Genomic DNA, 72,089 nt, shown 5'->3' on the forward strand with positions numbered 1-72,089 from the left:
TATTATTTTTTAATGTTTATTTATTTTGACAGAGAGAGAGTATGGGGAAGGGCAGAGACAAATGGAGACACAGAATCTGAACAGGCTCCAGGCTCTGAGCTGTCAGTGCAGAACTGGATGCGAGGCTTGAACTCACAATCCATGAGATCAAGACCTGAGCCAAAGTCAGATGCTTAACAGACTAAGCCACCCAGGCAACCCAGCTTTTGAAGAAAAGTCTTCCTAAGGAACAAGGACCATGTGGTCGTGTGGTCCTCCATAATCCAGAGGATTCTGGTTGATGAAGAGCAACCTGTCACTCACTCAGCTTTGTAATTCTGCCAAAAATGGATTTCCAGACGAAAGATTTAAAAAAAAAATCTCTGGGGGGCCTGGGCCCTCAGTCGGTTAAGCATCTGCCTCTTGATTTTGGCTCAGGTCATGGTCTCTGAGTTTGTGGGAAATAAATAAACTTAAAAAATCTTATGTTGCTACCCCTGAAGCCTTCACAGATATCAGCATTTCAGTGCATGTTTTCCACATTAAATTTCTGTCACTTGAAAAAATATTTTCATCTTATATATTTAAAAAAATACTCGCAACCAGTAACCATTTTTATTTTTCCAGAATTCACTCACAGTAAAGTAGATTTCTTACTTTTGATCTAGATGAAAAAACATTGAGTTCCTATTTTGTATTATTCCATTTCCTCAACCTCAAATAGAACAAAAATCCTTTCAATCATTCATCAATTGAATTAATCAGTTCATTGAATTAAGCACCTGCTGAACGCTGGGGATACTAAATGACTGTGACAGAGTAACTGGTTGGGAGGAGCTCGTTTTCTTTTCTTCCTTAGAAGTATTTATTTATTTATTTATTTATTTATTTATTATGAGAAAGAGAGAGAACAAGAAGGGAAGGGACAGAGAGAGAGAGAGAGGGAGAGAGAGAATCCCAAGTGGGCTAGAACTCACAAACTGAGATCATGGCCTGAGCTAAAATCAAGTCAGATGTTTAACCGACTGAGCCACCCAGGTGTCCCAAGGGAGGAGCTCATTTTCTATTTAGGGATGATGATGGAGAGAGAAGAACCTAGATTTGGAAATAGACAGTGATGCTAAGATGATAATAAGAGTATGTACAAAGGTTAAGACAGCATAAAAGCTAGTTTTTCCAGAAAGACTTCCACAGATGAGGTAGAATTTTGGCTTGGTCTTGAAGGCCTTGTGAGAATTTGCCAGTCAGGCAAAGGGAAACAATACATTTGTGGGAGGGAGGAGGAAGCAAAGGAATGGTGTGTAGTCAAGGGATAGAGTTTAGAACCAAAGAGTGTGTCTGGGAGATGGCATGAGACTCCATGTAACTAGGGGAAGGAATAAGTATGGGAAGGTGGGAAGAAACAGAAAGGAGGTAACAAGAGTGACAGCCTAAGATGCACTGTCAAGAGAAGGCTGGTGACTGGGAGGTTGAGCTGGAATGGGTGGGAGACTAGTTAGGAGTCTTTCTGGTGAGAGAGATGGAGTTCCTGAGCTATAGCAATAAGCATGTCAAGCAAGGAATGATAAGTCATCAGAAGTCATTGAAAAATGTAAAGTACTATGTAAAATCATAAAAAGATATTAATTATTGGTATTATTATCTGTCCTAGTTTGGAGTGTGTTGTGACAACCCATCTCCAGTTTGACTATTTCCTGTGACCAGTCTAATGTGCAGTGCCATCTCTCATAGATATGTGCTACCATCACAGTCTCCTCGTGACTTCCCAGAATTTATTACGAAGGCTATTTGTGGAACAAGCTCATTTTAGTCTTTTTAAACATCATAAAATAAACTTAGATTGCCCATTTCATTTTCTGTAAGTACCCTGGAGAAGACAATTAACTTTGCTTCTAGCACAAGGGATAATGTCAATATAACTTTTGTAAAATGGGTAGAAGAGTGAAATTTAAGAATGTGGTCAAAGATGCCTGTGATTTTATAGGCTTTTTGACTTAGATGAATGAAATGATGGCTTTGCCACAGCATTTTAGCATTCCAGGCTTGTGATAAAATGGAATCCAGTTCAAATTACTCTTGACCTTCATTTTAAGAAACCGAGTGGCACTTGTGATTAGATATGTTAACATTTGTCAATATACATGTTTTGATTTGATAATGATTTAATATTCTGACCAAGTATCTATGCTAAATCCATCAATAAGACAGCTGAGGAAATAATTTCTGGGAGAATTTTTACTGTTCTTCAGTGTCCCTCAGGCAGGAAGCCACAGGAAATAATGTATTGTGGTGCATATTTCCCAGCAGGATTTGGTGTGTCATTCATTGTGCAGAATTTTGCTTTCCAGCTGCCTGTAGTTCACATTTTTGTACTTGCTTTTCCCTCCAGGATAATTTGATGAAGTCAGTTCCTCAGAGATAGAAAAATGCTTTTTTATTTTTTTCAGGTCCGGCAGTTTTTTTTCCCCCCTAATTGAGAAATAAATCTGATTAAACAAAAGATTTAAGTGGCCAGAATTAATTATTTTGACATATGAAATAACCACGATTGTAATATGAAATAGTCATTAGATAATTTGAATAATCTAATAGGATCAGTGTTTTTGATTAAATGAAAATAAGGTCTGTCAAAATCGGAGCAGTTTAAGATGTCATAAATTAGAGCCTGGAATATGGAAATAAAACCACCCTTTTCTGAGAGAACCTCACTATTATTTTATTAGGTACTTTATTTTTAGGTTTATTTATTTATTTTGGGAGAGAAAGAGAGAGCATGTGCATATGCATGCAAGTGGGGGTGGGGAAGAGAGTGAGGGAGAGAGAATCCCAAGCAGGCTGAATGCTCCCCACAGATCCTAACCTGAGCCCAAATCAAGAGTCAGTTGCTTAACCAACTGAGCCACCCGGGCGCCCCTATTAGATATGGTTTTTAAAACTTTAAAGTTTCTTTGTGCTGTGCGTCTCACTTCCCTTCCCCCTTTCTTTATTGGAGAGTGAGACATATTCCCTCTCTTAGATGGGAAGTAGTAGAATTGAATGCTTTCAAGTCAGAACAAATATTCTCAAGTTAAACAATTGGTGTGTTTTTCTTTTTTTTTGAACACCAGTACCACTGTGTTTTTTAACCCTATCTACATACTAGAACCACTTGGGAAATTTAAAAAAAAATGTTCACAGACTCCACCCCCAGAATTACTGATCCGATTGGTATGGGCTGGCGCCTGGGTGTTCAGCTGTTTTAAAACCTCCCAGGCTGACTCTACTGTACAGCAGAGCCGAGACCACTGACCTCTACTGCTCTTTGAATCCCCAGACTCATTTTCAACCTGCCAAGCATGACTCCCTGTCCCCGCTTAAGGAGCGCTCTGGGGATAACTGTGACAATTAAGAGCAGGAGTCTCCAAGGGAGGGGACCATGATGGTTTGTTAGGGGGTGGGGGAAAAAAAATGAAATCTTCTATCTCTATTTTTAAATCTTATCCTCTAATGAGGATTTTAAAAATATTTTATGGTGCACATATTATCTTAACACAATAGATTTTTTTTTTCCAGATGAAAAGTCACTGTCAAAACGGTTCACAACCTTTGAGGTAGGCAGAACAGTAAACGTCTTTTCCCCCATTACTTTGGTCTCATAATTCTGTGGTGTCATCAAGATGTTTTTTTGTCTACTGATGGATGAAGAGTCATTTATTTATTTTTTTAAAGCCTTTTCTTTTATATACTCTCTATACCCACCTCGAGGCTTGAATCTACAACCCTGAGATCCAAGAGCTGCATGCTTCACCAATGGAGCCAGGCAGGCACTCCGACGCAGAGTCTTTTAGAGTTGTGTATGGAATCTTACAGCGTGCTTTCTCCTACTGCACACCTGACCCCTTCCTTCTCTGAGTGAAGTTTTCCCTAGGCCTTCTAAGCTCTTCTAAAATGCACAAGCACTTTAGGGTATAGCAACTGAAGGAGAGGTTTTATCATAGACATGACTTCAAACTAGCTCCTGATATTAAGAAATTGTTTTTTGTTTTGTTGGTTGGTTTTTGTTTTTGTTTGTTTGTTTGTTTGTTTGAGAGAGCGAGAGAGTGGGAGCCCGACACGGGGCTCAGACCCACAAACAGTGAGATCATGACCTGAGCTGCAATCAAGAGTCAGGCACTGAATGGACTGGGCCACCAAGGTGCCCCTTTCCTTACTTTTTTGTATGTTTAATTTTCTATCATAAAAAGTTTAAAAAACCTGTTTGGATCATTATGTTCATTTATTTAAAAAGAAAATCCTTAGCCCAAGAGTAAGAGCATCCCAAACCATAACTCTTGGGCCTGCAGTTTCAGATTGGGCCCACCGATTGTTTTCTGCAGCGAATTCCACTCCTTCTGGGGCTGTTTTCCTCCTCCATCTCTAACCTTACCCTCTTTCCTTCTCCACTCCGCGCCCCCCATACCCATCTCTCAACCTGCTGACCATCACTTTCCTACAGTGAGTAACCCCTCTTCTATCTTGTCTCTTTCATTTGACTTCATGCTTTTCCTATCAAATCATTTTAGTTTCTGCCTCACTCACCAACCCCCTCAGACTTCAGTCAATCCTAGTCAGGTGGCTCAGGTCACTTTCTCACCCCGCCACCTAGTTTTGCCAAGCAGGCTGGCGGAGGCACAATCCTGCTCTTCTGCGCTTCTGTTCTTGGGGACCTGGCGCACCAGCAGTGTGAGACAAGCGGCTTCCCCCACTTCTTTCGTGGCCTGATTCTTGATCTCCCGTCTCTGGCCTGAAGTCTCATCCTGTTGTGCTCTGCATCCTGTGTCCTGTCCTCCGGCCTAATATCACAATCCTGCCTGAGGGGATTTCAGACATTTGCTGATTGGGAGGACGTGACCTTTCTGCTCCCTTCTGCTGGGCCCAGTGGAAACCACCCCCCTTCCCTTGTTCCTATGAAATGAAAGTCTTGGTGCGGATTTCAGAGTTTCTGTTGGGGGAATTTCTAGGATGCCTATTAATCTTCCCGAGTCCTTGTGCTCTTTTTAAATATGAGTTGCTCTGAAAGTCCCTAAAGCATTTATCTTCATAATTGCAATCCATCCCTGATATTTGGAGAATTTCAGGGTTTTCAAATAACTTGGATGTATGTCATCTCATTTGAGCAATCATCTCTTTTTCTTTGGTCAGGCACACAGCACCTGCTGTGCACACTCTATGATGAGAGGGGACAGGAGCTACCCTCAGCTACTGGGATGTGCGCTCCATTCCACTGTCCGGATCTTGCTTTTTCCTAACAGTTCTCTGGTCCCCTCTCCCCTAGCATGGCTATTAGATCTTGCATCACCACTTCCCTTTCCCCTACTGCTCTGTGACCTGGCACGTGAAGAGTGGTGCTCCGTGGGAACAAGCTGGCAGCACAGTGTTGGCAGCAGCATTCATCTTGACCTATAGCTGGGCCTGGGTTGGGGAACTGAGGGAGGGACCGGCGCTGGGAGAAGGGAGAAGAAACTGAAAATTGTTCACTTTCTTTTCTCTCTTTGCACTTCCAATTTTACAGTGGAGCCTCCACGTCAGTTTGTGTTTCAAGGACACTAGGAGAACTAAGCTTCGGATCTTCTAGCCCCACTTGCAGCCCTAGGACTGAGACCAAATAGGAGAAGGGAAGACAAAGAGAAGACACCAGGGTAGGCAAGGCAGTCCTAGGCAGAGTGAGGGAAATAGGGAGAAAGGTGGGAGAAGACATAGCCCAGAAGGAGAGGAGGAGAAAACATTTACTCATTGGTTTCTTAGGTTAGGAGAAAGCTGGGTTATCCTGTGCCTTATTTAACTAACATACATTTCAGTAGGGGCACCTGGGTGGCTCAGTCGGTTGGGCGTCCGACTTCAGTTCAGGTCATGATCTCACGGTTTGTGATTTTGGGCCCCGTGTCAGGCTTTATGCTGACAGCTCAGAGCCTAGAACCTGCTTTGGATTCTGTGTCTCCCTCTCTCTGCCTCTCCCTCGCTCATGCTCTGTCTCTTTTTGTTGCTCAAAAATAAACAAACATTTAAAAATTAAAAAAAAATACCTTTCACTAGACTTCTGATGAGGTACTTAAAATATCTAGATAGAAGGTAAATTATTGATATGCTAGGATTTTAGAAGCAAAATGAAGCAATATTTCAGATATTTCCCAAAGCAAGAACTTCCTGACATTGAAGAGAGAATCATTTGTTGACCGTGTTTTCCTTGTTTACCTGACAACTCCTCAATAATATTCCATATAATAGATATTTCATGTCAGGTTGATGTTTTGACTCAAATTTCCAGGCCTTTGGAGGCAATTGCTTAAAACTCTTCCTTCTGCCTGTATAGACAAAGCCTAACTCCTGATGAGATCGGTTTATTCTTTTTGTTTAAATCGTGGCAGGAGCACATAGGTAACATTTATCCATTTCATATGATCTGATCAGATAAGGAAATCCAGAAAAAAAGTACGAAAAAGAAAAAAAAAAGTGTCCAAAGCTCAGAGAGAACGGCCTTTAGCATTCGGTGTGTATCCAGTCCACCTGCTATGCATACATCAATTTGTCCCTTTCTCTTTCTCCCCTAATAGGGCCAATGGTGTTCACTCTAGTCTGCATCTTCCATTTTATTTAACCCTGTACTAGACACATGCCTATGTATGCAACAGAATTTTTAAAGTATAGATTTTATTGCAGTATAACATGAAACTGAAAATGCACAAACCGCCAGTAGCTTGATGAATGTTGACAAAATGAACACACCCATTTAACCAACGGAGCACCATCGGCATCCCCGAAACAGAACACACCAGCTTCCTTCAAAGCCTCCCCCACACCCCCTTCCAGGCACAATGCTCCATCCCAGCTTCTAAAGCATAGATTCTTCCCCAACCTTCATTTTGAACTTTATATAAACTGTGTATTTACAGAATAGATGGTCTATAAATATTATAAAATAGTTATAAAAACTACAGTGTGTCTTTTTCTTTTTTGTTCTTGTTTAGCTTCTCTCATCACTATGTTCAGAGCAGCACCATTCATAATAGCTCAGTAGGGGCAGACAACATAAATGCCCCTTAAAACCATAACAGTCAAATATGTCGTGCTGTTTTCGTACAATGGAATACTGTACAACAATGACAATAAACATCCTCGGACATATTTTTTGGAATGCATTCACACTCCTTTCTCTCCTAGAAAATGGATCGTTGGGTTATATGCTAGAGAAATGTCTAGCATTCCTAGATGATGCCAAACAATTCCAAAGTGGCTGTACCAATTTTAGACTCTCACTGGTAACTTATGTTTAGAGGTTCCACTTGTTTTCTCATTTTTGCTAACACTTGGTACTTTCGGTTTAAAAAGGCCAGGCCATTGAAGGTAATTGATTGAAACTCTTCTTTTACCTGTATGGATAAGGCCTATCTACATGTTATCCTTTTCATGTAAACTCTATGGGAACATATAGATACCCTTGTCTTTTTTTTTTTATTACTGTGATGATATGTTCACTTAAAGAAATCCAGGACAGGGGCACCTTGGTGGCTCAGTCAGTTAAGTGTCTGACTTCAGCTCAGGTCATGATCTCACAGTTTATGAGTTCGGGCCCTACTTTGGGCTCTGTGCTGACAGCTCAGAGCCTGGTGCCTGCTTCCAATTCTGTCTCCCTCTCTCTCTACCCTTCTCTTGCTTGTGCTCTATCTCTCTGCTCAAAAATAAACATAAAAAAATTTAAAAAACAAAAAGAAAGAAATCTAGGACAATTTTGGTCATTTGGATGGGTGGATAGTGATCATTGTGGGTTTGATTTTCATTTCACGTATTTATTAGTCATTTGGACGTCCTGTCCTGTGAAATATTGTTGAAGATTTATTCAAGTCTATTGCTTATTTCTCTTAAGTTGTCTGCTTTTTCAAATTGATCTGTAGGAGTTCTTTACATCTTTGAATGAGTCCTTTGTCAGATTTGTAGTACAAATATCATCTCCCACTCTATGGCTTGCCTCTTTTTTTTATTTTATGTTTACTGATTTATTTTGAGAGACAAAGAGAGAGAGTGAGAGCATGCATGAGCAAAGGAGGGGGCAAAGGAGGGAAAGAGAGAATCCCAACAAGCTCTATGCTCAGTTCAGAGCTTGATGGGGGTTGTGGGGGGTGTGGAACCTCGATCCAATGACCACAAGATCAAAACCTAACCCCATATTCAAGAGTCAGATGCTTAACTGACTGAGCCACCCAGGCACCCCTATGTCTTGCCACTTAATGGTGACTTTTGATGGAATGGAAGTTTCCAGTTTTAATGTAGTCCAACTTACTAATATTTTTTTATGGTTAGTGCTTTCTGTATCCTGTATGAGAAATCCTGGCCTATTTTAAAGTCATGAAGATACTCTTTGTTTTTTCTAAAAGTCATATGTATATATCTTTTTCTTTAAGTTTATTTATTTATTTTGAGACAGAGAGAACATGTGCACACAGGTGGGGAGGAAGGGTAGAGAGAGAGGGAGAGAGAATCCCAAGCAGAGTTCAGGGCACATACTGTGAAAACAGACCCCAACGAGGGGCTCAAACCCATGAACTGTGAGATCATGACCTCAACTGAAATCAAGAGTCAGATGCTCAACTGACTGAGCCACCCAGACACCCCTTAAAGTCATATATTTTACCTTGCACATTTAGATATACAGTATATTAAAAGTTGATTTTTATGTATAGTTTGTTGTAGATGATCAAGATTTTTTCATATATGTATCTAATTGACCCACTATCATTTATTAAAAAGACTTTTCCCCATACAATGTGACTTCTACATGAGTCTGTGATATTCCATCATATGGATGTAGATGTATCATTTAACTGGTGGAGAAAGAATTTTAACTGAGTATTTTCTTGTATACATTCTCCTTAATATTAGGCTTGACTTCCAAAAAATAGAAAAATGGCTGCAATGAGTGCTAAAGCACTTTCTTCTATAAAGAATGAATACTGAGAGGCTAAAAATAGCCACAGATTTGTTAAAATGTGATAAAAATTTTTAGTTATAATTTTGAATTGATTGTTACAAGGCAAATAAAAAGTAGACTTTAAAAAGTGAATTTTGGGTGTGCCTGGTGGCTTGGTCAGTTAAGTGTGAATTTTGATTAAAGGCTTGTATAAAGCAATAATTTGGGGGACTTAGATAACTTCTAGTTAACAATGATTTTTATTAGCTGTAAAAAAATCAGCTGAATAATTAAGGTACTATTTTATATTTTGATGACCAGTTTGGAAGTGTAACAAATTGTTTGATATTTCCCAGAGGAAACTTGGTTTGAGAATACATTGTACCACTAACATTTTTTGTTATTACACCATTAGCATTCATTCCTTCAGTAACTTATTTTGAGGTCTCCACTTTATTTGATATGACTCATAGTTGTAACTGTATTCGAAAAATGGAAACTTGTGAAGAGTTATTTGATAAAGATGGCTATAATTAAAACTTAGGGGGCTGCCTAAGTGGCTCAGTCAGTTGAGCCTTGGACTCTTGATTTTGCCTCAGGCCTCTGGCTCCTGATTTCAGCTCAAGTCATGATCTCATGGCAATGAGATCAAGCCCTGCACCAGACTCCACAATGGACATGGAGCTTGCTTAAGATTCTCTCTCCTTCTCTCTCTCTCTCTCTCTCTCTCTCCCTCCACCATCTCTCCCTCTCCCCCTTTCCCACTCATGTGCTTACTCACTCTCTCTGTCTTTCTCTCTCTCAATCTTTCTCTCTAAAAAATAAAAAAAATTTTTTTTAATTGGCTAGAAAGTGGGTTCTTTATATTCTGATGATATATATGTGAACTCTGTGATTGAAATTTAACATTCTCATATGGTTAGAACCATTTTGCATAGTTTATTAGAATAAACTTATTTAGGAAACATGTCAATTTTCCAGTGGACCTTAAATATATTATAATATAAAATGGTATTGGAAGAAGTTGCTATTCGTCTTATTTTTAGTCACTGAGAGAGTGTTAGTGGTATTAATTAGCCTTTGACATGTTTTTTTCTCTCTATTAAGTATCTATATTATGAAATCTAATGTATTTGATTTTTAAAAATTAACCTTAAAGTGTGCTTAATAGCTCTGCCATTTAAAATGGTTGTAATAAAAATAAGCCAGTTGCATTTGTGATATTCACTTAATTTTTTTGCACTTGGTTGAGCAAAACTTATTAATTTTAATTTTAAAAATCTGACTAATCTATAGTGCATAAAAATGCAGTTGAATTGAATTTTAACCTTTAGTAATAGACTTCTTGTTTTTCATAGAACTTAGTTTATGTTCACATATAGTTATCATTATTTGTATTAACCATTTTTAATTCTGTTGCAATTATTTTAAGGTGAATAAATTGGTGAAATTAGATTTATTGAGACTCTTGCACTCTTTACTTTTATACTTGCAAACCAAACTATTGTATCTTTTCTAAAAAGCCTATTTCCTTTTTTATTAAATGCTTTCCACTGAACAAAATGGAATTGGAAGCTATAAATTATCATAGCAAGCCTTGTGGGCTGTGGAGAGTGATTTTAGACCAGAGCTTCCTGAAGTACTGGTTTCAGGACTTAGGCATTGCTGTGTTCAAACAAAACAAAACAAAACAAAATGCATACAATGGTCAAATTAATTTGGGAAATGCTAATGTACATTATGTGCCCAGGTCGTTGCAGGGTAGGAGGTGGGGGAACAGTGTGAGAGGAGCAGTATTTCCCAAACTCAGACTTGAGGGTGACTCTGGGATCTAGTCTACCATTTCTGGAACATTCTTCAGGAAATGTTTGTTTTAGAAACTTGCTTCACTCACCAGTTCATCCTACTCCAGACCACTCCCCAACCCCCAAAGGCCCCAATCTAAAGTGAACCTGATCATCTTGGTGCTTTCTCTCCCTTATATTCCTGGCCTGAAAAGTTAGTATAATCCTGGTTCATATACAGGAGGAGCCTGAATCTCCTTTACATCCTGGAACTAGAGCCCAATCCAGCTCTTCCTTCAACAAGTATTTCGAGCTCTTACTCTTCTCTCAGCCTGAAACAATCTTGCCCTTGGCATGACTGGCCCCTCACAAGTTTTCAATGCCATGCTTAGGCCCCTTTATCTTACGTTGTCTTTCCCCTCTCTTGCCACTTTTAGCATATTATGCGATTTTATTATCTGCATAGCTCTTGTCCCTATCTAGAAATATTTATTTACGTATTTTATGTTAATTGTCTGATTTATCCCACTGGACCATGAGCTCTGAAACATCAGGGACTTTATCTCTCTTGCTCTTTTTTTATGTTTGAAATTCAAATAATTTTTATTTAAGTTGAAAAAAATTTAAACTGCATTTATAGTCAAATTCTTTTGTTATGAGAATCATGAGTATTTCTAGATTAAGGCAGAGATATTTCTAGGTTAACAAGACCAGATTTGACTTTGTACTTTATTCTTTAAACAAATTGTAAAGAATGGAGGAAAAAATAGGTTATTTATAGAAAATATGTACTGAGAGGTACAAATTTGGTGACAGAAGAGACTTAAGTACATGTTGGCATCTCAGAAGCAATTCTCAAAGAGCTTAATTTTTACTTTCTTGGATTTTAAGCATGTCTAAGATCCTTCTTCATCCTTGATCTTAGGAGCCAAATAGCACTTTCAATGTCCCATATCATGGGGCACGTGGGTGGCTCGGTTGGTTAAGCATCCGACTCTGGCTCAGGTCATGATCTCATAATTTGTGAGTTCGAGCCCCACGTCAGCGTCTGTGCTGACAGCTTAGAGCCTGGAGCCTGGAGACTGCTTCCGATTTTGTGTCTCCCTCTCTCTCTGCCCCTCTCCTACTCATGCTCTGTTTATGTCTCAATAATAAATAAACATAAAAAATTTTAAAAAATAATAAATGTCCCATATCAGCAATTTTATACTCTACAACAAGGGGTAGATCTGCAGACCTACTGAGTGTTACTGTAGCAGAGAGTGGAGTGGCTTTTGTAAAGAAGTTCAGGTATGTCAGTGCACAAGTTAGCTCAACTGGCTCATTCATCTCTATGCTAATATCTTCCTTCTCTTTATCCACATTACTTGTTTCTGACAACTTAATATTTCCATTTCCTTGTTCTCCACTTGCAGAAAACTTCACTCCATCTTTTGCACAGGAAATTGCAACAGCATCTCCAATATGAGTGAGATCTTGGCATATATGTGCAAATTCACCAGAAGACATCTTTACTGCATAGCTATACTCTTGTTCTGGAATCCAAGTTGTGCAACATCTAAATTCATTAATATCATTTCATAGTCTGAACCTGTTTCTTTGTTTGGAGCTTTGGATAGAAGTGCCAGGGTGTCTGCATTATCTTCAGCCATTAATGCAACAATGTCTTCATTGCCAGCACATTTTAGTGTTTTGGACGTGCTGGTGAGATTCACACCCATGGCCAAGTTGTGGTCACAGCAGTAGGTGGTGAGGCCCTCTGGATGCAGGGTTAGCTGCACCGAGGAGACATGAGAGGAATCCATGCTCTGCAGATTTATGCCGCTGGAGCTTATGTCCCAGCAGGCCTCACTGATGAGATCCTTAAGTGCTTCCAGCACCTTCTTCAGGATGGAGCCCTGGACCAGGCATGCCTCGAACGTGGTGACAGAGTCACAACGATGTGGCTACAGGCAAAGCTAAGGGGGAAGTTATAGCCTTCTTGGGCTCTTGGGATAAGAGTGAGCCAGCAAAAGTGGAAATGAAAGCCTGAGACCCCAGGAAGATAACAACCTCTCTCTCGCTCTTTGAATTTCCAGTTCCCACAACTGTGCCTGACACTCTTGAAAGGGTCTGGGCTCTGTGGTCAAGGAATGTACATTGTAAAGGGAGAGGTATACAAACATGGAATCCCAGGTGTTACTGGCTGTGCTTAAGGTTGACATAGGTTGCTATGGGACCTCCAAGGAGAACCACTGCTCGTGTGCACAAGTGGTGGGATGGGTAAAGTGTTTCACAGAAGACTTCCCGCAGGCAACCGCTGAACTGAGTTTTGAAGACCAAGTAGGACATAACAGCGTTTTTGGCCAGGGATACAGCCAATGTGCAAAGGGCTGAAGGTGAGTTAGATGATTCAGATACATGTGAGTGGTTGAGCGAAGACAGTTGGCAGAGTGGTGGAATTGAGGTTGGCAAGGCTGGTGGAAAGAGGGTGACAGGCCTGAAAGGCTCTGCTAAAAAGCTAGGGCTTTATTCTGAATCTGATAGGAGCAGTAAAATTGGAAGGATTGTAATCATGTTCAAATTAATATTTTACTTCTGGCAGCAACAGGGATGATGGATAGGAGGTCCTGAGACTATAGGTGGGAAAGCCAGTTTGAAACCTTTGAAATCAAACAAGTAATTTATGTTTGAAAGACCCGCAGCATACTTTGCCCTTTCCCTCCTTTGTACACAGTAGTTGCTTTGATGATAAACATGTTTTCTTCCATCTCCACATGCTTTAGCATTACCCATTGTTTGAGGTCCAGCTTGAATGAATGAATATGTGTAGTGTGGGCCACAGAGAACCAAGTACACAACCCTGGATCTGTTGCTGAGAGTATGTGGCAGGCGATTTTCCTGATCATTCATGAATTCATTCTGGGCATTTGGGGGCAGAACACTTGAATGTCTTGTTGTTTTCTACATGCCAGACACTGTAAAATGCTATGTTTATAAGGATTATCTATTTAATCCTGACAACCGCCTGTATAGTAGGTGTTATTATTAGCGTTCTGTTATGGATTATTCAACTGAAGCACTGTTTTGTAAGTAAATTGCTCAAAGTCACACTGTCATCAGTAAAGATTAAAAATAGAATCTTGGAAGATTGGCACTAGAGCCATAATAACATATTTCCTAAAGAACATTAGACTAAAAGTCAACAGAGATGGATTCTAGTCAATAAATGATAATTATCATATATCCAGCTTCATAATCCAGTAGATAGGTGTTATTATCCCCATTTTAATATGAAGGATACAATGGATTAGAGGGTTTAAATTAATTGTACAAGGCCACATAGCTTTGGATTTGAACCCAGGTATATATGATTCCAAAGTTAATGATTTTAATCACTTGGAAATGCCCTTTCTGGTATTTCTGGTACTGATTCATTTGAATGGTCTATGATACCAGACTTTGAGGTCCCAGGACTGTCATCTGTAAAATGGCAGAATTGGACTAGATGGCATCAAGATCCCTCTGCTTTATCATCTGTGATCTAAGAGCATCCCAGAGCCCCCATTGATTTCTTCCCCTGTTATTCATCTTCACTGCTTTGGGTTGGGCTTACTATTTTGAACAATGAGAGGAATGTGAAGAAAAAGATGACCTGGATAGGTAGCTTGCCAGGTGAGGAAGGGGTAGAGGGTGGAGGGCTGGCTCCCAGCCAATTGAAAATTAAAAAAGTAATTGAGGTGGTAGCAAACCTGAAGTCGAGCTCCATACAGCTGAAGCATTGGAGAACACTGGGGAAATGATTGTAGAGTTTCAAGTCACCCAGAGGCCCTGTGAGAATCTTAGGGGAATAAAGGGTATGCTAGCAACGAGAGCGTGTGGCAAGTATGGCATACAGGTAGGGCTGAGAATGGAATTCAGTGAAGAAAAACCAGGACTTAGTGGATAGTCTGTTGAGACAACATTGTGTTGAGAATAAAGGTGGAGAAAAGCAGGTCAGTTGGGTGACACCTGATCAAGGCAGCTTGTCTACAATGGAAAGATCACATGCCATTTGGGGACATTTCCTAGGAAATGTGTTTGTGAAAAACCCAAGTTTAAGTAGATAAATTGCTGGGAAAGCTTTCAGGGGAAGAGATACAGGTCATGTGTACGAGGCTAATCATATCAGATACAGTTGGGGCTGTGAGGTATACAATCAGCAATATGCCTTCTTAGAGTTTTTATGTCTCAGAAACAAAAGCATAAAAGATGAGAAAGGGTGAGGTTTTAAGAGAGTGAAGGAAAAAAGACATAATTGGCACATGGTAAAGAAAAAAAGTAGGAAAATAGGAACCTCTTTGTGCAATCGATGTGCAATACAACTGCAATAGATCATTAGGAAGACAGGCCCTATTCCTGAGTCTCTCAGGCCTCCGAGCAATTGCTTAACTCCCTCTGAAATATGGAGGCAAAGTTATAATGAGAACAAGTTGTCATAGACCCAGAAACATTCTTGCAGTGGGATGCTTTTTTTTTTTTTTTTGCAATATAAATTTGATGGGATTCCTTTCTTTTTAGAAGGGTAGGGGCGCCTGGGTGGCTCACTTGGTTAAGCGTCCGACTTTGGCTCAGGTCATAATCTCATGGTTGGTAAGTATGAGCCCTGTGTCAGGCTCTATGTGGACAGCTCAGAGCCTGGAGCCTGCTTTGGATTCTGTGTCTCCCTCTTTCTCTCTGCCCCTCTCCTGCTTGTGCTGTCTCTCTGTCTCTTGAAAATAAATAAACATTAAAACAAAACAAAACAAAACAAAAAGGATAAACCTAATCACATTTTCCCAATGGGAGCCTGATAATTAGAGATATCCAGTTTATTATCCTTATTTCATTTTCTCCATATCGAGTAAGGGTCATTTAAGTAAAGCATGCTTAACATATGTTGGAGAGACTGATTACACACCCACTGTTACAAAAAATAAAGACTGGAGACATTTCAACATGTAGATGAGGTGATAGAAAAATGTAATTTTAATTTCTAGGGTCCCAAATGCTATATCATGGAGTTCTGAAAATGTGACCTGTGATAATGACATAACCAACTGCACTCCAATGTCACAACTAGGAGTCTGTGAAGATGAAAACAGGAAGAAAGAAATTGTTTTAGGTGCTGTTATAATGTAAGACAGTTTTCCAGAGGCAAATGCATTAATAATAGGGTAGAAACTTGAGACCTCACATATGTTTAAGTGTTTGGGAAAATATGGAGCCTTCCTTAAGCCAAACAACAAACATGGCAGATCTTACTTTTGCTTACTTTTGCTACTCGTAAGTAGTGAAGATGGGAAGAGAGACACTGTGGCTTATTTTTCCAAAAGTTTAGGGAAGACACTGCAGAGAAGAGAAATGGCGTCTGTAACAACAGGACAAATCCTTTTAGGGATGGGGCAAGTAAATTAGCATATACTATTTATTGAGCATCTGTTTTGTTACAGGAGCTTTACTAAGTATCCGTGATTTCATTTTGTGCTCAACAAATCCAGTCTTGCTCTTGAAAATGAGGAACTGGAGAATCAGAAGAGTCAAAATATGCTCAAAGTCACATAGCTACTAAAGAGACAAAGTTGAGGACTGTCTCTAACCCCAACTGTAGACTTTCTCAAACTATCCAAGCTTTGGGATTATCATGTAAGTCATTAAAGGGCAAGTATGATGCAAGAGGTAGATGGTAGTGCAGGAAACCTGGCTGTTGTGCTTTAGGGATGACATAGAGACATCTGTTGCTCCCACCCCTACATGCGGTTAAACAAAACAATAATGATATTATCTTTATAAATGGTAATATTATCTATAAAAATGATCATAATGTACATACTTGATTTGCAACCTGATTTTTGCTCAAACAGATGGCATGTGAAAATAATTTTTCTACCTTAAAATTATTAAGACTGGGTATTTGAACAATATTTTGACAGGGGTGCCTGGGTGGCTTGGTCAGTTGAGCATCTGACTTCAGCTCAGGTCATGATCTCAGTTTGTGAGATCAACCCCTGCATTAAGCTCACTGCTGTCAGCGAGAAGCCTGCTCCAGATGTTCTGTCTCTCTCTCAGCCCTTCTGCTTATGCTCTGTCTCAAAAATAAGTTAAAAACACTTTTAAAAAGAATAATATTCTGACAAACAAACCATTTGCTTTAGTGGGAGTGTTACAATATTTATTAAATTTATTGAGAGTGCCAGAGGAGAAGTAAGACCAGTAAGTGTTAATGTTGTTTATATCTACTAAAATAACATTTATTAGGTGAAGCAGAATAGCTTAATCTCATACAAATTTGATGTCCATTTAATTAATAATTAATTAATATTAATATCAGAGTACTAAAAGTGCTAGGTATACAAAGCCTAACTGTATGTCTTTTGAAACTGGAATTTTTATAATTCCCTTAATCAACAACAGAATCCACAGAGGAACTTCTTTTCTGATATCATGAGACATCAGATTATGTTATCACATTAGTTTGGCTGAAAGCAAAACTATTCAGAGACACTATGACATAGTATTTGTCCTCTCCTTTAAGGTACTCAATTCTATCCTTGGATCAAATAAAGTGTTTAGGCTGTAATGTATTTTTATATCTTGAACCCCTTCACTGACATTAATGAGGATCCCTATAAGAAACACATGTATGCAATATGCTCCTACATTTGCTATAGAAATGCTATTGAGGACAGTGTCTATCATACGACTTGATGGCCCCACTGTCAAACTCCTTCAGAGAATTTGTTTTAGATTTCAATGCTAGGAAATAATGTCTTGTGGAGAGTCTGATATATAATTCCCCCTTCTTCATAATGACAGCAATTTGAATGATTGTGAGTCCTAACCTTTCCATCCCCAACCAGGAAGCTTAGAGCCAAATTTGATGCCAGATCAAATACATTATGTTAATAATTTTAACATGTTGGCATTTTCCTTTTTCATAATATTGTTTTCTATTTCCAATTTATTACCCTTATTTTATATTTGTATGTAAAGGACCATTCTTCCTTGTTTTCTTGCTTAACTTAGACTGCTAAAGCAAATATCTTTTCATTAAAGGAATGTAGTATTATAAATGCTGTGTTTTACCACCTTACTCATTTATTTTGTTCATTTCATTTTGCCATGTGTGTGTAATCTCATAGGATTTTTCTCTTGATCCTTGGAATTTAGAAAGCACGTCAGGATATAGCTGGTTTCGACTCTCTTTTCAATAAACTTACCTTGCCATTAGTGAACTCTTGGCTTAAAGACTAAAACCTCTCTTCGTCTCAGAGAAATTTTCTTCCTTTAGTTCTTTGATGATTATTTCCTCTTCATTTGATCTATTCTCTCATGAACTAACTTTTTCTTGAAATTAAACTCTCGTAAGGTGGCCAGTTCATCCTGGTTTGCCTGGGACTTTGCCAGTTTTAGTGAAAACCAGGACGGTTGGTTACCCTATACTTAGCTAAGCTATTGTGTCCCTGAGGACAGTCGTTTTCAAACTATTTATAGTGACAGAAGAGCTTTTAATTTTTAATTTCAAGTCTACGGTGGACTGATTTTTTGGAAAATACAATAAATTCAAAAGTAAAAAAGACATAAATACAAGTCCAATTAAAAAAGTTAGTTTTATTTTCTTTAAAATTTTTTAATCTTTATTTACTTTTAAGAGAGAGAGAGAGAGAGAGAGAGCAAACGGGAGAGGCAGAGAGAAAGGGAGACCCAGAATCCGAAGCAGGCTCCAGGAGCTAAACTGTCAGCACAGAGCCCAACAAGGGGCTCGAACTCATGAAATGCAAGTTCACAACCTGAGCTGAAGTCAGAAGTTTAACCAACTAAGCCAACAAGGCGCCCCTAAAAAGTTAGTTTTAGATTTGAAAGACATATAATCACTCTGCCAAAATGTTCCAAAAGTTTTAAACGCTTTCTGTCTGTGTCTGTAGGTAGCTTGTAAGAGCTGGTGTCACTCTGTGGACTGCACATTGAGTAGCCCTGCTCCAGGACTTCTCTAATCTGCTCTGATAATCCCTTCCATCTCCTCCACTCCGCATTCTGTTCTCTCCAGCCAGCACTAAATGCCTCTTTTGTGTCCAAATACCCCATTACATTAAGCTGTGCACTTCTTAAGGGAGAGAGTTGGAATCTTATTTATCTTTCTATGCCCAGCAATCCATCACTCTGCCAGACGAGAAGTTTGTTAGGCTGCTGTATTCATTCTTTATTGAGATCTGAAGAAAGTACAAAGTTTTGGTTATGTACAAAGTTTTCGTTATGATTGTTTTGGGGAAGGATGAGATTGTGGGGGCTTTCCTTCTTTTTTGTACTTTTCAGTATTTTCCTAGTTTTTTTTCTAACACACATATTACTTTTTAAATAGGAAAATTTAGGCATTATTTTAACAACTGATACTACAGAGTAAGTGAGATCCACCTCGTGGCTTGTTGTCAGTAAAAAGCCCCCTTTCACAGTGTAGTTGAATTGTAGGACAGAGGCCAACTTGTGGAAGAAAGAAAAAACAATGCTAAATAATCCCTGTCTTCACTGAGGAACAGGATCCTATTCTCATGCTCTTTGGACTTGGAAAATCATCAAGACATTGGAATGACTAATTTGAGGATACAGTCAAGAAAATATTGTACAAATTGCCCCTTAAAAACAGAAGATAGAAAGTGTTTCCTTTTCACACTGTGTCCCTTTGCAAGTGGCTGGTGATGTTATGAAGTTCAATAACCACTGGCATTATTGAGACACTGGAATAACTGGATGTGATCATTTAAACTGTGAGTGATAGGGCTCTGACTTCCTCACTAGACAGTGGTGCTGCTTGAACTGGCAGTTAATCAGTTTAAAAGTGACTTATCGGTAATGTACAATATGACTAATTTAGCAGCTAAGCAGTTTCATTGTGATCTTGGTGTCAGTGGAATTCCTGTCACCTATCCAACAGTTAAGTCATATTGCATAATTGTTGGGTGACATCACCGTGCTGCAAGATTATTGGCTGAAGAAATAAAAAAAAGTTTCCTGGACTGTCAGCCTTTCCGGTATCTGAACGCACGACTTGTACTGTTACTGCAGTACAGCTGGAGAGGAAAGTAAAAATGCTAGTTGAAGTGGCTGGCTTTTGGTTTGTCATTGAAAACCACAGTCTGTAGCACACGGTAAGATTCTCCAACATGCCTAATTACGAGGCCTCTTCCCTTTATGTGGGACTTCACAGTGCCAGTCATTAAGGTATGGGGAGGGGAAGCTGAGACAATGGCACTCTCTTGTAATGAGGGCATTTAATTTTTCTGAGAACTTTACAGTCTTCTCTGTGGAGAGAATAGTTTTAAGAATGCAGCTCACAATCTCCTATGCACACAGACACTGAAAAGATGGTCAGCTGGGACCCTGTTGAAAACCTTTTATGGTTAATAGCCTGGCTTATTTCCAAGGGAACTGGAAGTTCAGGTTAATCAGCACAGAATATATACACTTTAAGTTTATTTAATTAAATATCAAGCTTTAAAATGACCCACATAAAACTAGAGCTATGGCTGCTTGAAATTTATAATACTATGGCTAGCATTTATTGTATACTATGCATCAGCACTAAATACATATATGAATTTATTTCACTTGATGAAGTAGATAATTGTATAATCCTTAATTTATAGATGAGGGAATGCGGACTCTGGGATCATACAATTGTTAAAGAGTCGAACAAGGACCTGAACCTGGGTAGCTCAGCACTAGAGCACACAGTCTTCACTGTTGCCCTCCGCTGCATCTTTTTAATAACAACAATAATTACTGCTACTTCCACCTACTGGATGCCTTTTAGGTGACAGGCACTGTACTCTAACTCTGAGATACAGGCTAAACTATTATTATCCTCATAAGCGCCTGGGTGGCTTAGTCAGTTAAGCCTCCGACTTCAGTTCAGGTCAGATCTCACGTTTGTGGATTCGAGCCCCACGTCAGGCTCTGTGCTGACAGCTAGCTCAGAGCCTGGAACCTGCTTCAGATTCTGTGTCTCCCTTTCTCTCTCTGCCCCTCCCCCTCTCATGCTCTGTCTCTCTCTGTATCAAAAATAAATAAAACATTAAAAAAATTTTTTTAATAAAAAAAAAAGGAAAGTGAATCACAGAGAAACTAAATTATACGGAGAGTAGCTAATGAAAATAACAATTCAAACCCAGACAGTCCAGATCCAGCGTCCATGCTGTTAGCTACCATGCAAGACTGCTTTTCATAGAGACTATTTATTGAATACCTACTAATGTGTAATCCTTAGAACAACCCTGTGTTTCCTATGATCCACAGTAATACCTGCACTGTAGGTATTATTAACCCCAATTTATGGATGAGGAAACTGAGGCTATAAGACATCAGGTAACCTGCCAGCTTCTAAGTCACAGAGTCAGAATTCTTCCAAGTCCATTGGACCTCACCATCCCACACCACTATCTGCAATTCTGATGCAGGGTGACAAACATGTCAGGTAAAGGGCTCGAATCTCAGGACTCACTGAGCGTGAGGAGTAGTATCTTGGTGTGGGCATCCCCAGAGAATGGGGCCTGCTAAAGAGAAGTGGGAAAGGTCCTGAGAATCAGCAGTGTTCTGATGAAGAGGCGTCCCTCCCTAAGTGCCCTCTCTCCATTTGTGGATTCTGGGTAACCTCCTGAATGTGGTCAGACTCTCCTCTCTCCTTTTCTCTTTTTGTTCTCCTCCATACTTCCAAAACTGCACTTCTCTGCCCTCCTTTGGTTAGTTCAGAACCTTGCACATGCTCAGTTCTCTTGCCTTGTAAGGGTTTCCTCCCCACCCCCAAGCCTCCTTTCCTTTTGTAGCACATATTCACTTCTGTGGAATGTGGCCACCCATAAGCATGACACACATTTTCAAAAGGCTTTAGAAATGAATGTGATTAGAGAATTTAATTTTGTTAAAGGGGACGTGAATCAACAGGGCACGTATGTAACTGATTATCTTTACAGTATCGGTGTCCCACCTTCAAGAGTGTAATAATTTTAAAAATCTGAAATCACAACAAAAGGCAAAAAACAAACTAAAAAACAAAAGATTGAAAAATGATTTGAATATTACAACAGTATTTACTTTCAGGTTTTCAAAAGTAAAGAGTTCATTTTAAATGTTATTCTATGAAAGGAAACCAAATGTATCTATTCATTTAAAGAATATTTATTTTGTAAAAAAGAATATTTATTTTAGGGAAGTAGAGATTAAAATATGTATGATATATCCTGCATGTACCTAAATACTTAGAGAACAAACTTATGCTAGAAGAGTGAGACAATTGTGAGAGAGGGTTGGTCTAATAAGGAAGTGAACTCTCTGGAAGGAATGATGTAGGGAAACTTCTTGAAGGAGCAGATACTTAGCTGAAACTAGAAGAACTGGTAGAATTAGAATAGGTTGATTTTAGAAGTTAAGGAAAGGACGGTCCATATAGGGAACTCATGTGTGACAGAAAAACAAGATGAAGGTATAAGAATGTAAATCCTTCTCTAAGGTACATGGCTATTAAGTAATATGAGACTTTTCAATAAAAATCTGCAGGGATGGCCAGATATTTGTTCTGCTTTTATACCAGAGATCAAGATGTAATGGAAAAGCATGTTTCATCCTAAAATTAGAAAAGGGAAAAGCTTAATATTTTGATGTGCTATAAGCTGGCCATCCCTTGAGCACATGAATCTCCCTTTAAATGAAGATAGGAGAAGATTCAGCATTCTGAACAGTTCGACAGCACTCTAAAGGTGTGCTCATCTAAAACTCCCTCTGAGAACTATCAGTGGACAGGGAGACTACTGCTGGACCATCTGACCTTATTAGTGACCTCAGGTCAATTATCCCATCTTCCTTGATCTAAGTTCATTTTTTAAAAAATGATCAGGTCCTTCAATTAGACAGTGGGCGAATACTGCATTGGGAACTTCTCTCATGTTCCTAATCAGTGTCTGGAGGTGACTTTATTATAGCAAAGACGGCCTTAAGATAAATAAGTTCATTTTGGTTCTTTAATCACTAAATGCTATGGGATATGGTCCAGAGGAAGTAATTTCATTCATTCATTCATTCATTCATTCATTCATTCATTCACTCATTCATTTGTTCGTTTATCCATTTAGACATTAACTAAGTACTTACTGTGTCTATCAGCCTCTAAGATGGCTCCCAATGGTCTCTGCCTCCTGGTATGCATGGTCTGTGTGATTCTCTTCCACATTTATCAGGGTAGCTCTCTGTGTGACCAACAGACCATAGCAAAAGTGTTGGTATGTCACTTGTGATACCGTTTATTTAAAAAAATTGTGGCTCTGCCATGCTTTCTTTCTTGGACCACTTGCACTGGAGAAAGCCAGCTGCCATAACACAAGGAGAGTCAGTGGCCTATAAAGAGGTCCATGTGGGGAAGCACTGAGTCTCTCTGGCAACAGCTGGACAAGAACTGAGGCCTTCTGTCTATAGTTATGTGAGCAGGCCATCCTAGAAACAGATACAACAGCCCCAGTCAAGCCTTTGGATGACTGCAGCCCTGTCTGACACCTTGATTTGAGCCTTAGGAGACTCTGAGACAGAACACATCCTTCAAAACAGCTCTTGGACTTCGGATCTTCAGAAAGTATACTAGATACTACATGTTGCTTTGTTGCTTTAATTTTGCATTTCTTTAATTTTGTTTTTTTTTTCACTTTGCAATAAATAATGAATATGTCTACCATTTGCTACTGTGATAAGCACCAGGAATGGATAGAGCTTGATCTGACCCTCTGGAAGCTAACGGTACTCAAAAAAGCAACAACAACAGATATCTCAGCACCTGTGCACCGCATAGTACAACAGATGCTACCATGGAGATCCCGTACAAAATGCTATAGGAGGCAGGAGACAACAATGAACTCTTTTTGGAGAGAAAAGTGTCCCCCCAAAGACAGTAAAATAGACATCTGGAGATTAATCTCCAAGAAAACATTGGGACTTTTCCAGAAAAGAAGAATACCAAATGCAAAGATCCAGAAGTGAGAAACCATTGCAAGTCTTAGGAAATGTGTTCTATATAGTTATGGCCAAGGATTTGTGTGAGGATTCCTTGCTAGGAAAAATAGATCTCTCCTTAGATGTGAGAAGCCCTTGACAGGGTTTAAGCAGGAGAATGACATGATCAGATATATGTTTTAGACAGACAGCTAGTGTGGGTTTCACCAGAAAGGCCAGGTCAGACTAGGAGAGCGGAGAAATAGAGGCCTTATAGAAACCGTTACAATTCTTCTCAGGAGCTACTTCTGTTAGAGGCTAGTGAGCTTCTGATGTGACTATATCACTCATACATTTTTTGATTGATCCTTTATTTAAGATAATTGTATTTTTACAATATTTTTTAAATTTTTTGTTTTTATTTTGAAATTTCAGATTTACCAAAAGGTTACAAAACTAGTACAAGAAATTCCTATATATTGTTCACCCAGCTTCCTCAAATGTTAACATTTTACATAAATAACCACAGTACAATTATTAAAGCCAGGGAATTACTATAACACTTTAAACCAGTCTACTAGACTTATTCAAATTTTACCAGTTGTCTGATTAATGTCAGATTCTTTCTGGTTCAAAATCACATTTTATTTTTATGTCTCCTTAGTCTCTTTAGTCTCCTTTAATCTAGAACAATTTCTCAACCTGTCTTTGTCTTGTATGACCTTGATATTACTGAAGAATACCACCCGGCTATTTTGTAGAATGTTCGTCAACTTGGGTTTAGCTTATCTGATATTTCCCCATGATTAAATTTAAATTATGCATTTTTGGCAAGAATACCACAGAAATGATGTTATGTGTCCTCAGTGCATCATATTGGAAGTCACATGCTATGTCTCATTATTGTGATATTAATTTCGATAACTTGGTCAAGGTCGTGTTTGCTAAGTTTTTCCACTGTAAAGTTATGATTTCCATTGTAATTAGTAAGTATCTTGTGAGAAAGCACTTTGAGGTTATGCACATTTCCTGTTTTGTTTTTTCAAATCAAACTTTTGCCCAGGAATTTTGACATCCATTAATGCCTGAAGTAACAACTCTTTGGTGCTTGCCAGACGGTGACAATCAAGAGATTTTGAATTGTGTTGTGCGATCATCTTAAAACATATACACAAGTTCTTTGATACTCCATTTTTCAAGAAATGAAGCCTAATTCCCCTCTCCTTTTTTTGTCAGTCTATATTTAGTGCCTCTCTCCTAATGAATAGAATATGTCAGAAGTGACTTCAAAGACCAGGTCAGAAAGGGCATTGTGATTTCCTCTTTGCCCCTCTCTGAGCTCCCTCACTTTGGGAGGAGTCGGCTGCCATGCATGAAGACACTTAAGCAGCCCTGTGGAGGCTAGCATGAACTTGCAAGGCGGAAGAGTGAACGTGAAGTGAATCCTCTGCCCCCAGGGAAGCTTTTAGACTGCGGTCCTGGTGAACACCTTGACTGCAACTTCATGAGAAACCCTGAGCCACAACCATTCAGCTAAGGCACTCCTGGATTCCTGACCTACACTAATGAGAGTGCAAGATAATAAATATTTATTGTTTTCAGCCACTAAATTTTGGTGTAATTTGTTCCACTGCCATAAATAATGAATTCATACTGGCAAGTTGAAAGGAACTCATGAGAAAAATGTTAAGGAAGAAAAAATGCTAGGAAAGAAAGTGTACCCAAAAGAAAGGGGTGTGTAAGAAGGCATATTAAAATGGTGAGGAGGGGTGCCTGCTCAGTTGGTAGAGCAGGCTGAGCATGTGACTCTTGATCTGCAGGTCACAAGTTCAAGCTCCATGTTGGCATGGAGGCTACTTAAAATAAAAACTTTAAAAATTAAAAAAACTTAAAATGATATAAGATCCTACTTCACTTGATAAGCTAAATTTAAAAAAATCTGATAATACAAGGCATAGAGAATTCTCAAACCCTGCTGGTCAGGTTGCAAATTGGTGTTATTTCAGAAAATAGTTTGACATTATCTAATGAAGCTGAAGATACACAGACCACCAGATAAGTTATCAGAATCCTATTCCTAGATATGCATGCAGCAGAAATAGGCTCACATGTACATCAAGAGACACGTACATGAATGCTCATAGCAGTTTTACTCATAATATCCTGAAACTGGAAACAACCCAAGTATCCATCAACGGTAGAATGTGTAAAGAAATTGTGGGACATTCATTCACCAGAATACTGTGTATAAATAAAAATTAACCAACTGCAGCTACAAGCAATAATGTGGATGAATCTTAAGAACAATGTTGAGTCGAAGAGATCCAGCGCAAAGGAATAGATATTGCATGATTCCATTTATGGAAAGTTCAAAAGCAGACAAAATTAAATAATTATTTTATTAGAGATGCATACTTAGGTGATAAGCCCATTAAGAAAAACAAGAAAAGTGAATGTCATGAAAGTCAGAATAATGGTTCCTTTGTGGGGAAATATACAGGTAGTGGCTAGAAAGGGGCCATGGGTAGGGTCTTTTGGAAATGTTCACAATATATCATTTCCTTTTGTTTTTCCTTTAAAAATTATGCCTACTGTGATTTAACTTACATGCAATAAAATTATCATAATATTTTATATATGTATAATGTAAACTGTGTATTAGTCACATAGATGTTGATTTTATAATAACCTATGAAATGATTCATTTGTATTCTGTACACTAATATGTCATATTTTACAGTTTAAAAAGTTAAAAATAGAGTTGGAATACAGTCGAGGATCCTGGGAATCAGACTGGATCAAAGGTGATCCCAGTTCGTGTGAACTAGCCATTAGGGTTCTGTTAAAAAAAAATTAGCATGCTGGGAAATCAGACCGAAGATAGCACACAGTAGGCAAGAAGCTGTCTTCCCATCTTACATGTGGAAACATCACTGCACGGGCCAGTGGTCAGATCCTGGCTGCCGAAGCAGTATGACTTATGAGCTTTCTACCTTGAGAGCTGAAAGCAGATGGGCCCTAGGGAAGGCAGGCTTGATGCTGCCAAAGTTATGAAGAAGATGAAGCCTTTGTATTTCTGCTTGTGTTTCACTTCTCCACACCTTTGTTGGACTCTCAGCTGCCCGCATGATCATCCGTCTTCCTTCCTGTCACATACCCACATCTGAGGTCAAAGCAGGTCTATAAGCCAGGTTTGCTGCCTCTTGGTCTAGTCAGCGGTATCACACTGGTGAAAGGCATTTGAACCTTAACTTTTATCTCTGATTATGCATGGATGGTTTTGTGTCCTTTGGTAAAATTTCTGTCACCAGGGACTGGTTGTATTGAGGTGTATTTTGGGTGAAATAGGCCTTCCTGCCCCAGACATAGCATGCCGTAAGCTCTGGTCTGGTATGCCCTGGGGAGACAAGGTGTCAGGGTACTTAAAAAAAATCACCACAAGTGATTCAGGCATGACAACCTGTATCCTGCATGACAATGTGCCTTCTCTCCACACCCTAACCCTCACTGAGAACCACCCATTTACAGGAAGGCCATTCACTGAGCAGATATAATATCTATGCGTTCATTCATTCATTCAACAATTATATCTTGAGCTCTAACTATGCGTCTGGCCCTCGCCGGCACTGGTGATTCAGGACTGAACAAAAACAGGCCTGGGCCTTGCCTTCTTAGAATGGTTTAGTACACAAATTAATAAAACCAAGCAGATAAATGTAAAATCACAAGTCAGATAAGTGTTATGAATCTGAGTTTATTCATCAAGAAGAGAGCTGAGCAGAAGAGTAGATTAATAATTAGGATTTTCGAATATAAAGATGAGGAAATTACATGGAGAATGGCTAGTTATTTTATAGTGAGAAAAGACATAAAAAAGATATTAAAAAGTAGGTTTGCTCTATAACTACAACTGATGAAGATTATTACTATTGATATTTAAGAATCTTGTTTATCTGCTCCAGTAGTTCTCTCAAACCACTTTGAAAAATATTAGGCTGTAAAATAATATTGTTTAATGTCCAAAAAACCTACAGGAGGTTTGCTGTAGCATAAAGGATTTAATATAATAGCTATCATTACCAGAAATTTTGTTCTGTGTCGGGTATGGTGTTAAGTGATGTATTTAAATATATGTATAAGCATATACATATGTATCTAAATATATAATAAAGATATGAAATATATGTTTATTATATATTATATGTTGGTGATATGTACATGTAAATACATCTATATCAGTGATTATGTATCTAATAGTGATTATACTTCTGTATTAAACATATGTTAATAGAACCTCACAGTATCCTATAGAAAAAAGAAATTAAGACTCAGAGAGATTAAATAACCTAAGGTTACACAGCTAACATATATATATTTTAATAACACTTTATCGATACATAATTCACATAGCACAAAATTCACCCTTTTAAAATGCACGATTCAATGGTTTTATTATATTCACAACATTGTAAATTGCTGCTGATTTTTAGGTCATCTTCATCACTCCAAAAAGAAACCCTCTACACCTAAGTTTTCACTTCTCATTCTTCCTTCTCCCAGCCCTTGTAATCACTAATCTCTACTTTCTTTCTATATGGCTTTGCTTCTTCTGGATATTTTATAATAACATAATGATGGTATGCAGTCTTTTGTGTCTGGCTTCTTAGGGTGATATTTTTTTTAAGATTTTATTTTTAAGTAATCTCTACACCCAACGTGGGGTTCGAACTTAAAACCCCAAGATCAAGAGTTGCATGCTCTTTCAATGGGGCCAGCCAGGTGCCCCTAGCATGATTTTCTTTTATGTTTATTTACTTTTGAGAGACAGAAAGAGAGAGAGACAGAGTGTGAGTGGGGGAGGGACACAGAGAGAGGGAGATACAGAATCTGAAGCAGGCTCCAGGCTCTGAGTTGTCAGCACAGAGTCCGATGCAGGGCTTGAACCCGTGAACCATGAGATCATGACCTGAGCTGAAGTCTGAAGCTTAAACCACTGAGCCACCCAGATGCCCCCACCAAGGCGATTTTTAAATAGCTATTCATGTTGTAACATTTATCAGTACTTCATCTCTTTATATTACCAAATAATATTATATTACCTGGTATACCACATTTACTTATCCATTCATTTATCATGGACATTTGGGTTGTTTCCACATTTTGGCTATTATGAATAATGCTGCTATGAACATTTGTATACAAGTTTTGTGTGGACATATGTTTTCCACTTTTCCCTGGGTATAAGTTAGAGATGGAATTTCTGGGTCACATGCAACTGTACTTCAACCTTTTGAGGAACTGCCGGGTTACCACTTTCCATTCCCACCAGCAGTGTATAAGGGTCCTAACTTCTCCGCACCCTCATTAGTTATTATCTGTGTTTCTGATGATTACTATTCTAAGTAGGTGTGAAATGACATTTCACTGTGATTTTGGTTTGCATTTCCCTAAGGGCTAATGATGTTGAACATCTTTTTATGTGTTTATTGGCAGAATACTATATGAAATGCTAAAAATTTTTAAATTTAATTTAATTTTTATTTTTTTCTATGTTAGAGAGAATGTGAGCAGGGGAGAGGGGCAAAGGGAGAGAGAGAGATAGAATCTTAAGCGGGCTCCACTCTCAGTGCTGAGCCCGATGTGGGGTTTGATCCCCTGAACCTGGGATCATGACCTGAGCCAAGATCAAGAGTTGGGTGCTCATCTTATGGAGCCACCAGGCACCCCTATGATAAATTTTTTTAAATACAAGTTACCAACCTTTATAAAAAGGAATAAAAAGACTATGTACCAAACTGTTGACAGTGGGTAAATAATGGACTCATGCGTGAAGTTGACTTCTTAAATTTTACCTTCTGCATTGTTAATTTTCACAGCAACAGGCATACATTCCTTTTATAATTAGAAAAACAAACCACAGTTCATTAAACAAACGAACAAACAAACACAACATACAGAGGCAGATCATCTCTAACCCTGGACTGTCACAACATTCCCGTAGGCACTGCATTGCCGTCTTCTTGCATCCAAAAGTGCAGAAAAGTGTGGTTAAATGATTTCTGAGCCAGGTTTTGGAATGCATTTTCCCAGGGTGACAATGTTATGAATTGTGGCGATTGCAAGGCTAGCCCATTCTGCTGCAGGTTAGGTATAGGCTTCTGAGACTATCTTGTAAACTTAACTACCGAATTTGAGATTGATTCTAAGGATAAATGTGTTCTATTGCCAAAATGCTCAATTTTCAAATGTATCCTTACAATCATTAGAGAATTGCCTAGACAAGTAAATATAATGAATAAATACAAGAGTTTGAGTGTGAATGCAGCATGTTATGGCAATGTGTTCAATATTTTTAATTTTCTCTCACCACGGAATGTTTCTTTGATTTCTCACTTGCTATTTGTATAGCTTATGAAGGCAATTATATTTCTATTTTAGTATTGTGAGAAACAAAATTGATAATGGAATGCATAAACCTTCAGAACATATAAAACTTTCTTGATTTCAAACATTAATTTTTCAGAATATGGAAGAAATCAGCAGTTCTTTGGGAACTGACTTTTTTTCACCCCCAGACATTTATCCTGGAGTGAATATTTATGGTCTGGAGAGAATCCCCCGAAAATAGAAATGTTGTCATATTTTTGTTTATATGTAACACTTATTTCTTACAAATGGCACAGAATGCTAATTTAAAACTAACTCTTAAAATGAGTTCAGAGAAGCTTAGTTTAGAATTAATTTATAGCTTAAACATTGAGGAAATATTTGGGTCAGTTCACTGAGACTGTTGAAAATTTATATGATGATTATTCGGATTCCATCTCTAAGCAGCAAGTTACTCTCAGTGCAAAGAACCCAACAACATCTAAGGTTATTGAAATGCCATGCATATAAGCATCTAAGCTCCATTTGAAATTTGCATATGTATGTAGGGGATGGTGTGTGTGTACCCACATCGCCCCCCACCCCCACCCCACACACTATCCTTAAAATTACCTAGAATGTGAACAAATAATAGCCTTCCATTCCATGCTAGTCAGTAATATCGGTCAGAGAGATGGTCATTTGTGAGACTCAGCAAGTATCCTGCTAATGATTAGTTTCATGCCCTGACTCCAGCATTCTGGGTCCACAGTGGCTGGCCCACATTCAGACAGTGAGCTAGTGACAGGCTCTATGGAGAACAGAGCACTTCTCTGTCCACAAAATTCCAGGCATCAGGATGAACACATATGTACTGTATACTTTGAGAATTTTTATATGACTCGGTATAAATGTATATATTCATAGCCTCATGAGCGCATGTCTGTAAATATGGGGGTCTCAATAGCTTCATGCATTTTCCTCACTAGCCAGTGAGTTCTTTGGTATATTTTATAAATCCTCTACTATTCCTGGAGAGGAAGTACTAAATTTCTGAGGTTTTAACAAATGTCATGTTTCAGTTAACCATGTAGAAATTATCCTAGTATAAGTACTTTAAAAAATGTTTTTGATTTTAAATTTTATTTTAAAATAACACAAATAATTCATGTTCATAGAGTAAACATCTAAAATATAGGTAAGTAAAAAAAAAATCATACCTGCTCCCACCACCTGGAGATATAACAATCATAATAAATTTGTTGTATTTTTTTACATATAATTTTTTACATATAATTTGATGTAAGATTTTTGTCTATGTACCTTTATGCATGTATATACTTTCTTATAAAAATAGATTATCATATAGATGTCTTAAAACATTCTGCTTCTAAAATTTAACATACCAGGCATACTTTTCCATTTCCAATATAATATTTAGTAGCTATAAGCCAAAGGGATTCTAGTTACATGGTACCAGGAATTCCTGGCCCCAAAGAACTCAGTCTCGTCCAGGGCTGTGCTTCCTAAGAGAGTGGGCTGCACAATTGTGAAATCGAAAGGTAACCAAGGGGCAGCTATCTTAGGTGGCTAGATGTCCATCTAAGTGTGAATAAGTGTGCATGTGTTGTGTGTGTGGCATTTTACGGTGTGAGACTGAGTTGGGGTAGAAAGAGGGGTAGACTCTAGGCCAGGGGCCAAGGACTAAGGGCCAAGTTCTGGGATTGAATATTCCCACACTACAATTGAAAATTCTAGATTTAATTCTAGCTTCCAGATAATTTTGAAGCTATATTTTTCAAGGTAAAAGATAAAATATATTTAATTGAATAGTTTCTTAGATTGCCTTTGTAACTTCAAAATATTATGTATATGGTAGGTGTGTGATTCTCCATTTGCATTGTAGGGCCCCCAAAATGTCAGGAGCAGGCCTGAATATATATATTCTATGACTTCTACTTTCTAGAATGTATATTTTGTTTTGTCTGTTTAATTTAGTTTAAATTTTCCTCATGGATGAAATGGAGTAGTACATAAAAGTGCTTGTATATTGACAAGTTAAAATTCAGCTTAATATATTTATTGAAATTTTCCATACTTCACACTCTACTTGATATAGAGACAGAGGTAAAAATACACAGCCAGACTGTTATGGAGCTCACAATATCCTAGGGATCTCAGACATGTGAAATGATTACTCCATGGGGTGACAAAGTAACCCCATCTGTCAAGTGTAGACACGGGTACAGAAGCCACAGAAAGGAAATAGGGAAAATCTATAGGGGTCAGAATCCTGGGATCAATTAATTACCCTGGTCAACTGTAACCTCACAGCAATCTTATAAAGGCTGTAAAAAACCATCTCACCCAAGATGAGTGTTATAAACTTTCTAAGTAGTTTAAAAGTCTTTAAAGTTTTTGATAAATTTTATAAATTGGTCATTTGATGAAGTAAGCATTCAGGAATTCACTTTCAGCAAATGGCATTTCATTAATTGGCTTGCTTTCTTGAGGGGAAGCTCCAACATTCAAGGTGGGATATAAAGAATTCACAGAAGTTTGAAAGGGAAGGAATGTGGTGCCTGACTGATGAAAACTATTGTGAAGAGAGAACAGCACATGTGTCATGTTGGAGGCATGGAAAAGAATGGCATGTTCTGAGAAGAGTATTTTGAAACATTAAAATAAAAAGAATGAGAGAGTAAGTGAAAGTATTGGTCTGAAGGGTTTTGTGGCCTTGGGTCCCACGGAGGTTTACCCTATAGGAAATGAAAGCTAACCAAGAAGAAATCGAAGCCAGGAAATGAGAACATTAGACTGCATTTTAGACAGCTCCGTAGTCCAGAAGGAGGGAATTCACTGCTGAGAAGGCAGAATACTTCAGGGCCATGATGAGGGCAAGTTCTGGATTCACGCTGCTGGGATTCAGCACCTGTTTCTGCCACTTAGCACCACCTGTGTATTTGGGTAAGTTCCTGATTTTCTCATTGTAATAGCTGTGAAGATTAAAGGGAGCCATACCTATGAAGTGCTTAGGGCAAAGACTGCCAGAGACAGAGCTCTCAATACATGCTACTAGTAATACTAATAGTAGTAGATGTAAAAAATAAATAGTATTATCTTTCCGTAGTTCAAAAGAAAGATATTATGGTCTGAACTGGGGTAAAGGAGTGGAAATTATGAGGAGGGATGGGGATGAGAAAGATAAGAAATGTATTTGACAGGACTTTTAGTCCAGTAGATTCAGGAAAGAGGAGATCTGTAGCTTGAATGACTGAATGGAAGGTGTTGGTACCAAAAAGGTTTGGGAAGGCAGGGACAAGGACAAACTGGGTGGTAGAATATCATGAATTCTCTTTTGGAGATGTTGAGTTTTAGATACTTGTGGGTCATAAAGGTGGAGATGTCCAGAAGGCAGATAGATATCCAGGCTGGAGCTGAGGAAGAGTAAAGGCTACATGAGCCAAATGCAACATAATAGACTTGTTGAGAACGAGCTACACTGACATATAAATGATTTTTCATCTAGTTGGTCCTTGATGCATGACTTCTGTTAGTATCCAGAAGGGAGGGCACCTTAATGGCTACCTCAGGTTCAACTTTCATTTTTGCTGATCAACCCAACTGGGTAGGGTATCTTTATTCTGAGACCCTTTGTTAAGGACTGGATATCTAAGTCCCCCCACCCCAAACTCACATATTGAAATCCTAACTCCCCAGTGTGATGGTATTTAGGGACAGAACCTTGGAGAGGTAATTAAGATTAGATGAGTTCATGAGGGTGGGACACTGGTATGATGGGATTAGTGCTCTTGCAGACAGCCATCTCCAAGCCAAGAACAGAGCTCTCCACAATCCAATCTTGCTGAATCTGATCTAAGATTTCTAGCTTCCAGAACTCTGAGAAAGTTTTGTTGTTTAAGCCATTTTATCTATTTTGTTATGGTACCTGCATCTACCTAAAACATCCTTGTATGAAGGGTTTAGTGTTTTCCCCTGTGGGTTGGCCCTTCTTCCACACTAATAATGTACATCTCCTACTCCTCCCAGGTAGAGGCAGCTGGAGGGCAGGTCCTTCATTGTACTTATGGTAGCATTCCCTGCAGGGTCCTGTTTTGCCCATGTAGATGTTTAGTAAACATTTGTGACCTGCAGTCAGCGTGGAAAGATCATGCCACACTTCAAGTGAAGGGAGTCACAGAGAATGTGCTTAGTGCAGGGTATGAGGCAGAATCCTGGGGTAATTCAAGACTGGAGTTTAGGTCAAAACAGGATGGCCTCAGTAGAGATTACTTAAGAGATCACCAAGAAAAGACAGTTTCTCAAAGATCGGTGGGAAGAATGAAATGGCCAACGTGTCCACATGAGGCATATTTTGCATGAGCTTTTTGCATTATAGAAACTATTATATGAGATTACACTGTGGCTTATCTATTTCAAATTGATCAAGGGAGACTACCAAATACTAAAAAATGAACCATGGACTGAAGGGGGAGGGGGAGGGTGGGAGGGGGCGACGGTCATGGTGGGGGGCACTTGTGGGGAGAAGCACTGGGTGTTATATGGAAACCAATTTGACAATAAACCATTTTAAAAAAAAGAAAAATCATTATAGTTTTTGAGTTAGGATTTTTCTAAAGCAAATGAATTTAAGGGTTAAAATCAACAATGGTTCAGGCCCCTAATAGTTTGATGTTTTCCTGTTTAAAGAGGAACAACCAACCAACCAACCAATCCAACAATGACAGTTTCCCGCCAAAAAGATGAAGCAAACAAAACAAAATAGATTTTGTTTATTGCATTTCAAACTCTCATCAACTTTACTGGGAATCACTTAAAGTTGACTGAATGTTTTTAAGCCAAATCTCGGGGGTGATACTGTGATTCTGTGTATTCTGTGTGGAATGCCAAGTGTATGCTGGCAATCGTGGTAAGAAATATAGAGAAAGAACTTGCCCTAAATGTGTCAAGACACTCTCTGTGAGGATGGGAGAAGTGGGAAAATTTTTTTTTTTTCTGGAGCACCTTCCATTACCATCTTGCTAACCTCTTGAGTGCTACTGGAAGCAGGGACTTTCTAGCAGTGTCCTCTCTGAAGCCAAACAGTACAGAAGATGAGAGTGGTGTATATTTGACTACCTATCCACCTAAGAGAAACCAGAGGCACATGAATCAATGGAGTACGTTTATAGCCTGGACTTGAGGGAATTCTTAGACTTAGATGTGAACTCCTGATAGGGGCACCACTGCCCTTTTGTGGGTAAGGAGTACTGGACACGTGGTCAGAGATCAGAATATTCTGTGAGTGTAAAATATATGTCAGATTTTAATTCCTTGGTTTAAAAAAACATAAAAGAACTTATTAATACTTGCTTATTACAGGTTAAAATGATATTTTGGCCAAATCATATATTATTAAAATTATTTTTACCTGTTTCTATTTACTTTTTATAATTTTTTAAAGTTTGTTTATTTATTTTGAGAGAATGAGAGAGAGCAGAGGAGGGGAAGAGAGAGGGAGAGAGAGAATCTCAAGCAGGTTCACACTGTCAGGACAGGGCCCAAGCCCAACATAGGGCTCAGTCTCATGAAGCACGAGATCATGACCTGAGCTGAAATCAAGAGTCAGATGCTTAACCAACTGAGCTGTCCTGACACCCCTATTTTTTTAATTTGGCAACTAGAAAACTTAAATTACAAGTGTGGGCAATGTTATATTTCTGTTGGACAGAGTCTAAGGCTTATACCATTGAGGGGCAGATATACATTCTGGCCCTGACAGGACGTAGAGCTTACAAGAATTTGTCTCTTCTCATGTGAGTCATGCCCAGATGTGTATAAAAGCAGTTTTATTGTTTGTGTAATAGCCCTATATACATGCAGAGAGTCTTTCATCTGAGGATCTCAAACATTAATTAATTCTCACTGAATAGCTGAGGAAGATGGGTATTCTTAGTTCTCTTCTACAGATGAGAAAACTGAGGCATGGGGAAATTTAAACAATTTGCCCAGGCCTACCCAAGGTTGAATGGCAGAGCTCAGAATAGAAACTGTGATTCATTATAATTAATCACACATCTAGCCAGCAAACAATATTTTTCTTCCTGATTAGGTGAACTCCTTCAAGTAAGGGACCATGCTTTTAAAATGCGATTTCCAACTGGTAAAATACTGAATGCTCAGTGAACATTACATGACCGTAAGTATCAAGTACTTTCAGATTAACACATTTTGGCATTAACAATTAGGTAACATACAAGATGTAAATATATGGTCTATTTCCTTCCAGGGAAGAAATCATTATTATACCTTACTTTGGAAGCATATAAACAAATCTTATGTTTGATTAATTCAATTGTTTTAAAAACTAGATTTCTTGGGCTTATGTTGATATTTTGAAAAGACTTTCCAACCCAAAAGCATGTTGGTCTAGATTTGGTTTCTAGTCTGGCAGAGGAAGGAAATGCTGTTGGATCTGTGTTGTGCCTCTACCAACATTCTTCTGTCACCTTCTACCTGTGATACAACTTCCTTTTACAAGCTCGGGCATCACAGCTCTGCTGAGTGCATCCTCTCAAAAGAATACACCTTTATCCAAGTTATTTTGGAGGGAAGTCCATCAAGAACAGACATTAGACTTCCCTAGTAAAAGCTACATGAAACAAATAGTTTTTTTCTCCAGTCCTCATGTCAATTTTCCTTATACTGAGTAGGGAAAAAAAGAAAAATTTACTACAGACTTGTGATTACATTCCCTTTGATTGAGACTAACTTTCAGGGTAACTCTAAAATATTGGGCCACTAAAGTATATGTACATGTTGTTTCTTCTTTGAACACAGTAGATGAGTTTAGGAGTAGATTTAGGGGGGCACCTGTCTGTCTTAGTTGGTAGAGCACACAACACTTGATCTTGGGGTTGTGAGTTCAAGCCACCTGTTGGGTGTAGAGCTTACTTAAAAAAAAAATGTGGGAGCGTTTGGGTGGCTCAGTCTATTGAACTTCTGACTCTTGATTTCCACTCAGGTCTTGATCCCAGGGTCAGGGGATCAAGCCCCATGTTGGGTTCCCTGCTGAGTGTGAAGACAGCTTGAGATTCTCTTTCTCTTTCTCCTTCCGTCCCTCTCTCCTCTCATGCTAGGAAAATTAAATAAACAAACAAACAAACAAATATGTATAGGAGTAGATTTAGGGAGTTCTAGAAACTTTCTATCCACTCATCCATTCATTCAACAATGCATATCTGCTTTTATGTATTCCAAAAATATTTATTGTGAATGCATAAGTGAAAGGTTACTACATGCCTGGATTTTGCTTCTTATAAAAATGTTATAATAAAATGTGCTATCTTTCAAAATAGTTGAAGATGGTTGAGGGATGGGGCATCTGGGTGGCTCAGTCAGTTGAGCTCCATTGGTTCACTCTTGATTTTGGCTCAGGTCATGATCTACTGGTTTGTGAGACTGAGTCCCTTGTCAGGTTCTGCACTGAGACAGTGGGGATTGCTTGAGATTCTCTCTCTCCCTCTCTTTCTGCCCTTCCCAATCTCTCTTTATCTCTCTCAAAATAAACGAATAAACATTTAAAAACATGGTTGAAGGATGTTCATTTTTGCCAATGTATGCATACATGTACAAGGGAGTATGTCACGTGATGCCCTCTTTACCTTCATTGCCAACAGCATTAAGCCTGATCAGTTCTCAGTGTGTCATCTTGTCCTTGTGACAGGAAGTATGACTGGAGTGCTGCAAGGTTTTTAATTATACTCGCACTCAAATAATGATAGCTTACTTGTGGGCACATGTCTTAGAACTGTGCTTTGCGCATCAGACACATTCCTTCATTTCCTTTGCCTTTTGCTTGAACCAGAAAAATGGTTTAGAGAAATTCATGCACACTTCCCTGCCATCCCCACCCACAGTGGTGAGGTTGAGTCAGTGGGGGAAGAGATTCAATATCTTGGTGCCTTTGATACTCTAGGCGCAGAATGGTGGAGTGGGGAGGTGAAGGGAAGGAGAAGGGGAGTAGAAAACACAGCAGACTCCACCCTAGACAATCCTTCTGCATTTGGCATTTCTCATTCCTTCAAAGCTGATGAATTCTACTTCTGGAAGGTGACAGTTGGGGAAGGAGGAAGGGTGAGGCGGAAGAGATGATATGTGCCTGTTGAGTCCTTTACAAAATTCTCCCCAGATGATCTCTGCATATCTTTGGTCACCACTTCCTGCATTCAATTTGCCCATATGTAGTCATACTGCACTGTTTCTGATTGCTGCAAAACATCCCACCCCCAGAATCGTGCAACACTCATTCTAGCGTGCCTCTTTGGCAGAGAAATCTGGGAGACTTTTTAGCAGTGGTCATTTGTGAGGTCATGCCAATGAACAAGCACAGAGAGCTGAGTCTTTAATATCTGGAGCAAAGAGGGAGTCACTTCAGATTGATGCCTCAGAACCCTCTAGTCTAGAAAGATCTTTGTTAAAAGAGACTATCTTCATTCTTTTGGCAACTATATCTATAGTAGCTACCCTACCAGGGAGTGAATGAGAATTAAACAGAAGATGAGGAGAATTATTTCCAACTTGGCTCTTTATTTGATAAAGCTTTATGCAAAGTATACATCTGCAAGTGATGATACCCTGAAGTAGTGAGAATATAATCATAATTGAGTAAGGTTAATGAAACGATGTTATTTTGCAGCAAGGGAGGTGGGGAAGGTGGGGGGAAATTAATAGGCTAATGGGATTGAAGGGAGTTATACATTCAGAAAATAAATGTTTTCCCCTTGTGATGGGCTCTCCAGAGACAAATCTTGGAACGTGGCCCACAGAAGTTATGCACAACGGCAGCCCCCTCTCCTGCCCAGCAGCAGCAGGACACTGCTGGGGCAAGAGCATGGCGCCTGCGGCCCAGGCTCTAACACATGCCTGAGGAATAGCAATCTGCTCTCAGTGCACCAGGCACAATGAAGGCCCTCTAAGCTGCCACTCAAGAAGGGCCTGCTAACACTCCCGCCCCTTGTTTCTGGCTCTTGGCATTGTTGGGGCAGGGAGTGTGGGGGGAGCTACACACTTCCATGCTGGGAAAGGCAGGGCCCCCAGCGGCCCCAGCCAGCTATCAGATGGCCCCGACAACAGCAGTAGCCAGATGAGCTAGCAGGGCCCTTACGCTGCTTGGCTAAGTCGCTAAACATCCAGGAATTTGAGGATTGTGGTTTCAGAAAATTCAGGCCTCTGCCTCCTTCATCCCCTTGCTCCAAATGACAACAACAACAACAACAAACCCAAACTCATTTAAAATTCTTTTGGTATGGCAGGACTGTCACAACATCTGATTGCAGCATCCGTGTCCTCCTAACACCCTTTAAATGGCAGGGCTGACAAATTTCTAAGAGCACGGGGGCAGTCCTCAAACTATATCTTGATCTGGTTGGATAAAAAGTGATGCTAGGCAAGATGACTGATCGGGATTATGATAAGAAGGCAGATGACATGGTGACTTTTGGAAGTAGCAAGCTTATTGCTAATCTTTACACTGTAGGCAAAAGAAGTGACATGCCAAAAACAGCACACCCAGAATATATTCATTAGAGCAGGGAGCAAAACATTCGTAAACTCGGAGTGTGGTTGCACATCAGAGGTAAGCCTCAAAACTTGTCTTGAAGCAAAGACTAGTGTTGATCCTCAGCCAATTTAAAGGATGAATGGGGCCACGAGACCATTTTAGGATAAAAATAGGAACTACTACTTTTTGAGCCCTATGTTCCAAGGATTTTAAATACATTAGCTAATTTAGACCTACTGGTAGCCTTCTGAGATAGATATCATTGTTCCCAATTTGTATACAACTGAGGATTGTGAGGCCTTGTGCAATTAGGAAAGTTCTGCCTGACCCCGAAGCGAGTGCTCTTAGATTCCACTGTATTAATATGCCTCGCTGGGGCTCAAAGGAGACACAAAGCTAAGGACATGAACCAAATGTGTTGTTGTTTTTTTTCCTAAAGAATTCCAGTTTTCCTTGAGCTTATATTAAAGCTTTATCTTAAAGAAGTAATCATTGTTGCTCTTTGCAGACAAGATACAACATTTAATCTCGAGAAAAGCAGTGAGCATTTCCATTTCTGCTGAATGCTTCAAAACTGAACCAATAAAGTCTAGCCTTTGTGACAGTTCTTTGTCTCTTCCGAGGCTAAAAATGTCTGGACACACTGAGTCAGTTGGAGTGTCAGCACTCTCTTGACCTGGCACACAACTGAACATGAGTCACTAAAAAGATTCGAAACTCAGGGTCAGGAAAACACTGCCATTAAGTCAGTATAGCCAAAAATATTCGGGCGTCAACCTTGTGCTCCTGGATGTAGATTGTTTACTCATCTATTTATTTATTCAGCCAATAAATATCTACCCTAACCCACTCACATACATATAAAACACAGAGTAAAAAGTTTAATGAATACAAAATAATATAGTGAAAAGCTAGTTCACACCACAGTCCTCCAGATTTTCTGCTTAAGGACAACCCCTGACACCAGTTTCCTGGGGATCCTTCTAGAGATAGTCAAGGCATAAATGTATTTCCCTTGCTTTTTTTTTATTATTTTTTTTAACATTTATTCATTTTTGAGAGACAGAGTGTGAGCACAGGATGGGCAGAGAGAGAGAGGGAGACAGGCTTTAGGCTCCAGGCTTTAAGCTGTCAGCACATGGCCCAGTGCGGGGCTCAAACTGATGAACCGTGAGATCATGACCTGAGCCACCCAGACGCCCCTCCCTTGCTTTTCATAACTGCTATTGGATCCTTGCTATAGCCTGAGCACTGGTTTATATACAGTGATGGCCAAGACTCAGCCCCGCCCCCAAGGAAGAGGTAGATGCATAAACCGATTGCCACCATAGGATTGAGAAGTGCTCTGATGTTTATGAGAATGGTAGTGGTCTGAGTTGATTAGGGCTGAAATGCTAAGGGGTCTGATCAGCTGTTGCAGTAAATTGTTGTCATAAGGTGTTTGCAAATTATTTTTTCAAAAGGTTAAGGCTATTCCTATGATGATCACTTTTTCCTATGATACCAAATTAATATTCTAACTTGCTTTTGTGAGTGATACGGATGATGTGAAGGTCAAACAATTCACTGAGAATTGTGTGTGACCCTGGGCATGCCCCTGGTATGTCCTCCCACAAATGGGATCTGATCCACATGTGGGGAGGTTGAAAATCTCAGACATCCAGTGGTCAAAGGAGGCCAAAGTATCCTCATTTTCTGGGAAACCACTAGAAAGCTTTCCCCAAATATTATATGCTTCTCATTCAGTTGGGATACCCATGGCCTAGTTTCCTGGTTTCAAAATATTCATACTTGTAATAGGATGGACGTCAGGAAGTGGCAAAACTGCCCATCTGGATTGAATACAGTTCGGGACAGTAGTTTTTGCACCATGAGGCAGATAACGTTTTGCAGATTTGAGAGACAGTTGAATGTGATGCATGTGGATGCAAGCTACTGGCGGAAGGCTTGGCACAGACCCTTTCAATGGGCCTGGATTTATGGGAACTACTCAGGAGCCTGTAGACTTTGAGGAGGGACATAGAGTAGTTACTTTGTTCACAAAGAGTTGACTTCAGTTGACCTGCATTCTCACCGCACATTGAATTTTACTGCCAGTGTGAGTGTAAACCAGCTCCAGACTCAGATGCAACTTCTGCTCAATGTCTGATAGGGAGTTAAAGAGAGAAAATAAAAATAGGTATAAATAAGTTTCACATGATTTCCAATCCAAACTAAGAGTTGGCTCTGTTTCACTCAATCAGCCAGGGGCAGAGAGCATTTTGCAAACTTCAGTGGCTCTTTCAGAAAGCCTGGTCTATATCCTGTTTTCAGAAGAAAACCCAGAACCCGTCATATGTGCTCTGTTTCTGTTTCTGTGGCAGTTCACCTCGTAGCTGTACTAGGATAGAAAGTGGTCCAAGTACATTCATTCTCCTCTAGTACTTCCAAATGTGCCCATCTGAGGGGCAAGACATTTTGCTTGTTATTTTAACACAGGAAGCAGAAATGCATCTTGGAATGAAACACAGTTGAATTGTCAAAGGTAGAATCATAAAATACAATCCTTCCCAAGGATTTCTTTCCTTGGGAGCTCAGGTGGCCCCAACTTGACAGCAGGGTCTCTGTGCTAACTTAGGTTTTCATATTATGTCAGAAAAATAGAAATATAATTCTCTCCTCTTGCTAGAAAACTCAAAATTGTATAGTTGAAAAACAAATTTTAGTCTCTTTTTAAAATCCACTGTAGGGGAGCCTGGGTGGCTCACTTGGTTAAGCATCGACTTTGCTCGGTCACGATCTCCCGGTTTGTGAGTTCAACATCCGGCTCCATGCTGACAACTCGGAGCCTGGAGCCTGCTTCAGATTCTATGTCTCCCTCTCTGCCTCTCCCCAGCTCATGCTCTGTCTCTCTCTGTCTCTCAAAAATAAATAAATGTTAAAAAATTTTTTAAAAATATCCACTGTAAATGCCATGATACACAGCATGGATTTTGAAAGGGTTTTTTCCACTTCCTTCCCAGACATCCATCCATCCTCCCTTTTTTCCTTCCTTCTTTCATTTTTTCCTTCCTTCCTTCCTCCCTTCCACATGAAGCAAAAGTAGACCTGAGTGAAATTTTGCCTTTTTGCTCATTTCTTTTCCCTAGCTGGGTTAAAGGACAAAAAGAGTGTATTTTCCAAGTACCTTATGGGATCCTGACAATTTATTTCTTCCCTTTGCTTTGAAAATGACCCCTAAAGAGATAAAATTGTTTGCATTAGTTCTTACAGAAAAGCAGCCAAGGTTTTATTAAAAACACTGCCCTTTGTATTCTTGCATATTTTCTTTCCTTGTCTAATATGGGAAGATATCAAATGTAAAAGAAACACAAACACCAGACACTGCTCCTTTCATCTTTACTCAATTTCCAAAATCTTCCAACACATCACCTTATTCTTCTTATTAAACTTTAAAAAGGAGCAAGTGGAATGCTGCATTTAAATTTTGAAGACAGAGGACATGGAATAGGAGATCTGCATTGTGTCATTTGTTAGATTCTCCTAAGATCTCCTCACCCTGTATTAGGACTGGCAAAACATTTTTATACCTTGGGGAACACATTCATACCAACTGGTTTTGTATGGAACTCAGTTTTGGAAGTTCATCTTCTTTGATGTGGCTGGATTCTTTAATTAAAAAAAAAAGAGATGAAAAGTGTCACTGATCCCTGGTAGAGTAAATAAATTTTAAAACAAGTTTAAAATTTCCTTTAAACACATATAATGTATTATTGTGTTTAGGGTATTTAGCAATACCCTAAAATACATATAATAATTCAATGATGAAATATAATGATGAAAAATAATCTAGTGAAAAATGTGATGACCTCCGTTTTCCTTTTTTTTTTTTAAATTCCCAGCCTAATTTTGTTCACTAAAACCTGTCCCTGTCAAAGCAGTCTTTAATAGCCATAGTTATAAAGCAGATTCTGTAGCAAAATGGGGACAACATCTTATGATAAAATTATTTTTTTTCACTTAACCTGTTATATTTTTTAAAAAAGATTAAATGGAAACATACCAAAAGACTATCCTAGAATGATTTTTTTATATTCTTATTCTGTCTTTTCTTCTCCTTTTTGTAATTTGGGACAATCACTTTTCTAACAACAATCACAAGAAGACCAGCCATAGTCCTTATAATTTTCATGGGTCTGATTTATCCTGAACCATCCTGTGCTTGAAGATGCAGGCCTCTGACTTAAAAAAATATATGTACTTTAAACTTTGAATAGCTTATCAGAAACCGTAATGATACCTGATAAAATCTCAGCCCTCAAAGAGAAAAGATTTGAGGGGTACAGTGCATGTTGGGATAAACAACTTGAAACCAAGTGAATAATGAGGTTACTGAGTCAGTGATGAGCACACCTGAGTTTTGATAAGCATGACCCAACAGCATGTGGTGAAATCCTCGATCCACAGAGAGTCTCATCTGTACTGAACTCACCAGAAGGAGCATTTAGTTCCTATAAAGCAAGGTACAATAAATCAGGGGAAAGCTGTAGATCCTGTCAGACCTGCCTGCATTCCTTTCCCCTCAGTGAGTCCTTAGTTCAAGAGGGTTCATCCTTCGGGAATATTTCAACACCCTTTTGGAAGTTGTGCCAAAATCCAGGGCTTTGACAACTTGATAAAGCCTTATTTTATCCTGAGACAAAAACTTGACTTTGGGAAGGGCTAAATTATCAAAGGCAGTACCACATAGCAGCAGTAACTTAACTGGCAGATCTTGCGGGATGAGAGTGCCTTTGAACTTGCTGGGAATTTTAACAGCAAGAGTGCAGATTCCTGGAAGAAAACCTTTACTAAAAGAAGACAAAGAACTAGTAAGTAGCTTTTCAGCTGGATAAAAAGATGGGAGATAGAATCCATCAGCTGTAGAGTCCTGTGTTCCATTTCCATCATTATACCAGGAGAGAGAGTAGATGCAGAGAAACTTATGGGGTGGTGTTGAAAATAGATTCCAAAAAAAAGAAGTTGGGGGGATTCATTTCCTCTAGTATTATGGACTAGAATTTAAAATATCAGTGTGAAGAGGGAATTAATTGGACTTGGTGGAATGACAAGTCGGGAGCCATTGGGATCTGGTGATTTACCAATGCTGATGTTGAGTTCAGCTCTCTTCCTGGGAACTCTCTTTGAAGTTAGGGCAAATTGGGAACAGAATGAGCCAAGGGAAGAGTGGGGAATAGGATGTGAATGGTTTTTGTAGTACATCGTTTCTCTCAAACATTTATTGCTTTTCCCTTCCTCTTCATTCAGCAAATACTTCATGACCTTCTCCCTGTGCCTAGCATTCTACTGGGCACGTGGGATTTGAAGACGGATACAGGAGAATTCCTCATTTTGACAAGTCTGCAGGCAATGGCAAACACTGACTAACTCCTATTCCCTTTCTGATAGGAGTAGCTCTGAGGAAGCAATGCACTGCCCCATATTTCTATCATCTTACATCTTAAAATGGAGACATTGGTCATTTCACATAACTTTACTCTTATTATTAATGGCCATTTATTAAACCTATTCAAGTAGGTTTAATTTTGATGTTGTTTATTATGCTTGTTTCACTTAAATAAATTAACACATTTGAAAACAAAATCTCACGTCAGAGAGACCTTCTATTCTGGCTATGGTTTTTAGCAATATGGCTTCTTTGTTGATTTCATGAGCCTCTTTTTCTGTATGTTGGAATCTGGGGAGAATATTACAGATTTGACTTGCTGGGGAGGGATGAATTATTTTTTATCAGTAGACATCTAACTGATCTGAAAACAACCCCTGAAAGGTATTTGTTTGTTTTTGCCTATAAAAATATTGACAGCCATGCAACCAAACTGTAAAGGTTTGTAAAAAAAAAAAAAAAAGAAAGAAAGTAAAAGAAGAATCCCTACTTTGTCCCACCCCCACCCAATCTTCTCTAAAGAGAGGAGGAAGAAACTTCCTTAACTTTCCAAGAAGTGAAACTAACTGTCATTTTAAAAAGTTACATTATACTCATAACCAATAATATAATAAGTTTTCAGAAGAGCCATTTATGATCAGTCAGAATATAAAGGAGGATTCAACTACCTATTTTCTTTATAGGCTTAAATTATTTTGACTAATAATCTACGTATTTCTCTAGAAAAATTTCTCTATTTACCTTTTTGCTACTCTATTGTGTGGCAAATTTGAGTTTCTCAAGGATTCTGTGGGGATGGAACATAGAGGGCCCCTCATGATCCCTGCCACCCAAAATTTACGACCATGTAGTCGCTTCCTACAATCCGCGGCAGCACGATTAGTCTATGCAACAAAAGATTATGGCAGAAGTGATGGTATGTTCCTTCCTGGGCTAAATCATAGAAGACATTCTGGCTTCTGCCTCTCAATCTCTCTCTTTGTCTCTTTGATCATTCCCTCTGGGAGGCACCAGCTGTTGGGTTGTGAGGACAGTCAGGCAGCCCTGTGAATCATCATGTGGCAAGGTACTGAGGCCTCCTGCCAGCAGCCATATGAATGAGCCATCTTGGAAGCAGATTCTCCAGTGTTCATAAGCCTTCAGATGACTGCAGTCCCTGCCAGACAGCTTGACTGCATCCTCGACAGAGACCCTGAGCCAGAATCATCCAGTGAAGCCATACCCAGATTCCTAACCCATAGGAACTGTGGAAAATAATGAATGTTTGCTGGGTTAAGCTGATAAGTTTTGGAGTAATTTGTTATGCAGCAATAGATAATGAATACAAGGATCATTTCACACCAGAGATTCATTGCTTTTCTGATTCTCAGATCACACTCGTAATATCTACCATGTGAAATATTCTCACTGGGAGTCTTGGGAAAGTTTTAAACCTCCTTAGTTTCCCAGGGTGCCTGGCTCTTTTGGTTAAGCTTCTGACTTCGGCTCAGGTCATGATCTCGCAGTTTGTGAGTTTGAGCCCCACATCAGGCTCTGCTGACAGCTCAGAGGCTGGAGCCTGGAGCCTGCTTCAGATTCGGTGTCTCCCTCTCTCTCTAAACCTCCACCACTCATGCTCTGTCTCTCTCTCTCTCTCATAAATAAATCAACATAAAAATAAATAAAAGGTTTTATCTTTTAAAATAAACAAATCTGCTTATCTCATGTATTAATTCATATATTGTATATGCATATGTGTATACAGTTAATGCACTTTTTCTAAATGCTTTTTAAAGTTTATTTTTCATTTTAAAGACAATATATGCTTATTAAAGAAAACATGGAGGGAAAGATTAAAAAAAAAAACCTACCCATAGTTTTAACATCCAAAGAGAACTATTGTTAATATTTGTGTACTTCCTTTGATTTTCTTTTTTTGTTTAAAAAGTTGTGACCATACGCTATATACCACGCTTTTGACAAGCCAAGTTCATTTTCTTTAATAACAAAACCCAATAATGTGCCTTGCTCATTCTTGTCATTCAGCCCTCTGCTCCGAGTGACAGGTTCCCAGGGAAATCAGATGTGTCTGTGCCCTGAGTGTGCGGAAGGCCCGTGAGAGTGTCATGGGTTTGGAGCCAGGGCCTGGCAGGGAGTGATCAGTGCCTGGGGGTGCCAGACACATGGAAAATGATTTATACCAATGACTAGTCGCCTCTGCACACATTCTTTTTGTTTTCAGTACTAACATGTGTATAACGGACCACTCCCTGCCCAACAACTCGTATTTATATCCACAAACTTAAGAGAATCTACACTCCTTTATTTTCTGTTCCTTTTCAAATAGGTCTGCATAGATATGTGAATTCACTAAATGCCGAGAAAAAAGCATAAGCAGCAGGGCCCTTTCCAAGGCCCTGGGAGGGGTGCTAGCAATGTGTTCACATGGTCATGTATTTATATAAAAATTAGCAAACGTGAGAAACTTAAATCACAATTGGTGAAGACAGCCATCCGCTCTGTAGCATGCATGCACTTGCCTTGATGCAGGGTGGTATTAAGTAGTTGGGGGCATTTTGTTTTTATAAATTTTTGTATTCTTTTTTTTTTTGACTGGGCATGAAAAATCATATGATTCAGGACCCAGAATGTTAGATAGATGTCTTGGTCTCTAAACTGCAGACAGTTTTCCCCCCGCAATTACTTGTACTGTAAGCATAATTTATTTATTATTTGTTAGTCTTATTGTGAAGTCGTGGGGAATTTCCAAGCTGTGAGAGTTACAGAATTAGAGGGCATCTAATGAGCTCAATCTGTTCAAATGCTTGTATGTAATTCCCGAGGCTGTTTCATCAGAATCCATCAGTCCTCAAGAGAGCTTCCTCTTTGCTGACTCCATTCTTTGACTCTCTTCCTTTGTTGACTCCTATTCCTTGACTCTATGCATATTTTTTGAAGAAAATGGCTGCCTCTCCAGTTTTTCACTATGATCCTTCAATTAAGAGAAAAACAAATTTAACCTACTCATGCAACACAAAAATGCAAAAAAGGAATGCAGAATAAATAGTACCAACCAGGAGGTGATGGACTTTATAAAAGACTGTGCAAAAAAAAAAAAAAAAATCCACATACACACAAAGTGAAAAAGAGACAAACAAAAACCCAGACTCTTCACTACAGAGAACAGATAGGTGATTACCAGAGCAGGGTGTGTGGGAGGCTGAGTCAAACAGGCGATGGGCATTAAGAGCACACTTCTTGTGGTGGGGTACTCTCGGGTGGCTCAGTTGGTTAAGCATCCAACTCTTGATTTCTGCTCAGGTCTTGATCTCAAGGTTTGTGAGTTCAAGCCCCTCCTTGGACTCTGTGCTACAGAGCCCACTTAGGATTCTCTCTCTTTCTCTCAAAATAAATTTAAAAAAAAAAAAGAGTACCTGTATTATGATGAACACTGAATAATGTATTTATGACATGCTATTTATTATTTATTTTGTTATTTGTGATATATTTTTATATACTTGTTATGTGTTCATGTGTTATATATATTATATATAAATATCTATGTAAATATATGTAATACATTTGTCATATATTATTGTTTATTGCCATAATATGTTTATGCAATATCTTTCTTTTCTTTTTTAACCATGGGGGTATAGTTGGCATAAAATAAACCACCTATATTTAAAGTGAACAATTTGAAACTTTCTGACGTTTGTATACACCATGAAACTATCCCCACAATCAAGAGAGTGAACGTACCCATCACCCCTGTAACTTTCTTCATGCCCCTTTAAAATGATCCCTACCTCTGTCTACCGTCCTTGATCTGCTTTCTGTCACCTCCATTAGTTTTGTTTTTCTATAATCTTATATAAATGAAATCTTACAGCGTGTACAATTGGGGGGGTTTCCTTTATTCAGCATAATTAATTTGAGACTCATCCATGTAATTATGTGTATCTATAGTTCATTCTTTTTACTGCTATGTGATACATTCTATTGGATGAATGTAACATTGTTTTTCCATTCATCTTTTGGTGGACAGTAGGGACTATTACTGATAGAGTTGTTATGAATATTTGGGCACGAGTGTTTGTATAGACGTATATTCTCTCTTTTCTCTTTCAATGATCATTGTTCTTTATTGCCTACAGTCCAATGCATTAGGTGCCATTTTGTCATATATTTTGTCTGATGTTCTAGTTGTTTCAGGCAGGATGGTAAATCTGGTCCCTCTTATTCCATTTGACTGGAAGCAGAAATATTTTGTACCTCTTTCACTTATCATAATCATTCCTCACATGACGATATACCACTATATGTATGGTGTAAGAATCTTCAACACAGTTCTGTTTCTCCTGTCCCGGCCTTTGTGCTATGGTGGTCAGACACTTGGCTTTTATCTATTATAAACTCATCAATGGATTATTTTTCCTTTCCTATTTCTTTATTTAACAATTTTAGACAATCTCAGTTGATTTCTTTGATGATAGACAGGGATTTAGTTCACTTTTCTTCCATCTTCCAAACTTGGCCTTCGTCTCCTCCACTTTAATATGATTATGTCACTATTTTAGATCCTTTCTATTAGTTGCCTTTGTAACTATTTAAAAATATAGTTTTATATAGTCATATCCTTATTTTTAATTCCATCAACTACTAGCACTATTTCTTGACTCTTCACTTTGTGAGGTGAACATATGAATGCCCTAATCCTTTCCTTCATCTCTGTACTCCTTTCTGCCACATTTAAATGCTTAATTTTTTTGAAAATATTTAAACATATTTATTTAGAGAGAGTACAAGCCGGGGAGGGGGTGGGCAACAGGAGAGAATCCCAAGCAGGTTCTGCACTGTCAGTGCAGAGCCCAATGTGGGGCTTGGACTCACAAACTATGAGATCATGACCTAAGCTGTAACCAACAGTCAGACACTTCACCCACCTAGCCACCCAGGTTCCCCTCAAATGCTTAATTATTTTAACTTATATTGTCAAGAAAGGAAACGTGCATCTCGTTCTTCCACCAGACCTAAGTGTTCCTTTTGCCTGGCCTGTGGGTTGATTCCAAGAGCTGCAAATTGGTCAACAGTGTTTACAACATTTTTCTATATAAAGATTGATCACAGCTCAGCCATGTAGTGTACTCTAGTTACATAGCCTTGTGTGTTTCTTGGGATTTCTAATTGTCTCTGTTGCCCCACCCCATTTCCTGCTTTGCTGCATTTTTTACAACTTGATATTCCAACTTCTTCAAGATAGTATCAAATCTGAATTCTTTCTACTCATAAACATTTTCTTTCTAGACATCTACTGTTTGGAGCCCTTGTTCCTTTAGCTCCAAACTGAATTTTTTGGTTCTACATTTGGTGAAAAGTTGAACTCCACAAATTTTTTGTTTACTCCCCTATTTTGCTGGAACACATCCTTGAATCACTTGCATAGAATAGGAATGTGAGAGGTAAACTTACTGAGTTCTTCCTTGACTTAGAATGTTTTTAATTCTACTCTAAAATTTAATTAATAATTTGATTGAGTATTGAATACTTCACTTAAAATATCTTCTCTCAGAACTTTGAAGGCAGAGTTCCATTGTCTTGCAGCATTTGGTATTGCTAAAGAGAAGTTTAGGGGCACCTGGGTGGCTCATTCACAGGGCATCCGACTTCAACTCAGGTCATGATCTCGTGGTTTGTCAGTTCAAGCCCCACATTGGGCTCTGTGCTGACAGCTTGGAGCCTGGAGCCTGCTTTGGATTCTGTGTCTCCCTCTCTCTCTCTCTGCCCCTACCCTACTCATGCTCTGTCTCTCTCAAAAATACATAATTTTTTTAAAAGTTTAAAAAAATAAATAAAGTTTAATACTAATCTGATTTTTTAAAAAAGAAGACAATTTTTTCTTTCTTAAAGTTTTTGGATTTTAAGAGATCTTGGATATTATGACAGGATTGCATTACATGTATACATTGCTTTGGGTAGTAGAGACGTTTTAATAGTATTTGTTCTTCCGATTCATGAGCACAGAATGTGTTGGTGAAAATGCAAATTGGTGCAGCCACTCTGGAAAGCAGTATGGAGGTTCCTCAAAAAGTTAAAAATAGAACTACCCTACAATCCAGCAGTTGCCCTACTAGGTATTTACCCAGAGGATACAAAAATGCTAATTCAAAGAGATACATGCATCCCAGTGTTTATGGCAGCATTATCTATAAAAGCCAAACTATGGAAACAGCCCAGGTGTCCATCAGTTAATGAATGAATAAAAAAAGATGTAGTATGTACACACACACACACACACACACACACACACACACACACAGTGGAATATTACTTGGTGATAAAAACAAATGAAATCTTGCCATTTGCAATAACATGGATTGGAGCTACAGAGTATTAGGCTAAGTGAAATAAGTTAGAGAAAGACAAATACCATATGATTTCACTTACATATGGAATTTTGTTGTTTTTTTTTTTTACATGTGGAATTTAAGAAACAAAACAAACCAGCATAGGGAAAAAGAGCAAGAGATAGGCAAAACAAGAAACAGATTCTTTCTTTCTTTCTTTCTTTCTTTTTTTAATAATAGTTTATTGTCAAATTGGTTTCCATATAACACCCAGTGTTTCTCCCCACAAGTGCCCACCTCCATGACCATCATTCCCTTCCCCCTTCAGCCCTCGGTTCATTTTCAGTATTCAATAGTCTCTCATGATTTGTGTCCTTCTCTCTTCTCAGCTTTCTTTCCCCCTTCCCCTCCCTATGGTCCTCTGTTAGGTTTCTCCTGTTAGACCTATGAGTGCAAGCATATGGTATCTGTCCTTCTCCGCCTGACTTATTTCGCTTAGCATGACACCCTCAAGGTCCATCCACTTTGCTACAAATGGCCTTATTTCATTCTTTCTCACTGCCATGTAGTACTCCATTGTGTATATATACCACATCTTCTTGATCCATTCATCAGTTGATGGACATTTAGGGTCTTTCCATGATTTGGCTATTGTTGAAAGTGCCACTATGAACATTGGGGTACCTGTGTCCCTATGCATCAGCACTCCTGTATCTCTTGGGTAAATCCCCAGCAGTGCTATTGCTGGGTCATAAGGGAGCTCTATTGTTAATTTTTTGAGGAACCTCCACACTGTTTTCCAGAGTAGCTGCATCAGTTTACATTCCCATCAACAGTGTAGGAGGGTGCCCGACAAGAAACAGATTCTTAACTGTAGAGAACAAAATGATGGTTAGCAGAGGGGAGTTGGTTGGGAGATGGGTTAAATAGGTTATGGGGATTAAGGAAGGCACTTGTTATGATGAGCACTAAGTATTGTGTATAAGAGTTGAGTCACTACATTGCACACCTGAAATTAATATTATACTGTATGTTAACTGGAATTTAATAAACACCTTTTAAAAAATCTTTGATATTCTGAATTCCATTATTTTGTGACTTAATGTGGTTCATTTTTTACCTACTGTGTCTGGCATTATAGCATTTATTTTTCTTCTCTCTTTCTTCAGACTAGAGAAGGTCTTTCAGCTGAAAAATCCTTTTTTATTGTTTTTTTGTTTATATTTTCCTTTCATTTCATCTGTTCTCTCTAGAGCTTCTAGTCATTGAACATTAACCTCTTGGATTTATGTTTTACAATTTAGCCTTTCTTTCACATTTTTAATCTACCTATATTTTCTACTTTCCTTGAGATTTCTTTGATTTTATCTTTCAATCTGTTTTTAATTTTCTGTTTAAACTACCATATTTTTAATTATAAGAACTCTTTTTCATTCTTAGGCCATACTTTTTTTTATTGTATTTATTTCTTGAATTACAACCTTAATTATTTTTTTAAATCTCTGTTGAGGATACTACTTATAGTTAAAATAATTTTCTAGTAAATCTTCCTAAAACATGCAAGTTTACATATATTTTCTATGTAAAATGAGTCTGAACACGTCCTTGGACATATATGTTGAACTGCTGGCATTTGTAAAATCTATGAAAAGACACTATTTTTCCTCCTGGTAGATGTAAATTTCTTCAGCATGAGCTGACTTTTCAAAATATGGAGTCCACATGTTCAAAGTATGTACTTCCTTACTGAACCAGCCCAGCTGCTGCGCTGAGTTAGCCTTAGTGAGAATTGTTTTTTTCCTTTCAAAAATTTGGGAGGTCCTTTCCTTTTCACTGTGTATTCTGCCTGTCAGTTGATGATCAGGGGCCAAGTGGTGAACTTTGGAATAATGTCTGACTGGAGACAAATGGGGAGACTTAGCAACCAGGTTAGAAACTCTTGTAAGGGTTTGGAAACTGATTAATATGGTCCCTCAGAATGCTCCTGGACATGGAGTGGGGAGACAGTTGTGGGGGTCATCAACCTGGTAATTGTTCCTCTCAGCATCTGCCTTTCTTCTAGACAGACTAGGTGGGTGATCTGACGATGGTAATTCAGAGATTTAAAAGTATATGCAAGTTGACAAACTATGCATCAAAATGTTAGCCAGCCATGCTTATTTATGGGCTTTAGCATCTGGGGTGTTACCTTTCTTTGCTAAAAAAAATACATATCAGGGCACCTGGTTGGCTCAGTTGGAAAAGCATGCAACTCTTGATCTCAGGGTCATAAGTTTGAGCCCCACGTTAGGTGTGAGATTACTTAACTAGATAAAACTTTAAAAATACAATAAATATGTATCTGGAGTAATCAAAGCTTCTTCCAGACATGCATCTGCCTTGTTTCCTGGACTTTCTTCACAACATGCACCCCGACACCAGTCTTCACTTCCTCCTGAGGCTCCAATTCCTCAGCACTTTCTAAAGGGAGAAAAAGAACAGCAAGAAGCAATTGAACATATTGATGAAGTACAAAATGAAATAGACAGACTTAATGAACAAGCCAGTGAGGAGATTGTGAAAGCAGAACCGAAATATAACAAACTCGCCAACCATTTTTGCATAAGAGGTTGGAATTGATGGCCAAAAGCCCAAATTTTGGGTTAAAACACAGCTGTCTTCACTGCCTGGGGAGGAGGATGAAGAGGTGCATCATTTGACAAGAGTTGAAGTGACAGAATTTGAATATATAAATTAAATCAGGTTACAGAATAGATTTTTATTTTGATGAACTTTGAACTTTGATGTCTTTTTGACAGAAAGTTCTGTCCAAAGAATTCCATCTGAATGAGTGGTGATTCATTTTCAAAGTCCACTGAAATCAAATGAAAATCTGGAAAGGATGTGACCAGACATTCAAGTCAAGTGCAGAATAAAGCCAACAGGGAGAGACAGCATAAGGAACAAGAGAGCTTCTCGACCTGGTTTACCAACCATTCTGATGCAGGTGCAGATGAGTTAAGAGAGGTCATCAAAGATGATATTTCGCCAAGTCCATTTCAGTACTACTTGGTTCCCAATATGGATGATGAAGAAGGGGAAGGAGAAGAGGAAGATGATGATGATGAAGGATTGGAAGATATTGATGAAGGACTTGAGAATGAAGGTGAATAAGACAAAGATGATGATGAGGGGGAGGAAGGAGAAGATGACTAATGAAACACGATAGATCTGAACCTCTCTTTTAATTTCCTCCAATCCCTGGGAGCAAGTTGCAATCTTTTTTCCCCTCTTCTTGTGCTCATTCGTCCTGTTTTTTGAAGTTTCTTTTCTTTTCCTTTATACCATGATTCTCAACTTACCTGGGTGGGAGTGGGGGGGGGGGATGAAATACCTTGAGCGGAATACAGTGGGAAAAAAATTTCTACCTATTTCTGTTCCAAGTTCATTTTTATCCCTTCCTATCTTAACAAAAACTTTATGAGCTCAATACCATCTTGCTCTGTGGAGGAAAAAGAAAAATCTTTTGCTCCTTTAGCTCTGCTGGAAGCTGGAGGATGCTAGGTCCCTGTGTAGTAGTGCATAGAATTCTGCCTATTTCCCTCCTTTCTCTGTATATTGGCTCAGAGATTACACTGTGTCTCTGTGGATATATGAACAGTTAGCACTCACCAACATGTATCTGTCTACTTGTTTAAAAAAAAAACTTTAAAAAATGAGGTTATAGAATGAGATGTTTGGGTGGGTGAAGTGGGCATTTTGAGAACATGGCTTCTTCTTGGGCACGTTTAATTGTGACGTTTAATTGCAATTCTTGCAGTTTAAGATGACACTTGTAAAATAAAATTCTCTCCTTATGAGGACTTGAGCCCTGCCACTTAATGGGAGAATCAGCAGAACCTGTAGGATCTTTTTTGGAATTGAGATTCTCTATTGTAATTTTGTTTCTGCTTATTTTAAAATTTTGTTTCACTGGAAAGGAAAGATGATGCTCAGTTTTAAACGTCAAATGTTTACAAGTTGCTTCGTTAAAATAAAACACACACAAAATTAAAAAAAATCTGTATTTCTGAAGTTTTTACAGTGAAACATGATTACTTCCATAATAAGAAAATAACTTAAAGTATAAATAAGGCTTTCTTTTGAATCTTCATATACTCTATTAAAAGTAGCAGAAAAAGGGGTGCCTGGGTGGCTCAGTTCGAGCCAAAGTCTCGGGTCATGATCTCACAGTTTATGAGTTCAAGTCCCACATAGGGCTCTGTGCTGACAGCTCAGAACCTGGATCCTACTTCGGATTCTGTGTCTCCCTCTCTCTCTGCCTCTCCCCTACTTGTGCTTTGTCTATCTCTTTCTTTCAAAAACGAATAAATGTTAAAAAACTTTTTTAAGTAGCAGAAAGAAAATAAATAAAATACGAAAACTATTTTAACCCCAAGGCTGATGGCTAAACCTCAGGTGAAAAGACTAAATTTTGCAACTGACTTGGTTCAATGTACCTGAACCAAATGGGTGCTAAAGAAGAGAGGGACCAGGGGTGGGGGTGGGGGAGAGGGAGGAGAAGGTTGGGAGGATATAGAGAAGGAGATAAGAGCAGAGCAGAGCAAAGACACCTCAGGTATACCCTTCTGTCCTTCTCAAGGCTCACAAATGATGGAAGCATGACTTTGGGGAAATAGTCAGGATTTGCAGATTCATATAATAGAAATAGTATATCTGAACTTTGAGGGTTGCCATGGTACATACTTAATAGCTAGGTTTTCTGACCTGGTGTAATGATTTAGAAATAATCTACACCTGTGGTTGGATGGTATGTGCCTCACTGTTTATTTTAGCAGACAATATTCAGATCACCATTATCACCCAAGCAGCCTCTGCTTTGACGGGAGCCTTTGAGAGGACACTGACTTATTCCTACTGATGACCCATTCGTTTGTGAAATCAACAAATGCCATGGGACCTGCACTGAAACTTTTAGTCAGAGGCCAGAATTTAAAACGCTGTTGGAATTGAAAGGAATGTATAAACCATGTCACCACAGAATTGCATTCATGAATGATTCAGGAGTTGGACTAAAAATTTTGATATATTCTCAAGAGAATGAGAGCAAAATATTGAGAACTAGCTTTTTGTATTCCCCTTTTATTAAAAGGGGATAAATATTATCTACTAGAGAGAATCTTTGCTTTTTGTAGGGATTCTTACAAATCAGAGATTTGCATACCTGGACATTATTAGGAAATACTTATGTTTATAAATTTTTGTGACTCGAATGGCTTGTTGGGCTCTATTTCAGTGTTTGAGTCACACAACCATCAACTGGTGTCAGCAACTTAGTTAAGAATTTTTAAAAAATGGTTTTTAATGTTTATTTATTTTTGACAGAGAGTGAGCAGGGGATGGGAAGAGAGAGAAAGAGACACAGAATCTGAAGACAGGCTCCAGGCTCCAAGCTGTCAGCACAGAGCCCCATGCGGGGCTCAAACTCACAGACCATGAGATCATGACCTGAGCTGAAGTCGGCCACTTAACTGACTGAGCCACCCACGTACTCCAAAAATCGTAACTCTAGAATATCTAAGAAGGCTTTGAAAACAATCTCTGTATTTAAAAGAGGTCAAATTCCAGAATTGTAAAATTCAAGCTGTAATATTTTACTGTATTTTTGATTTACTAATTATTACTAAACATGAATGAACAATACCTAACAATAAATTGAAGGACAAATATTCACTGTGGTGTGCCTTTCAGTGTATGACTTACCCCTCAAACTGAGTCATTGTCAAGCTTATGTTGAGTGCAATAACTTGCTATTTCTTGTCATACCTTCTACTGTATTATCAATGTCAGGAACTGGCACTTTCTTCATTTTGCTATATCCTGAGAGCAAGGACTGAAACTACCATCACTTTTCTCCAACCACTGCCCCCAAACAACTATACTAAAACAGTATAATTTCCTATGACTTATGTTTAAGGATCACCTTGGTATAGCAAGATTTTAAGGAGTATAATATCTAGTATTTTTAAAAGCTTGCAATGTAACAGACACAGTTCTTATATATTTTACACATACTAAGTCAGTTCATTCTCACAACAATCTGATTAACCAATACAGTTATGGGTTGAATTGTGTTCTCTCCCAAAAGGACATGTTGGAGTCCTAAGCCCCAATATTGCAAATGTGAACTTATTTGGAGATAGTCTTTACAAAGGTAATCAAGTTAAACTCATCAGGGTGAGTCCTAATCTCAAATGACTGATGTCCTTTTAAAAAAGGAAAATTTGGACACAGAGACACACATGCATGGAGAGAAGACCATATGAAAAGACTCAGGAAGAAGACAGTCATCTGTTACCTAACAAGAGATGCTTAGAAAAGACCTTTCTCTCATAACCCTTAGGAAAACCCACTAACACCTTGATCTGAGACTTCCAGCCTCTAGAGCTATGAGATAATAAATTTCCATTATCTAAGCCACCCAATTTGTGGTACTTTATTATGGCAGTCCTAGTAAACCAAAACAATAGTACTTTTGTTATTGCTCCCATTTTATTGTTGAGGAAACCGAGAAGCAGAGAAGTTAAATAATTTGCCCAAAGTTGTATGGGTAGCAAATGGGATAGGAACTCAATCTCCAGAGTCTGGCTTCAGAGTCTACATTTCTAAATAGCTAAGATACTTGACCTTTCTGAATTCAATTACTGAAAACAATGCCCTCAATTCCAATGCTTCCTGACAACATCTTGCCACCTAATGGAAGAAACAATCATGATGAGCCATTGATTTAGGCACACACAACGTGAAACAAAATAACAATACACACAATAACAATCACAAAATACTAATACATACAATAAGTCCTTGTATTGAGCACACGTTATGAGCTAGAAGTCATTCCAGGAATGGATCCTAAGAAGAGGAAAATGTTCTGGTCTCCCTAGGAGTTCACAACTTAGAAGGGGAACATCCTCCTTCAGCTGGATAGGAAAGACCTTATAGAGGGAATAATCTTTGAGTTGGGCCTTGAGTTGGAAAAAATTTTGGCAGGTGGCCAAAAAGAGAAAAGGTTATAAATTCAGTAAAAGTTTGAATTGTGAGTAGATTGTTCTGCAAGTGTATGGCAAGATAAGAAAAAATTTCTAATAAATTTTAACTTGATAAACAAGTGATATCTTGCAATACGAGTCATATGTGATGCTGAACATCACATGATAACAACTGGGCCAATGATTCTTGAAATTCACTTTGATGGGACACCTCAGTGGCTCAGTCTATTAAGCATCTTACTTCAGTTCAGGTCATGATTTCACAGTTTGTGGGTTTGAGCCCTGTATCTGGGTCTGTGCTGATAGCCCAGAGTGGGGAGCCTGCTTTGGATTCTGTGTCTCCCTTTCTCTCTGCTTTTTCCCTGCTCAAGCTCTGTCTCTCTCTGTCTCTCAAAAATGAATAAATGTAAAAAAGAAAGAAAGAAAGAAAGAAAGAAATTCTCTTTGATATACAAGTGTTTTGGATTAAAAGCATGTTTTTAGAATGAATTATGCTTGCAAACCAGGATTTTACTGTAGTCATTTTGATGAATGTAGTTGGACATGTAGTCATTATTAGGTCTCACTTTAAGTATTGCTCACTCTAAGAATATATGAATGAAAGAGAAACACACAAATGTTTGGCAAGAGTACTTGTATCAGATGAGAGAATAGGTAATTTCCTGCTTTTCCAGTTATAGTCCAGAAACCATTGGCTTTAAGTTTAATAAGCCTGCATAACAAATTGGGGAACATCTTGGAACACTAATTGGATTTTGGTGGGCCACTGAACCTATACTTCAGGAGCCTGGGACCAATAGAGGAAGTTGGCTGACATCTCAGGATCAGGGTACATTATATTCCTGAAGCAGAGGTGGCATACTTGCAGTCCACAGGGTCCATCTGGGTCTTGGTCATGTTTGACCTTCATAGTATTGGCTAACACTGAAAATAGGGTGTTATAACTTTCTGTCTTCTGTCGTCTTTAACAAAACAAAACAAAACAAAACAAAACAAAACAAAAACATTTCTGTATTTTAAAAAACATTCTGTCTTCTTAAAAAAAAAATAGATCTGACAATACTGGGCCTGCATTCCTACTGGGGCTGCCTTTGTGTATTAGTGAGGAAAAGCTCTCCTGTGCTGTGCTAACAGTAGCCCCAAGCATGTAATGAATCAACTTGGGAAAATTTTGTTTCTTACTCATGTCAAAATGTACATGCTAATGTAATTTAGGCAGCTCTTCTCCAAATGGTAACCCAGGAATCCAGTCTTTTTCTGCCCTGTGGCTCTGCCATATTCGTTGCTTGGCTCCTAAGACTTCCCACTTCAATTGAGGGAAAGAAAGAGTATATTATTGAGTGAGAAATTTTTTCATGGGCCAGGCCTGGATGCAGCATTCATTCCTGCTATCCACTTTATGCTGGCCAGACCTCAATGGCATGGCCCCAAATAATTATAAGGAAAGCTGAGAAATATGGTCTAGCAGGGAAAAAAAGACCTAGAACTTGGTAACCACATATATGCTCTCCAGTTCACCATAGTTTCTCCCTAGCCTTCTCCACTAATTTGTTATCCACTTAGCATCTGTAGGAAGTTGAATTTACAATCTCCGATTTAGATATTTGGAGTTGTAGAAGAAATTACCCAAATCTGGAATTAAGTCAATATTTGCAAATTGGTTGGCCACAGTATTGCTTACAATAATGGTGCTTTAAGTGACACCAAAACACAATGGCTTAAATGTTAGAAATGTATTACTCTCTCACTTAAAAGCTCAAGTTGATAGGCGATCCCAGGGTGTAGGCCAGCTTTAATCCAAGAGGTCATTCAGGAACCTAAGCTTCTTCTCTCTTATTCTTCTGCCATCTCTTGAGGTGTTAACATGGGCCATGTGATTGAAGATGGTTCACCATCACTGAGGGAAGAAGCAAAGAAGAATTGGAGGGCATGACCAGGAAGTTAATCATATTCCTACCTTCCACTCACATTCCATTAACCAAAACATAGTCATATGGCCCACAAGGCCATAAGGAAGGCTGGGAAATGACCATTGTCTGGACCATTTGGACATTCATGTGCCCAGCTATAACTTGGGAAATAAAGTTATTAGGAGAAGAATAGGGGAGACAACTGTAAGTAGGCCACAGTCATTTACTATTTGTGGACTTTGGAAAAATACTTTACCTCTCTGTGTCCCTTTCTCTATTTCTTTATCTGTAAGAAGGTAGTAATAGGACCTTCCTGTATGAGTTAGGAATGAGCTTAGCTACAAGTAACTGAAAATCTACCTGCAGTGGATTACACAAATAGGATTTCAGTGTTCTTATGTAATAAAAGATTTAAAGATAGTTTATTGTTTGCCAGGTTCATGACATCTGGGAAAATATTCCTGATTTTTCTTTTTTTGCCTTTCGTTTATGGTCTCATAACCGTCGCTCAAAGGCAAGAGGAAGGGAAAAGAGGACAGCACAATTTGCATCTTTCGTCTTTAGCAGGAAAAGCAAAAATCTTTCTAATCTCCCATGCATTCAGTGAGTGACAAATACACTTTACCTAAAAAGAATTAATCTCTCTGAACCTCAGTTTCTCCATCTATTATATGGGATGTTAATACCTATTTCATGGAGTTTTGAGATTCAATGGAATAATACTGTTTTTATGTTTAGAACACTGTTTGACATATGATAGATGCTCAAAAAGGGAAGGAAGTTATTATCCGAGACAGTAGAAAGAGAGCTGGCTTTGACAGTTCTGGGTTTGAATCTTGACTCCAATCTACGTGACTTTGATTATGTCATTTACCTTCTTTGAATCTGTTTCTTCTTGAAAAATGGGGATAATGATTACTTCTTTACAGGGCTTTTGTGAAGATTAAGTGGGATTATGGATTCTAAGCTCTTGGGTTTGGGGAGGAATTCTTCCAAAGTTTAAGCAGGAGCCACTCTGAATTTACCCGGGCTGAGTAGGACATAGCCGGAGATGTTGGGTGCATATTGCTGAGCTAGCTTCTCCCAGCACACTTGCAGAGGATTGGGGCTGTGCAGCCATAATGAGCAGAGGAGCGAAACCACCAATACAGAGGCATCTTGACAGGATCTTGCAAGCCAAGGGCCCAAGGCAGGGAGGCCAAGCAGTGTGTTAGGACAGGAGGATGTGCCAGGCGGATGTGGCTGAGGTCAGCTTCATAAATTACAAGGAGGCTGGAGGTCATGACTGGCTGTAAAGGCTTCATTTTTCTGGGGGAAAATTTGACAAAGTAGGAAGAAGAAGAAAATTCCTGGGAGGGGCTTGTTGAGGAAAGAGATATTGAGAGGGTAAGATTAAACTTAATTCAGTATTTATCCCAATCAGTCTGCTTCCCTTCCTTTCCTCTTCCCTCGCCTTTTCTTTCCTTCTTCCTTTCCCTTCCTTTCCTTTCATCCTTTCTTCTTTATTGACCTATGATTTCTGTTCCATAAGATTCACCCATCGGTAAATTCAATAGTTTTTCATATATTCACAGAGTTAGTTGTGCAACTATAATCATTACTATCTAATTCTAGAACATTCTCAACACTACAAAAAGAAAACCTGTACCTGTCAGGAGTCATTCCCCAATTTCCCTCCCCTTAAGCTCCTAGAAACCATTAATCTACTTTCTATCTCTGTGGATTTGCTTACTCTAGATATCTTATATAAATGGATTTATACAATACGTAGATTTTTGTGACTGGCTTCTTTCACTTAGCATGTTTTCAAGTTTCACCTGTGTTATACGTGTATCAGTACCTCATTCCCTCTTTATGGTTAAATAATTTCCCTGTGTATAGATATACCACATTGTACTTATCCACTCATCAGCTGATGGACAGTTAGGCCTTTTCCACCTTTTGGCTAGTATGAAATAGCATTGCTATGAACATTTGCCCCTTTCCACCTTTTCCGAGTCCACTGACCATTTTCTTCTGTTTTCCTAACTTGGGTTATAGAGATTGTTGTTGTCCCTTGCAGGGTCGAAGAATAGTGGGGCACCTGAGCGGCTCAGTCAGTTAAGCGCCTAACTCTTGATTTCAGCTGAGATCATGATCTTGGGCTCTGTGCCAGGCTCTGTGATGACAGCATGGAACCTGTTTGGGATTCTCTGTCCCTCTCTCTCTGCCCCTCCCCCACCCATGCTCTGCCTCTCTCTCTCAAAATAAATAAATAAACTTGAAGAAAAAAAAGAGAATGGAGGCTCCTGCTCTAAGTGGAAAGTTGCTTTAAAAGGCAAGGTAGTTAAAAAAGTCAAATATTCAATAGGATTAAGACTGCTCCATTTGACTTTGATGAAAACAAGGCTTATGAACAAGGTCAAGAATTCATCAGGTACTCTGGCAAGCCATAGACAGAAAGAATTTAGCATTTAGAGCTCTGGTTCCCTGCCTCTTGCTGAGTTCTATTCTAGGAGCACGGACTGGTAATTAAAGACCCCAAATTGCTGGAAGTAAGTGAGCAACATTTCAGGGTGACCTCCATGGAACTGGATAGAACCGCTCCCTCCTCCAGTACCTAGGCACCAAGGTCCTGAAGAGACTGCCTCAGGCCCCTGAGGGGAGAGAGAAAATGGGCTATTTTACTACCTGTGCTGTGTTTTCTTTTTTTTCTAAGCACTAAATTCACTGCTGTCTCCTCCCCCAGAATTCCCACTTTTTCTCCTCTACAATCATAAAATTAGGTAGTAGATCTGAAATTTTGCCTTAAAGGCTCCTCACAAGGACTTGTCTTCAGGCTAGTTCAGAGAACTAGGAAGGAAAAACAAAATTCTCCCCTTTCTGCCTGGACAGAATAGGGAAAAATGGAGGCACCTCCCTAGACTTCTGTCCAGGAGAACTCCTCAGGAAGAAGCAATAACTCATGGCTCTGTTGGTTGTTCTTTGAAGTGGGAGAAGCTGGTATTTTTTTTTGAAAAACCACCACCATTTCAAACAGCATTCTAATGACCCTGATGGGGAGGTTTTAGAAAAAGTGGTGGGGAGGATGGAAGCTGATTTGCAAAGGGAACATCAGTGTCTGAATGATCTGCCCCTTTGAAATGCCTGGAATTTTCTTCTTCAAAGAAATAGTAAGTGTAATCTGACTTTCAGGTATTCTGAAAACACCAGACTCTGAGCAACTTTCCTAGCTTATGTGGAGATCACTCTTGTACTTATAAAAATAAAAATCTGTAAGATTTATCACATTCTATGTCTGCTCTGGGTAAATTTCCAGCCATGAAGGGCATGAGTCATGCTCTGTGGTGAAGGGAGTTGGCTGTAATTCTCACTTGTTGGTCAAAGATGAGGAATAAAGGTGGAAGGGATTATTTTAAAAGTCAGGGTAGGAAGTGGACACATGTATATGTTGCAATTCAGGAAGAAGAGATTTCTTGACGTGCTCTTGTATAATTTGGGATGAAAACAGAAAGAGAGAGAGGGAGAGAAAGAGAGATAGAGAAGTGAGTGAGAGAGAACAAGAGAACAGGGAAAAATTATTTCTTCTGGAGTGGTTTTGGATTAATGGGAGGTGGAGTGAGGAAAAAGACAAATGGTATCAGAACATATCTTTGTTCTAATGACTGATATATATTTTTTAATGTTTATTTATTCTTGAGAGACCATAAGCGGGGGAGGACCAGAGAGAGAGGGAGACACAGAATAAGAACAGGTTCTGGGCTGTCAGCACGGGGCTCGAACTCCCAAACTGTGAGATCATGACCTGAGCAGAAGTCAGACATTTAACCCACTGAGCCACCCAGGCGCCCCTATAATGACTGATATTCTGATGGAGACACAAATGGTTCAATTGCAAACTAGCTCTAAAGCTATGAATTTTCCTAGAACCAAGAATTTATTTTCAATCTACAATTTTTAAATCTTCCTGTTATTTTTCACTCAAATGTGTCCCTCAAGTACCAACAGTTGACTATTAACTTCTCTTGTGGGGATGAATGGATAGAAGGAGAGGGGAAAGGCCATGGAGGAGCTGCAACTAATTCATAATACGGGTGTGGTCCAGGAATCCAGAAATAAAAGGCAAGCCTGGTCATCATTCAATTTTAATTAATCCTTTTGAATTCTTAGAAGGACTAAGATAATTTACATGAAAATTTTTCTTCATCAAACTCACCTTGTTAATCTACTTGCTGGAGGGAATCCACAGTCTCACTGAAAGTTAATGAGCTCTTAGACTAAAAACTGGAGTGTCTGTAACATATTTGTAGCATTTAGCAGGACTGTGTGGGAGGTTAGAATTCTGAAGTATACTGATTATTTAAAAATAAAACTATTTACATGCCATAATTGATATAAAAGCATTCCTCCACAGTAATAAGAAAATAAACACAATATTATGGAATAGGTCATGTAATTGTTTGGTAAAGATTCGCTGAGGAGAGAGACAGTAATGGATATATTGTATCTTCCATTGAAATAAAGCCATTTTATTTTGCAAGTGAGATTTGGAAAATTAAATTTATGGAACTGTCCATGTATACTCGAAAATAGTAAAAAAGAAAAATGTTAAGTTGCTTGTATATGTTCATTATAGTCACTGACCATAGTTTTAAAACCAAAGCAGGGCACATAGTCTGTGAAACAATATTATACAATCATTCATTTTGCACGCATTGCCTGAGTGCCTGCTGTGTGCCAGGTACTATACCAGTTTCTGGGTATAAAATGACGAACTAGAGAGTCATACAGGGTGATCATAGAGCAAAACATTTAAAATTGAAACTGTCTCAGAAAATATAGATGACTGGTTGTAATTATACACCATGACTCATTCAACATTACAAATTTGCTACATGATTTTGATTGGCTTTAATGGATAATCTTTTTCATGTGACAAAATGTCCATATTTATACATGGCTTTCCACACATATAAAATAGTGCACGTATGTCGTGGTTTATGGCCTTTTGTTAAAGTTAAGTCCCTGAAGCCTACAATTTAGCAATGGCTTACATTCCAGAAGTTTGTTTACAAGTCATTTGCTCAGTGGTTTGTTTCCAAAGCCAATCAGCAAAAACCTATTTAACCTAAAAAAGAGCTGAAACAAAACACCAGTCTTATAATTAAAACTAACCACTAAGTTTAACAATGTGTCTAAGGTTGAGGGCATTCAAAGTTCAATTTGTGGTTCTAGAAGCACATATTTCCTAGAAGCAGCATGGAGATGGGAGTGGGTACATTCTCCTGATTCCAAGATATATAAGGGGGCTATCACCTAAGTAGGAGCAGATATAGGTTTTGTGGCCTGAACTTCAGATCTTAACATGTGTGGGGCCTTTTTCAGGAAGATTATGCCATTATGAATGCAAAATTAGATATGGGACCTTGGAAGGCACCTGTGTGAGGACCTCTAAAGCTTAAGCTTTTTAACATTTTAGTAAGTCTGTGTCTACACCTATGACAGGGTCAGGTTAGAAGTCACAATTGATGGATGGGAGACTTGACAAAGGCAGTGAAGAGTAGTGGGGAGTAGTTAAAGGACAAGAGGGACAGACACCAGGACCTTTACAACATCAATGTATGGGGATGGGATTTTAATAGTTGGGGTTGTTTTTTCTGTGTCAGGGATGGTGTGGATAGTCAGGGCAAAGGGCATATTGTTGGAGGGGCAGGGCCTTTAGGGTAGCAGGATGGGGCCATGTGTGGGACATCAACAGGGTCAGTGAAAGGTTGGGTGGGTCTGGCCCAAAGACCAAAAGCAGAAGGATGGGGACAGATTCTATAGCAGAAGTGGGATGGGGTGGAGGGGTTCCGGCTAGCTCCATATTGCTGTGGTTAGGGGGTAGAAGGACTTGGTCAACTTCAGGGAAGGGGAGTGTGAGGGAGGAGGGGGGGAGCTACATTCTCACCGGCAGCAGATGGAGGAAAGAAGTGACAGGTGCAGGGGTGGTGAGGAAGGGTGGGGTCACACTGAGTCTGGAAGAGCAGTGATGTAAGGGCCGTGCATAAGTCAGAAGCCTCGAGTCAGGCACTGCCTGGAATTATGAAGCATGATAATGCTCACACCAGGCCAGAATATGTTTGTATAACTTTTGAACCGAGAAAACCCAAACATTTCAGATGAATTAAAACTTAAATTAAAATCTGTCGTCAAATCTTCATGGACCTATAGTTCATCTGTATCAGTTAGGCTTAGGTTAAACTTTTCAGCAAGTACCCTTTGCTTATAAGAGGTAGGCCTTTGACCTTTAAATAAAGGGCATGGGCTTGGTCAAGAACAATTCTCTTTCCTGAGGAGCATGTGAAATGGGATTTTGATTTTTAACACCAGAACAGCTCAAACCAAAGCCAGTTGAGAAATGAAGAGTCTATATTTGAGCACCACACAGTAGTTTCCCCTTAAAATCTATCAGAGAGAGACAATGTGTCTGATTTTTCACAGCTTAGCCAGAGCCTCACGTGGCCCCAGGCCACTATCCTGAAGAGTCTGACCAGGGGGGTTTCCACATTTAATGTCCTAAGTGTCTGTCTGGTTCTGAAAAGAATGTAAAGGCAATTATTCCTAAGTATGTATCTACAAATAGTGTCCTTTAAAAAGCCATGTGCATGATTGGGCAATGATAAAGAATGACAGTTATGAAAAATAGGAGTGGAACACAAAAAAATTAACCAAATGCTCAGCATGTTTGGAGCTCTGCAATCTGAATCTAAGATCATACATTATCTGAAAGACTCCTGAGGTGTCTTTCTTATTCATGGGCAAGGGTATTCCAAAGCAAGAAATAGAAAACATATACTTGTGAAGTGTATTAGTCAGGCTCTCTGACCAGAAAAGCAGAGTCATTCCAGACTTTTTCAACAGAGGACATTTGATACAATGAATTGGTCACCTAGGAAATGGAGGACCAGAGAAAGCAAACATGGAATCCAAAAAGGAATTCCAGATATTAGCAACAGTAGGAAGCTCCTTCCACTAGAACTGAGTGGAACAGGGAGGAAGTGGCATTATCAGAGCCCAAAAACCAGGGTCACCCAGTAGGAATTAGAATCTTAGTGAAGTCTTCCCAGTTGGAGCTGAGACCACATAACTGGTGCTGGAAAACCATAGAAAATAGAAAGGAAAAAAAAAAAAAAAAAGGCGCTGGTAGCTTTTTTTTTTACCCCCTACTCCTCTTTCTAGTGCCCACGAGTGACATTGGGTAAATCTATGTCAAAACCAGAGGTCAAAGGAGACTGGGAAATGTAGTTCCCTGTAACCAAAGCAGAGTACTAGATTCAGATGTGAGTGAAGACATGGGCTGCCTATCACAAAACATTAAATTTTGTGTAATGGAGAATGTTATGAAACCACCTTGGAATTAGTAACCCCTTATATTATCAACACTGCATTATTTCCATAAGGTGACCAGAAAATGTTACAGTATCACCACTGGAATTCCGAAACTTAACTTTAATTATTTTTAATATAAAAATTATTTGCAAATAGATAGTACAGGCACATAAAACAAAATTCAAAAAGTCATGTAAAGATAAGTAGCAAAAACTCTCCCCTGCTCCTCACCACCCCTAGCCCCCTAGGTCTGACCAGTGTTTTTGTGCATCCTACTATGTATCTACATCTATATATCTATATCCTTATTCATATCTTAATATATATCCATATTTTTCTATAAGTGAAAGATATATATTCCTACCCCTCTTCACCTCCTAAATGGGAGTAGACTATATGCACTGCTCTACTGACCTACACTTTAGAACCAATTGGGACTTACCAATTTAATACCTAAGATATTTTTTCTCTTTGGAAATGTAATGGGTGTGCCCATTGGGTCAGACATGTGCCCAGATGATGAAGGACTATAAATCATAAGGCTTGCAGACATTCAACGTTCAACTAGTCATGCAAAGAATTCTCCAAGGCAGTAATTCAAGCAGAAGTTTTGTCAAGTCTGTCAGAATGATTCAAGGGTTTGAATGACTCATTGGGGCTTGGGTTAAATAATCTTGGCTTAATCATATCACTTAGAGCAAAGGTAAGTCGAAGATTTAAATCCAGGTGGCTTAGTATCTCATCTGTACACTGGCAGAGTGAGTTTTTGCTTAGCAACAGTGTCAGAGTCAGAAAAAAAAGTCCCAAATGCCTCATATTGTACACCATGGTAATGCCCATGTAGGTTAAAGAGTTTGTATATACATATATGTTTATGTACATGTATATATGCACATAAAATGCATACATATCTCTCTATATATTACACATACACACTGAAAGGTAATAGATTTTTAAAATCTCACACATCTCTGGAGCAGGAATACCTTTATAAGTTTAGAAATGATAGAAGAAGTGACAAAGGCAGACACATATTGAGGGGCTCTGCTCAGTTGGTTGAGCATCCAACTCTTAATTTCAGCTTAGGTCATGATCTCACAGGTTTTTGAGTTTAAGCCTAACTGAAGTCAGGGTTGGCATGCTGACAGTGCAGAGCCTGCTTAAGATTCTCACTCTCTCCCCCTTTGTACCTCTTCTCAGCTCACGCTCTTTCCCCAAAATTAAAAAAAACACAAAAATTCAAATTCATTATAAGAACATGAATATGTTCTGCACATAAAAATACAAGAACACAAAAAATACAATACACTTAGAAAATATTTTTTTAAGTATATGACAGATGATGAGATGATATCTTTTTTTTTTTTGATGTCTGATCTTATTTATTTGTTCCTCTTACAACAATCTCATTTTTGACTAGACTCAGACTTTGAGGTAGAAGCTCTCAGAGAAGACAGCCTCCATCTCTTGACAATCTGTTCTTGGCGTTTTTCTTTGGCCTCCTTCATTCTTTTGGCCAAAAAGCTTAGCATATTCTGCAGTCTCTTCCTTGTTTTTCTTTGTGCGCTGCTGCTTCAAAGCAATGCGCCGACGTTTGCGACGGAGGTCACGTGGAGTAACAACGATGAATCTTGGGTGCTTTGGTTCGAGGTTTCTTACCTTCTTTGTTTAGGGGCTTTCTCACGACATACTGGCAGACATAATCTTCCTTTGAGAGGTTGAATAGCTCGTGTATTCTGCTAGCTCTTTTGGGCCCCAGGCGATGAGGCACAGTAGTATCAGTGAGTCCAGGAATATCCTTCTCCCCTTTTTTGAATGATGACCAAGTTGAGAACACTGAGATTGGCATCCACAATGCCACCCCAGACAGATTTGCATTTTCTTTCTCCAGTCCTTCATGGTCGGTAGCAGGAATGCCCCTTACTCAGCAGCAGGCGGACACGGCCATGGGTCAAGACACCCTGCTTCAGGGGGAAGCCCTGTTTGTCATTGCCACCACTGATTCAGACCACGTAACCCTTCCATTCTTCCCCTAAGGCACCAGCAGCAACTTCTGTGGCCATTCGCTTCTCATAAAAGGTACAAAGTTTGCATTCCTCGTCCACTTCAATGAATTCCCACAGCCAGTAGTTGGGAAAGAGATGTTCAGCTTCATCCTGATGTCGCCTACCGTCTCGGAGGCGCCACGAAAAAGGGCGGCGATGAGATGGTGTCTTCATTGACACAGTCACATGAGGCCATACAGTATGATGAGGGCAAGAGCCTCAGCTCTGAAGTTAGATGTCTTATGATGTGAACACATCTGGGTCTCATTTTCTTCATCTGTAAAATGGTGGCAACAGTAATACTTAAGGAGTTTTGTAAAGTTAAAATGTTATATATCATAGGACTTAGAACAATGCTACTTGATAAACACCTAGTAGGAGTTAGCTTTTACTATTAATAAAAAATAGTATTAGACAAATATATGGAAAAAAGACCTCAACAATCAATTCACCAACTGCAAGTAATAAATTAATTCAAGGGCACCTGGGTGGCTCAATTGGTTAAGCATCTGCCTTTGGCTCAGATCGTGATCTCAGAGTTCGTGGGTTTGAGCCTCACATCGGGCTCTGTGCTGACAGCTTGAGCCTGGAGCCTGCTTCAGAGTCTGTGTCTCCCTCTCTCTTTGCCCCTCCCCCTATCATTCTCTCTCTCTCTCTCTCAAAAATAAACATTAAATTTTTTAAAAATGGGTGATAGGGATTAAGGAGGGCACTTGTGATGAGCACTGGGTGATGCATGGAATTGTTGAAAAACTATATTATACACCTGAAACTAACAATAACACTATATGTTAACTATTCGGAATTAGAAAAAAATTAAAAAGGAGAAAACACAGTCTGAAAATTTCCTTATCATTGATAGATTTTGGAAAATTATAAAAATTAACTCTTATTTATATACTTTCAAGTAATGAAATAAAACAGAGCTAAGATATATCTAGCATATAATTATTATAGCTGTTGATTATGGTTCCAATGTTATTTTTCCTCAAGTCCTAATTGAGATATTTTTAAGCAGATAAAATTATTACTGTGCAATTGAATTGAGCACCAGTGATGATTTCAATGGTTAGCTATCTGATAAGTTGTGATTCGTCCTCTAAAATGAGGAGACATCTACATTACACTTTATATTGTTTAAACTAGAACACATGCAGTGTGTCTACGGTCAATAATGAATGATGAAGAGAAAATACTGGGCACAGAGATGAGGAACTGATGTTTATAGATTGGGTAAGGATCTCACAAAACTCTTAGCATGGGTTAATCCTGCAGACCTAAATAACATCAAGAAAGGTTTAAGTTAGACCTAAGGGAAAGAAGGAAAATGGAAAGAAAGGAGGGAGGGAGGAAAGGAAGTCAGAAATACAGGAGGGAAAGAAGGAAGGAAAGAAGGAGGGAAGGAAGGAAATGAGAGAGGGAGAGAGGGAGGAAAAAGGTGTTTGTGACCCACTAAGAGGGAAAATGAGAACTGAATGCATATGAACCGCAGCCCTCAGCCTCCTTCTGGGAACTCCAAAATCTTCAGTCTGAAGACCCTGGTCCTCGGCTGTATGAGGAGTTTGAATCTACTAATGGGAAGTTGCCAAGTCACAAAACTGAGCCCAGCTGTTGAGTTCATGAAGGTCCCAGGCAAAATGAGACTATATAGGGCTGATAGGACCAGCATGTCAGATGGGCGGGCGACATCAGACACGTGTGCTGGAAAGTAGACCGAAGAGGAGGTACATATCAGCAATAACTATTTGCTAAATTCTCTGGTGATGGTAGCAGCTTTGGGGCAACCATTCTGAGTTACCTGAATAGTAAAAGAGAGGCCGGTAAAGCCTCAGATGGTTCTTACATTTTGTGGAAGTCTCAGAACCAAGCATCTCTCTTGTCAAACTGCTAATCTGGGTCAGTTTACAAATAACATTGGACTGGTGTCAATTACCTCATCAATCCTCTCCTTCTCTTTTTAGCAAAAGTACTTTCTGTCATAGAAACTAGTGTCTCTGTCTCACATTCCATTTCCTAAAAATGAAGGTGCTGTGAGAGCAGTATATTGTTGGGATGATTCTCTGGTTGACTCTATGTTGTGTGCATGTTTTTATCTAGAAGATAGAGACCCTCAGGTTAAGTCCCCAGATCATGATAAGATGCTCATCAGTTACCTTTACCTAAGACAAAAAGCTCAGCTGGAATGACAATAAAAATAGTTAACATTCATGGAATGATTTTGGTGAACTGGGCACTAAACGCTTGTGCACATTGCATAATACAATCTGGATGACATCTCCTTTGATATATTTATTGTATTGTAATTATTATCCTTATTATACTGATGAAAACCTGAGTAATAGGGAAGTTAAGGGACTTGCCAGTTGTCATTTAACTAGTAAATGACAGTAACCAAGACGTTTTTACTCCCATAAGGAATAACGATACTGCA

General features: G+C 38.9%; 3 pseudogenes; 1 reads left to right on the forward strand and 2 right to left on the reverse strand.

The window, feature by feature from the left end:
* Positions 1-11,579: 11,579 nt before the first annotated feature.
* Positions 11,580-33,031, reverse strand: LOC115291243 (annotated as a pseudogene).
* A 6,434-nt stretch (positions 33,032-39,465) lies between these two features.
* LOC115291244 lies at positions 39,466-54,520 on the forward strand (annotated as a pseudogene).
* Positions 54,521-68,974: 14,454 nt separating this feature from the next.
* On the reverse strand, positions 68,975-69,768 carry LOC115292784 (annotated as a pseudogene).
* Between the last annotated feature and the right edge of the window lie 2,321 nt (positions 69,769-72,089).

The sequence above is a fragment of the Suricata suricatta genome, chromosome 5 (assembly GCF_006229205.1).
Source record: "Suricata suricatta isolate VVHF042 chromosome 5, meerkat_22Aug2017_6uvM2_HiC, whole genome shotgun sequence".
Classification (NCBI taxonomy): domain Eukaryota; kingdom Metazoa; phylum Chordata; class Mammalia; order Carnivora; family Herpestidae; genus Suricata; species Suricata suricatta.